The 72,089-nt window shown below is 43.3% G+C and overlaps 2 protein-coding genes across 7 annotated transcripts; both read right to left on the bottom strand.

Annotated features, from left to right (window-relative positions):
* Positions 1-41,098: 41,098 nt before the first annotated feature.
* On the bottom strand, positions 41,099-45,993 carry LOC136501502 (putative F-box/LRR-repeat protein 9). Of its 6 annotated transcripts, none has more exons than XM_066497026.1 (4): positions 45,658-45,993; positions 44,134-44,496; positions 42,738-43,143; positions 41,099-42,117 (listed from the first exon to the last, which is right to left on the bottom strand). In XM_066497026.1, exons 2-4 carry the CDS (start codon positions 44,480-44,482, stop codon positions 41,493-41,495), a joined length of 1,380 nt encoding a protein of 459 aa, XP_066353123.1. In that variant the 5' UTR covers positions 44,483-44,496; positions 45,658-45,993; the 3' UTR covers positions 41,099-41,492. The 6 variants fall into 6 exon arrangements, with proteins under 6 accessions (XP_066353123.1, XP_066353124.1, XP_066353127.1 ...); XM_066497027.1 differs by having other exon boundaries at positions 44,134-44,488; XM_066497030.1 differs by lacking the exon at positions 45,658-45,993 and adding an exon at positions 43,232-43,521 and having other exon boundaries at positions 44,134-44,270.
* Positions 45,994-58,127: 12,134 nt separating this feature from the next.
* LOC136502264 (putative F-box/LRR-repeat protein 9) lies at positions 58,128-60,172 on the bottom strand. The gene is made up of 2 exons (XM_066497726.1): positions 59,599-60,172; positions 58,128-58,978 (listed from the first exon to the last, which is right to left on the bottom strand). The coding sequence occupies exons 1-2, from the start codon at positions 60,168-60,170 to the stop codon at positions 58,348-58,350; spliced, it is 1,203 nt and encodes a 400-aa protein (XP_066353823.1). The 5' UTR covers positions 60,171-60,172; the 3' UTR covers positions 58,128-58,347.
* Positions 60,173-72,089: the final 11,917 nt, after the last annotated feature.

The raw sequence follows: 72,089 nt of genomic DNA, 5'->3' as shown, positions 1-72,089 counted from the left end.
TCGTAAGGCACACCAAGGGTCCACCGAAGATTATGAAGGCGTTGCGTACCTCGAGGAACCCGTCGTTCTTGTCTTCGTCCCGGTCGCCGGTGCCCTTCTGCTTGGCGTCGTCGTTAGGGAGCCCGAGCCTGGCATAGTAATGTCGTAGTATGGAGCAATCCTCGAGGGCGTGCTTGACCGGGCCTTGGTGGTAAGGGCAGGGTTTCTTGAGCATGTCATCGAAAGGCCTAGGGCCTCTGGGGCCTCAGGGATTCTTGCGTTCTGCGGCCTCGACCAGATCGGCCTCCAGGACCTCCTGCTTCCCTAGGTGCCCCTTTTTCTTTCTCTTGGGGAGGTGGGAGGCCGAGGCCGAGGGGTTTCATCCCTCCGCTTTCCCTTGGTGTCACTGTCGGGGAAGATGGCTCCGACAGCCTCCTCGCCCGAGGCGAAGTTGGTGGCGATGTCGAGGAGCGCAGCAGCGGAGCGTGGTACGTTCCGACCTAACTCTCGAACCAGGTCTCAGCAGGTGGTGCCGGAGAGAAAAGCCTAGACGATCTCCGAGTCGCCGACGCTGGGCAACTCGATGCACTGTTTGGAGAAGCGCCGGATAAAGTCTCGGAGAGACTCGTCCGGCTTCTGGCGATAGCTTTTAAGGTCTCAGGAGTTCCCAGGGCGCACGTATGTGCCTTGGAAGTTCCTGACGAAGATCCTAACCAAGTCGCGCCAGTCGTGGATTTGTGAGGGAGGAAGGTGCTCGAGCCAGGCTCGCGCTGAATCTGACAAGAGCAAGGGGAGGTTGCGGATGATGAGCAAGTCATCGTCCATGCCGCCTAGCTGGCAGGCCAGGCGGTAATCAGCAAGCTAGAGTTCGGAGTTGGTCTCGCCGCTATATTTCGCGAGATTGGCTGGTTGCCGAAACCGGGCCGGGAAAAGGGCAGCGTGGATGGCCCTGCTGAAGACCCGAGGGCCTAGCGGTTCAGGAGAAGGACTGTGGTCCTCCTCGCTGTCGTAGTGACCACCCCGGTGTGGGTGGTAGCCCTAAGCGGGCCCCTCGTTGTCGTGGTGCCGTCGCCTGCTGACCACCTCATGGTCTCCCTGCACGTCGCGTCGATTGTCGAGGCGGTCCAGAAGCACGGGGATCCTGTGGGCTATCAGTGCTCGAGCGGGCTCAGGACGAGCCGGGGCTTCCCTGTCCTGCCGAGGCGGGGCTGTGGGCAAGTTCGAGGTGCCCCCATGCCGTCGGGAGGCGAAACTTTCGGCCTGCTGTACCGCGGCGGTCTCTAGGAGATCCCGGAGCTCGCCGTGGACCCGCCGCCCCTCCGTGGTAGAAGGCTCGGGCATTGTGTGGACCAGCATTGCTGCGGCCGCGATGTTCTGGCTAGCGCGATTGAAGACTAGGGGTTGCTCAATCCCTTCATCGTCATGGATGCGGTGGTGCATATCGCGGGCCCTTCGTCGAGCTCCCCCGCCTTCGCCGCGGCCTCGCTGTTCCTGTTTGAGGGTGTCTCGAAGCTGCTGTAGAAGAAGTTGGTCTTGTTCGACCTTGGCCTGGAGCTCGCGGAGTTGTTCCAGGTCTGGGCGTTGAGGTCGTGCAAGGGCGGGGGTCTCGTTTCGTGCGGCCGGCAGGACAATGCGTGGAGGTGTGGTAGCGCCTGTACCTAGGTGAAGCGGGGAACAGCTACCTGCCCCCTCGTCCTCCTCGCTTGCTCTCGGCATCCCGAGCCCGACGTGAAAAGACTTGCGAGTGGGGTCGTAGGTGCCTTTGTCGTCGGGGTCGGAGTAGCCTAAGCAATAGTCGCTCGCTGCCAAGAACTGGCGCATAGCCCCAGGGTCGTGGAGTTCAGAGAAATCCACTCCGGGCCATGCCTTGTCCTCCTCCGAGGAGTCGGCGTGGGTGCTTAGGTCAAGAATGAAGCGTTGGCGGCGTTCTAAGGGATCCTCGTGAGCGGCAGTGTAAGCGTAGGCGTAAGAGGCAGCGGCATTTCTCAACCCAAAGGGGTATGAGGATGGTGCCGTCGCCAGACTCTGCTCCGCCGGGATCGGCTCCTCAGGGTGTGGTGGAGCGGGGCTTGATGACTGGGCATCACCGTGTGCCACCGGCGATTTTCCTTTGTCCAAGCTCAGGCTAGACAGGTCCCCAGCCAGGGACCCTGTGCCAACAGCTGGCCGTAGGATATCGGCGGGGAGCAGCGTGCCGCCCCGGATTCGCGTAGCGTCGGGGTGATATTGCTCGCCTGGGCTGCCGGTGCGCGACTTCATCGTCGGTTGGTGGGGCTCGAGGAGTGAGGAGTACCATGTCATACTCATGCCCTAGGGACATGAACTCTAGGCTCCCAAACCAAACCACCGTGCCGAGACACAATGGTCGTACGGGGTCTGCCATCCGAAACTTGCTGGGATGACAAAACTGACACGCAGAGGCCCCTACCTGGCGCGCCAACCCCCTACCTACTGTCGGGTACCGTAGAACGGAGTACCCCGAGCGAACATCAAAGGGGTCACTTAAGTCCCATCAAAAAACAAAGCAAGAAGGTAAGCCGTGGGCCCCTCACCCGCCACGTTCGAGCCCACCAGGCCCTCCGCTTCGCCTCAAGCCTCGCGCAGGAGGTCTCAGCGTCCTGACGCGATCTCCGCCTCGCGCAAGGCTCTCCACAGGAGGCCTCGGCAGGGAACACGATCTCCGCCTCGCGCGAGGCTCCCCATGGAAGGCCTCGACAGGGGGTGCATTCTCCGTGTCGCACGAGGCCTCTCGCAGAAGGCCTCGGCAAGGAGTCCGATCTCCGTCTCGCGTGAGGCCTCATTCTCCGTATCGCTCGAGGCCGGTTCGTCCGCGGCCCGTCGCCCCCCCCCCCCCCCCCCCGCCTCGGCCGACCTTCCCGACAGCACGTCGTGTCTCATTAATACTTCAACCACTCCCGCAATCTCCGCGGGACGAGGGCTCGACGCCACAGAATGGCCGACGGGACCTGAGGTCGCATCAGCGTCATACCGGCTGGGACAGGGCACGACGGGGATTACCGGCCACTGTGTTCTGACGCTGTGCCCACGATCAGCGCCCACACTACACTGTGTCCCGCGATCCCCGCCTCGAAAACAACATCGCATGGACAACTTGTCCCGGGTCATCACCGCCTCCAAGCCGACGCACCAGATCAGCCGCCAACTCGGGGCCTTGGCACTGTGCACCAAGGTCTCGGCTATCTTGGGGTTCGTGCCCGCCGAGACCCCCCATTGCGGTGCAGCCTCGGCACCGACCAAGCCTCGGCCTCGTACACAGTCAGTCCACAGCGGTTTGCACGTCCACCACCGCACCCACTCTGAGGCAGTCCCAGGGCTCTCACGACGCATAGGATCGGATGGGACTAGCACGCCGCCCCAGTGCTCCAAGGACGGACCACTCCGACGACCACGCCGCCACAGGGACAGGCCACAGGGCTCGGACATGCCGCCCCTGTTGGCATGACGCCGCATAGTTAACACATGTACTGTCCTTGTCCTCCCTTCAACTATAAAAGGAGAGGACTTGGGCCACTTAGAGGGGGGACGAAAGGAGGAGAACAACTTGGTAACACACACACGCACACGCCCCAGCCGCCTGAGAGCAACGTCTCAAGCGGCCTACGCGACACCTTGCCGAGACCTGGGACTAACTCCCTCTCTCCCCTAGCTTGTAACCCCCTACCAGAAGCACTTCGGTGCGAGGAATACAAGATCGATCTCTCAGACTGGACGTAGGGCATCGATTGCCCGAACCAGTATAAACCTTGTGTCTCTTTGCATCACCATCCGGGATTAGGGGCACGCAGTTCAAATTCACTGGTTGGTTGAGGACCCCCCGGTCCAAAACACCGACACTGCACTTTCAGAGTTAATGGACCTGAATGACGCAACACAAAAAGTTGATGGACCTACAATGCATTTATCTCTAGATGAAAAGTTATTGACCATTCTCTCGGGTGTACAAATTTTGGGCTGAAAGAGGCCATGTCCCTTTTTTTTAAAAAAAAAAAGGAAAACTGGAGAAAGTAAATGCCATATTCGTGATGGAAACACCTTTACATTCGGCACTTTTTTAGAAAATAATTGTGGAAAGTAATAGCATCTCACGAGTTTCCAAAACCCACTTCCAATGTTAATATTTTGGCAAGATTGAAAAAAAAAACTGGTCTCCAGCAACTCTCAATATCAACTCCCAATCTTTCCGTAGTTGGGCAGATCAACTCAATCACGAGAAAATACAGGTGCATGTATCGATTGGCCAATATGGAGGTGGAAGAACGTGAGAAATAATAAAGTGGAGATTGGAAAAGTGCAGCAGATCGGTAGTCGTAGTACCTCCCCACAAGATCGAGCAGATAGTCATCGCCGCAGTGTCCTTCGAAGGCTTCGCACTGTCCGTCGGCGCGATCCACAGCGACTAGCTTCATGGCCATCTCCACGCCAACGTGACGGCAACGTCAATGCTTGTCGACGGGGTTCTCCATGCCGACGTGCCGCCAAAGAGAGGGTTCCTCAAGCGCGACGCTGCACCACGGCCTGCAGGCGAACTCGGCGCCCAGCATGACCTCACGTGGCCCCAGCCTGAGGAAGATGTCCAGAACGATGTCCCGGGGCAGCGAAGCCCAGTCCCTCGCCGAGCAGCCGTGGCGGCGGCTGGAGGGGAACGTCATCTCGCTTGTACAGCACGACGAGGGCAAATGTGGCTTTATTATTGGCACGCGTTGCATAGCATATTTGCATGTGGGCTGCTGGGCGGAGGAAATGGAAGGTGTGGCCCGGTGCGTGCGAAGAATTTAATTTGATAGCAAAGAGATATAATACTACAACAATTGATGTCTTCCTAAAAGCATCTTCAAGAGTTTTCAAAACTCACTCTCAATCTAGATTTTTTAGCAAGATTGAAAAAATCTGCTCTCCAACAACTCTCTATCTGAACTCTCAATCTTTTCGGATTTGGGAAAATCGATCCAACTGTGCGAAATATAGGAGCGCCTATCAACATGCCATTCTGGAGGTGGAAGGATGCGGGAACAATAAAGAGTAAGACATGATTCATGATGCAAATGTGTAAGAGAGAAAGAAAATATAAAAGTGGCTGTGGTGAATTAGAAATAGTTTGAAATTCCTGATACAAAATTGTCTTCTATATTTTAGGAGCTGGGGTTTAAGAAACTGTTGGAGGAAGTCAACGAATATACTCTCAACTTTTTTAGCCACTTCTAAAATTCATTGATTTACCAACTAATTTTTTAAAAACTATTAAAGATGTTCTGAGAGCAATTCCAGCAGGAGCATTCAAATCCGGGCCACTACTTATGATTTGGGTTCTTCCCCTACTTTTGTTGGCCCCTTATTTTACATCTACTCTAACAGAAGCCCTAAAACAGAGCCCGCAAAATTTCGACAACAGACACTTACAGATGGGTCCAACATGTTATTGAGCTCTCTCGCAAGCTCGCACGTCCTCTTCGTCCACACGCTCTCGCCCGTCCTCTTCCTCCTCATGCTCTCACAAGGGGATGGAGCCGACCATGGGAGGGAGCCACGCCATGGATCTGCCCGCCGCCAAGCCCACCAGAGTTTGCTGCCGCGGATCTTGCCGCACGAAGAAAAATGAAGCCGCGCCACCGCCCGTCGGAGCTTGCTGCCACGCAGGGAGGTGAGAGAGAGCTATGTCCGCCTGAGGGAGGGGAAGGGCCGCGTGGAGGAGTGCGCCACCGTGTCCACCAGATGGAGGGGCCGCACGGAGGAGTGGCCTCGTGGCCTGCGCACCGTGTCCGCTGGAGGGAGGGGAAGGGCCTGCGCGTCATGTCCGCCGGAGGCATGGGAGGGGCCATCGGAGAGAGGGGAAGGGCCGCTGGAGGGAGAGAAGGGGCCACGCCTCCTGGCGGCCGCACGGTCTGTGCCACTGTGTCTGTCTTCAGAGCGGTCTAGGGAAGCGGACGACGTTTGATGTGGGGCAGTCGCAAGGTTTTGCGTGTGGGCGGGGGAAGAAACGACGGCGTTTGATGTGGGCAGTCGTCGCGTGTGGGCGGGGGAAGAAACACCCACAATAGCATTTTGTATGCCCACACCTGAGCGGCTGAGCCCCTAGGAATAGGGTTCAGGGGGAGGATTTGGGTGCCTGGAAGCATCTAGGCCCCTAGTTGGGTTTCGGTGATTAATGACAATACGTGATTACTGTGACTAATATGTGTTTTGTAGAGGCAATTAAGTTAGGTCACGGTAATGGCGATCAATTGGGCAATCAAGGTGGTCATGCCCCTACGATAGAAATCGTTTTGGTTTTCAAAAGATGGACGAAAAGGTTAAGGATGGACTAGTTCTAAGTGTCGATTGGAGTTGGAGAGACACTTAGAGTAGTTTAGGACTTTGTTTTTTCTTTGGCCGTACTATTAAGGGGCGTATGAACGGGTAGCTTGACCTAGGTGAGTCTAGTGAGTTAGGTGTGGTGCACACGTGTTAAATCTAGCACTAGGTAGCTCCTTAACAGCCCTTTGATCCAATGGAGCAAACTTCATTCACATATGATCGAGAGTTGGAAGTGAATGGAGGGTCAAATACTGACCGGACGCTGGCTCTGGTTTGACCGAACGCTGGCTCAAGGTCCGGTCAGTTCATTTGACCAAGGTGAAAGCGTCTGGAAGTGACCGGACGCTGTGAGGTCAAGTGACCGGACGCTGAGGGCCAACGTCTGGTCGACTCCAGTAAGGTCCCAGAGAGGGAGAATCCTAATCGGACGTGTCCAGTCAATGCTGACCGGACGCTGCTCAGCAAGTGATCGGACGCTCGGGGTCCAGCGTCCGGTCGACATCAGTAAGGTTCTAGTAAGGGGAAAACATGACCGGACGCGTCCAATCAGTACTGACCAGACGCTGGCCAGCTTCCGGTCAACACTTAACCACTGGAGATTGGGGTGTACTGACCGGAGCATCCGATTAACATGACCGGAGCATCCGGTCACCCCGTAGAGGCACATAACGGTTCGTTTTTCAGCCCATATTATAAATACAACCTCCACTCGTGTGTGGGAGTACTTTTGCTCATTCCAACAGCTAAAAAACACCTTAGAGAGTGCTAAGAAGAGCAAGGTCCTAGTGAGATGATTGAGATTTGAGAATCCCAAAGAGAGCTCTCATTAGTGAAGATCAAGAGTAGCAAAGTATGCATCCACCCTTCTCATTAGGCTTGTCGTGGTCAAGTGAAAGTTCGTGCTTGTTACTCTTGGTGATCGCCATCACCTAGACGGCTTGGTGGTGATTGGGAGCTTGGTGATCATCCAGAGAGCTTGTGGATGATCCAACTCAAGTTGTGAGCGGTTGTGGGTGATTCACCGCGACAGAGTGTCGAAGAATCAAACCGTAGAGAGCACTTGATCCTTGCGCGGATCAAGGGGGAGCTACACCCTTGCGTGGGTGCTCCAACGAGAACTAGTGGGGAGTGGCGACTCTCCGATACCTCGACAAAACATCGCCGCGTTCCTCCTTCTCTATTTACTTTGAGCATTTACTTTGAGTAATTCGATTCTTGTCTTTACATTCATAGAATTGCTATGCTAGAATAGGATTGGAACTTAGGTTGTAAGTCTTTTGTGCGGTAGAATAATTAGAAACACTTTCTAGGCACAAGAGGTTAATTGGGCTAACCATAGGATTTAATTATTGCAAAGAAATTTAGAATTAACCCAATTCACCTCCTCTTGAACATGTTGATCCTTTCAGTGCCCACTCAAATTTTGGTGCTCTAGTAGACGGCCTGTCTATGAGAGCTCAAATAGAGGTCCTACTAGAGTTGCTCTAAAAATGTATATTAACTTAATATTATATCATGAATTCATCATTCTAGAAATAGATCGGATGTTTGGATGTTGGCCATCGGTAGCCACGCCGCATGTGCGGCAGACTGGCTCGCCACATACGGTGGCGTAGAAATTCCCCGCCACAGAGTGTGGCGATTTCACTGAGAGCAAATCAGCAAAAGCTGTCCATCACGTGTGGCTGCCTAACTTGTGTTCCCAACTAAACAACGCGAAAACTTATGACGCGTCGTAACTGTGGCTTGGCAAGGTGAGTTGGCAACCAAACAGCCCCTATATACTAAGTACAGTAAATCTTTGATACAACAAAATCATTAGTTAATTAGTGACAGCCACCGTCCCAATCTCAGATATACATGCGCCTGAGGCCAACGTCAAAGTTCGCCGTACCTCCGTCCAGGCGATCATGTAAATTGCGGCCACAATCAACGTGTTCACTGGTTGGTGCTGGTGCTGGTTTAGGCTGGCTGGTGCTAGTTTTTTGTGAGAGGAAAACACTAGTTGGTTGAATAAGTCTGGCTGAAACTAACAAGCGAACAGGGTAAATATTTGAACGAAGCCGGATGAATGCCTCTAGCACCGCAATAAAAACTGAAAGTACTTTCGAAAAAATAGCAGTGGTTCTCTCGTTCTATACAGATGTTTGCACTTAAGATTTGCCCAAAATAGCTAGTGCAAGTTCACATATATTATAACAAGATGCCAGATATAAAATATTTCAGTGTCGAGTTGTGGCTTAACCCGGCAGGACTATATCACGGCCGGGTGATAGCATAACCCGATAGTGATATGGTACAATGAACAGGCAGTGGTACATCACTGCGGGTGATGGTCTCAACGGCAGTAATAGGATCCCAATGTCGGGTGTTTAGTTTCTCGCCAAATTTTTGGATCTTCGTCTTACCACCCTGTAGTGATTAGTAGTCACTGCCGGTCCAAGCACACCCGACAGTGACCGAGTGTTCTGGCGTAGTGTATACAACATAATGAGGGTAGAAACACAAAATTCCCTCATCTTAATGGGCTGAGCCTCAATTTTTAAAGGACCTAAAACGAATATTGGAGTCTCTAAATGATCTCAAGTAAAAAAGTCAATTATAAAATCATAGAACACATTGAGATATAGAACTTTGTTATAGATCATATCAATGTCAGAGATAGATTGAAAAAGTTTAAAATAAAAACAAAATTTTAGGCCTTTATATCTCATAAAAATCTTGTCAACTACAAAGATGTAGATTGCATTAATAAGAACTAAAAGTTTGGTACACACTATATCGACATCGGATGGATGTTTGAATTCTTTTTAGAAAAATGAATTTCAAAATCTTAGAAATTAAAATGAATATTTAGGCATCTAAACAACCTCAAATAAAAATTTGTCAACTACAGAGTTGTAAATTACAATGAGGGCTAGACCTTTGGTATAGAACATGTCTTACATCCATGGCCGTTTGAAAAAAATTAAAAAATATAATTCTAATAACTTGAAACAAAAATTTGTATACCTCTACAATATCTCAAATAAAAAGTTTTCATCTACAAAATTGTGGACCACGTTGGGCTCTACAATTTTGATATAAAGTTTGTATCCATCCGATTTCATATGGAAAAAATCATGATTTTTGGTATCAAAGAAAGAGAGATCACATATTGCCTGATAGAAAGTCACCCAAGAAGTAACGTCATTATTATTGCAACCAAGATTACAAGAGATTCGATAGTCCTTCAAAAATAAATTTCATTGACATAATGGCAATTGGATTTTTTTGTAACTGAGATAAGAGGATGGAAGGCAATTCCTAGCTTGCAGCTATCGTAATCTTGGCCCTCATTGCAACCTTAACCTGTCACCTGTGTATTCCCTTATTAGTACTCCTCCTCCAGTGAATCATCATCCTCTGAATCGGTATCAAAATAATAATATTCATCCTCTGGATTGATGTCAGCAGAAATTCTGGTAGGAAGAGTCAGATTCTTCACCCTAGCACATTTCATACGCAGCTCCTTATCCATCTGACGCTTGTCGAAATAGCCATCTATGTGCAGAGTTTCCAGTACTGGACAACTGTCTAGGATGGCTTTTAGCCCCTCAACCTCGAGGTCACAGTCATACAGTTCTAAGGTGCGCAACTTCGGCATCACTGGAATTTTTCCGTCAATTGTCTCCTTCGAATATTCATCCTCAAGGTCAAAGGCCGAAGCAAACATCAAAACAAGTTTCTTGAGACGAGGGCAAGCTTGGCAAGCGGATTGGAGCATGTTCTCGTCCCTGTCTTCAATAGTATCTTTGAAACAAACTTTTAACTCCTCAAGGAGGGGGAGTTTCGTGAGTGCTTCAACTAAATCTTCACCTGATTGATAATCACTGTAATGTTCAGTAATGCGGAGGCATTTTAAAGAGTAGTGATGTAGATGAACTATGCATGTGAAGGGCTTGGATCACATATCTATGCGATCATGTAAATTGCGGCCACAATATTTGAACGAAGCCGGATGAATGCCTCTAGCACCGCACTAAAAACTGAAAGTACTTTCGAAAAAGTAGCAGTGGTTCTCTCGTTCTATACAGATGTTTGCACTTAAGATTTGCCCAAAATAGCTAGTGCAAGTTCACATATATTATAACAAGATGCCAGATATGAAATATTTCAGTGTTGAGTTGTGGCTTAACCCGGCAGGACTATATCACGGCCGGGTGATAGCATAACCCGATAGTGATATGGTACAATGAACACGCAGTGGTACATCACTGCGGGTGATGGTCTCAACGGCAGTAATAGGATCCCAATGTCGGGTGTTTAGCTTCTCGCCAAATTTTTGGATCTTCGCCTTACCACCCTGCAGTGATTAGTAGTCACTGTCGGTCCAAGCACACCCGACAGTGATGCTCTGGCAGTGACCGAGTGTTCTGGCGTAGTGTATACAACACAATGAGGGTAGAAACACAAAATTCCCTCAAAATTCCCTCATCTTAATGGGCTGAGCCTCAATTTTTAAAGGACCTAAAACGAATATTGGAGTCTCTAAATGATCTCAAGTAAAAAAGTCAATTATAAAATCATAGAACACATTGAGATATAGAACTTTGTTATAGATCATATCAATGTCAGATAGATTGAAAAAGTTTAAAATAAAAACAAATTTTTAGGCCTTTATATCTCATAAAAATCTTGTCAACTACAAAGATGTAGATTGCATTAATAAGAACTAAAAGTTTGGTACACACTATATCGACATCGGATGGATGTTTGAATTCTTTTTAGAAAAATGAATTTGTCAACTACAAAGTTGTATTTAGACATCTAAACAACCTCAAATAAAAAATTGTCAACTACAAAGTTGTAAATCACAATGAGGGCTAGACCTTTGGTATAGAACATGTCTTACATCCATGGCCGTTTGAAAAAAAATTTAAAAAATATAATTCTAATAACTTGAAACAAAAATTTGTATACCTCTACAATATCTCAAATAAAAAGTTTTCATCTACAAAATTGTGGACCGCGTTGGGCTCTACAAATTTGATATAAAGTTTGTATCCATCCGATTTCATATGGAAAAAATCATGATTTTTTGGTATCAAAGAAAGAGAGATCACACGTATTGCCTGATAGAAAGTCACCCAAGAAGTAGCGTCATTATTATTGCAACCAAGATTACAAGAGATTCGATAGTCCTTCAAAAATAAATTTCATTGACATAATTACAATTGGATTTTTTTGTAACTGAGATAAGAGGATGGAAGGCAATTCCTAGCTTGCAGCTATCGTAATCTTGGCCCTCATTGCAACCTTAACCTGTCACCTGTGTATTCCCTTATTAGTACTCCTCCTCCTCCAGTGAATCATCATCCTCTAAATCGGTATCAAAATAATAATATTTATCCTCTGGATTGATGTCAGCAGAAATTCTGGTAGGAAGAGTCAGATTCTTCACCCTAGCACATTTCATACGCAGCTCCTTATCCATCTGACGCTTGTCGAAATAGCCATCTATGTGCAGAGTTTCCAGTACTGGACAACTGTCTAGGATGGCTTTTAGCCCCCTCAACCTCGAGGTCACAGTCATACAGTTCTAAGGTGCGCAACTTCGGCATCACTGGAATTTTTCCGTCAATTGTCTCCTTCGAATATTCATCCTCAAGGTCAAAGGCCGAAGCAAACATCAAAACAAGTTTCTTGAGACGAGGGCAAGCTTGGCAAGCGGATTGGAGCATGTTCTCGTCCCTGTCTTCAATAGTATATTTGAAACAAACTTTTAACTCCTCAAGGAGGGGGAGTTTCGTGAGTGCTTCAACTAAATCTTCACCTGATTGATAATCACTGTAATGTTCAGTAATGCGGAGGCATTTCAAAGAGGGTGCTCTGTAAGAAACAGAAATACTCAGTAATGCTAGAAAGAGTAGTGATGTAGATAAACTATGCATGTGAAGGGCTTGGATCACATATCTATAAAACTTTTCAATTCTTCATTTTTTAGAACATGGGAAAATTTTCATTAAGTGAATGAAAAAGGTCCCAGCATCTACAATCCGAAGATCGTATGCAGCTTAAAAGTTACAGCCTAGAGCATTCAACTTATATGATATATAACAGTCCGAACAATCATGTCATATATGCAGGCATTGCAAATTAACTTTGCAAGATTTTATAGGAGCAACACAAGATCTATTACATACAATAGTATTAAAAACAGAAATTATGAGATTAATAGGAAAAAGAAATCAAGCTACACCACTAGATATGATTAGGATCTATCGGTCTAGATTAATCTAAAGGATATATTCATTGAGAGAGCCTAGAAATTATGAGTTAAAAAAAAACTGTAGCACACTGTAGCATTTCGTTTGTATTTGGTAATAATTGTCAAAACGTCCGTCTCGTAAAGTAGAATCAAACTGTGCAATTAGTTTTTGATTTTTGTCTACATTTAGTACTTCATGCATGTACCGTAAATTTGATGTGACGAAAAATCTTCTTTTTGTATAATGCCAAATTCAGGAGTATGGGAAACTAAACATGGCCCAACAGGAAAGAGAGAAGGGCGGAGGGTCTGCTCTCCAAACTGAAAATAACTGCCGAACAGCGAGAGAGAAAGAGAGATCGGTCAAAGGCACAAAAACCGGCGAGAGAGAGATTACAGATCGGCACAGAATCAGGGCCTTCTTTAGATTGTAAGTTTTTTCACTCTCTCTTCATCATATCAAATCTTTGGACACATGCATAAAGTATTAAATGTAGATAAAAAAATAATTAATTACATAGTTTAATTATAAATTACGAAACAAATCTTTTAAGCCTAGTTAGACCATGATTGGACAATAATTGTTAAATACAAATAAAAATACTATAGTACCAAATATTGATTTCTAACCTCAATCTAAACCAGACCCAGAGAGAAAAAGAAAACGGGGTCAGAGAGAGATCGCTGCCACTGCAAAGAAACAGAGAGAAGGCAGGCAGAGAAAAAGAACGGCACAGTGAGAGAGAGCAGTCACGGGCTCTGAACAGAGAGAGAGAAATCTCTGTCACTGCACAGTAACAGAGAGAGAGAAATCACGGGCTCGGAACACGAAGAGAGAGAGAGAGGTCGTGCGGTGGTGCTGCTCATCGCGAGCGCTAGCGAGAGGAGAGAAGCGAGCGGACGCCGGGGCCAGAGAGAGCACTGCTCAATCGAGCACGCACGGCGCAAGCGCTCGGCGTTGGTAGTGCTGCTGCAGGACTGCTGGGCCCCTCGAACTCTGCCTCTACATGAAGGTAGCGATGCTGTAGAGAACGAACAGACAACTTCTAGCAACGAACAGAGAAAGAACAGAGCGCTACGAACGCTTGAACAGAGAGAAACGCGGCCACAAAAATCGAAGAAATCTTGACCAAAACTCCATGACTCGTTCCCAAAATTTGCACAGGGAATCACAACGAAGTTGTTGAGCTACTCCTAGAAGATCATGGCTCAAACCAACCTCAATCTCTGGGAAAATCAGATCATGGCTAGGAACGCGAATAAAATCCCCGTAAACGAAATTCGTCAATTTCTTCGTGCTCGAGTCGATTCAAACAAATTCACTCAAGAAGCTTCAACTCATGTCATAGCACGAATCAATACAAAAAGAACGAACTAAAACGCACTAGAATCAACGAATCGGTGCAAGAAAAGAGAAGGGAAAAACAAGATCACGGCTCCACGAAAATCACTGATACAAGCGATGAATCCCGAAGGTAAACATGAGAACTCGGGCCTCCTTTCCCATCTCTAAAAAAACTTAGGTTCAATACTCTAAAAAATTTAGCTGACAAGATCTACTCTAAAACCAAAGTATTTTTTATCAAATCCTTATAAAAATTGTACAGCATATTATACCATAAGTCTAGAGCATGTACACCAATTTTTATGGCAATCCAATAAGTGTTGATTACTCAAACATGGCTAAGATCACAGCTAGCTCTGATTCTCAATTACAAGACAGATTTCAATCACTTGAGCTATACTTCATCAAATATGAATCAAACTTGAAACTAACTCGTTTGAATACTTTTATAAGATATAAATCCATTCAATCCACTTACTAAATATCATCTTATGAACTTATTCAACACAAATCAATCCAAACTTGACTACTAATCAATTATCCGTTCAATCATCTCATAGCAAGCAACATTGCATATTTATTCAATTCAATCAACTCATATGCACCCAAATAAAATGATCAATAAGAGATATACCTTGGTTAGCTTATGATTATCCAACTAGCAAGCTTCAACTCAATTATTTGCAAGTCATTAAATATATCGAATGAATTACCAACAACTTGAATTATATCACTTGTATGTTGATAGCACTTTGGACTTTACTCAATTTTTATTTGGCATTGGGTTTGGATGTGCACTAGGCTTCATATCTTGACTCAACATATGATGATCAATATGAAATCAATTGAATCAAGTCTCCAATACCGATGGTACCTACAATCAATCATCCACTTTTTTATGGTACCCAAATAAGTTTGGGTCCTCTCAAGTTAGGAGCAACATACTTAGACAATACCTTAATATGAGTAGCGGGATGTTTTGCAATAGCAACCATAAAGATACCATTACCATCTTTTCTAAGCATATTATTATCAACTCTTGAATTAGGCTTAGAAATATCACCTAGGGGACATGAATGTGCCATGTGTCCCCTTTCCCGGTATGAGTAGCACTTTCTCTTTGCTTAAGCCTTCTCTTCTTTGCTCATGTGATGCTTCTCATTGCCTTGCCTCTCATGAATTGCTTGAGCATTCTTCTCAAGCTTGGTAGGACACTTAGAGGCAAAGTGTCCCGTACTTCCACACTTGAAGCACTTGATGTGAGTATAATCTTTCTTCTCATCTTCATTCTTGCTCATCATCTTGACATCTTGAGTTTGCATTGGATGCCTTGCCTTTCCACCCCTTCTTAATTTTTTCTTCTTTATCATCAAATCACCACCATCTTCATGGTTGATCTTGATTTAAACTTGAGGTGTCTTCTCTTGCTTAACTTATGGCTTTGGTTGAGGCTTCACTTGTTGCTTCACCAATTGCTTGGTTGGACATATTGAGGTAAGATGACTCCAAGTGCGGCACTTGAAGCACTTGACATGCTTGAGCCTCTCATCTTCTTTTATCTTCTTGAGCTTCTCAATGTTAGGGCAACTATTTGCAAGGTGTCCCGCTTCATGACACCGGTAGCACATGGTATGAGAAAGCTTTCTTTGTTGTAGCTTCTTCATCTTTCTTTCTCTCTTTCTTTCGCCCTTTGTCATCTTCTTCTTGAAGCCAAGGCCACACTTGTCACCATAGTTTCTTTGAGTCTTCAACATGTGCTCAAAGGTGACTTTTGAGTTGTAGCACCTCTCTAGCTTGTTACTCAATTTCTTCACTTCATTTTTGAGCTGATTGTTCTCCTTCAAAAGGTTAGTCTCACAAGGCATTAAAGTAGAACAAGCATCTAATTGTGAAGAGCATGACATATCTAATAAATCATCATAAGAGGTGGATATATGCTTCTTGCCTACATCACAAGGATTAGCAATAATTTGTGATTTATCATTTGATCCATGTGATGAGATCTCATTATTTTTAAGTTTCTTTGTAAACACTTTAATGAGAGAAGCATGTTGTTCTAATAATTCATCATGAGATGCAAGTAGTGTCTCATGATTCAATTTTAGCTCATCATGTGAAGATTTATAAGCATCAAGTAATTTCTTATGTTCTTCACAAGAGTTCTTTAGAAATGAGTTTTCATTTTTTAATTTCAATGTTTTAGCTTTTTTATTTTCTAAAGACATGATCATGCTAGCAAGTCTACTAACAAGCTCATCATATGAATCAATATGATCAACCACATTATTATTTGATACCTTGATGTCACCTTGTGACATGAGACAATGTGGTGTGGTTGGAGTGCATGTAGTAGCATCTTCATCATGGCTTGAGCATGAACCATTATTACCATCAAGTGTGCATGGGGTAGCATCATCACTTGCAACACTTGTGGCATCATCATCAACCTTGTCAAGTGAACTTGTAGTTGATCGATCGTCGTCATCATCACTTGACCATGAGGTGGAGCAATCTTTCACAATCACCAAATTGTGTTTATGCACAACACACTCATGCACCTCCTTCTTGGGCTCATCCTCTTTCTTGAATTTGCCATCATCCCATGTGGAGGAATCACCGAAGGTTTTCTTGATGGACTCCCATATCTCACGAGCGGTTCCCTTGATGTTTATTTGTTTCATCAAATCAAAGCTTAAAGCATCAATTAGAAAACAACAAGTATGTGCATCAAATTCATAGAGAACTCTTTGAGCTTTGGTGAGATTTCTATGGTCCAAGACATGGGTGAGACCAGTTGTGAAAACCCACTAAAATTTAGGTCCCTTTGCACAAAAATGATCAAGCATGTGATTTTTCTAAAGTGCAAAGTTTATGCCATCAAAAATATGTGCCTCACAAACATCTAGCCCATTAGACGTCATCCTCTCGGGTCGGTGAAGACCACAAATGAGAGACCTAGCTCTGATATCACTTGTAGGGTCGAGATGGCGGACTAGAGGGGGATGAATAGTCTTTTCTAAAATTAATCACGTCGGCTAACCAAAATAAGTACGGAATTAAAACGATCGGTCTAGCCATGACTACACCCCTCTATCTATGTTTACTAGCACCTTCCAAATATACTAATCAAGCAACAAATGTGTCGGGCTAGCTAGAGCTCACCTAACCAATTCTAGGAGCAAGGTCACACAAACCTATGCTACTAGTACTTTAAGCAACAAGAGAGCTCCTACACATGCTAGTAAGTAAAAACACAAAGCCACCTAATACTCACTAGCAATGCTCAATAACAAGGCAACCAATGCCAATTTAGAGAGCACGAATACTTAGTTACACAAACTAAGCAAAGTGACTAACAAGGTTACACAAACCAAATTAGCCACGCAAGAGAGCTACTTCTATTCTACACAAGCAAGAAGGTAACTAGTAAGCTACACAAGCTAACTAATTACAAAAGCAACTACACAAGCACAATGTATATGAAAGTAATTACAAGCTTGTTTAACGAGGATGCAAACCAACGGGAGGAATAAGGTTGACACGGTGATTTTTCTCCCGAGGTTCACATGTTTGCCAACACGCTACGTCCCCATTGTGTCGACCGCTCACTTGGTGGCTCGGCGGCTAATTGACATCACCCGCCAAGCCCGCACGTCGGGCACCGCAAGAACCTACCCCAAAAGTAAGGGTAGCTCAATGACACGCTCAACTAGAGTTGCTCTTCACGGCTCCCGCGGGGCGAGCACAATGCCCCTCACAAAGCTCTTCTCCGGAGCACCGCACAAGCTTCTTGCAGGCTTCGATGGAGACCACCACTAAGCCGTCTAGGAGGTGGCAACCTCTAAGAGTAACAAGCACCACCGGCTTGCAACTCGATCACCTAGTGCCACTCGATGCAACCTAACGATACAATCGCACTAGAATCGCTCTCTCACACAATTGAATGATCACTATCAAGTATATGTGAGATGGAGGGCTTCCAAAACATTACTACACAAGCCACCGAGGCTCTAGAGTGCTCAGCTCTTTCAAGCTATCGGCCAAAGGCCGACCACCACTTCTATTTATAGCCACATGGGCTAAACTAGCCGTTACCCCTTCACTGAGCGTTTTTTGGGTCGACCGGACGTAGCACCGGACGCTGCACCAGACGCACCGATCGTGAATACCGGACGTGTCCGGTAGCTGCCAGACAGCCACGTGTCCCACTGTTGCCTCCAACGGCTCTCTGACAAGACGACCGGACGCTCAGCACCGAAACGACCGGACGCTCAGCCGCTGCGTCCGGTCGAGTCTAGTAAGCCTCCAGGGCCGACCGGACACGTCTGTTAGAAGCTGACTGGACGCTGAGCCTCAGCGTTCGGTCGAGTACAGTAAGCACCCACGGACGACCGGACGCATCCGGTCACTCCGGACCGGACGCTGCCAGCGTCCGATCAACTGCCCCACTGAACACCGATTTTGCTGATTCACACCGGACGCGTCCGGTCGCTGAGTACGTCGCCAAATACCGGACGTGTCCGGTCACCATACCGGACGCGTCCGGTCACTCTGTAACCAGCGCGACTAACTCGTTTTCAACTCTATCTTCTTCACCCTTGCTCAAATGTGCCAACCACCAAGTGTATCACCTTGTGCATATGTGTTAGCATATTTTCACAAACATTTTCAAGGGTGTTAGCCACACAACTTGCCGCGCCACTCGATCCTAGCGACGATGCAAAGTTAGATCACTCGAGTGGCACTAGATGACCGATATACAAATAAGTTTGCCCCTCTTGATAGTACGGTCATCTATCCTAAACCCGACCATAAACTTCTCTACACACCTATGACCGGTGAAATAAAATGTCATAGGTTATACCTTTGCCTTGCGCATTCCATTCCATCTCCTCCAATGTCGATGCAACACATGCACCAACACGATCAACAATGATATGATCCACTTCATATCATCACGTGATCATATTGGTTCATCGATCTTGACTTTACTTGTTTTTCACCGTCGCCTTCATCCATCGGCGCCTAGTCTTGCTCAAGCTTCACCGCCACGTGGTCCATCGCTCCAAAGCCTCTGACTTGCCCTCCACGCTTGCAACCGGTCCATCAAGACAAGTCTTGTCTTGATCTTCTCCACCTTGATCATATGACTCAATGTCATGTCTCATGTGCAATGAGCTCCTTCATCATCACATGTGTGAGCTTTGCAACATCTCCAAGCCATTTTTACCTTCATGGCATATGTTGCTCACACACATGTACCTGTGGACTAATTATTTGTGTATCTCACATAAACACAATTAGTTCACCTAGGCTGTCACTCAATTACCAAAACCACACAAGGACCTTTCACCTGTTCGTTTGGGCTTGTTTGGCTTATAAGCCGTATTTTTTCAGCCAACAAACAATATTTTTCTCTCACACCAAATCAGCCAACAGTACTTTCAACCATAGTTTATCAGCCAAACAAGCCCAAACAAACAGGGTGTTAAAGTCTTTGCCATAAAAAATAAGAGGAATCAACCCAATTTTCTTCTTTTTTTGTCACTCTCTACTTAATTATCCGTGCATGTGGGGAGGATAGGTTGCGTGCGTGTGGCCGTGTGCGTGCGGTGGGATAAAAGCTCGGTCGGCTGACTTAAAGTCTTTGCCATAAAAATAAGAGGAATCAACCCAATTTTCTTCTTTTTTTTTTGTCACTCTACTTAATTATCCTTGTACTTGTTGCTGAAGTAAGGACAAGCCACGAATGTTGACTTTTTTTATCAACGGAGCTAATTCCCACATTCCTCCTCACTATTATATCGCAAACTTTGCCGGACGATATAATGAGACGCAGCTCTCCTGTGTTTTCGAAAAAAAAAACTCTGCCAGACTTATCACGTATGCCATGTATAACACCACTTCTATAATATGGTGAAACTTTGAAATAGAATTTATATAATAACATGGCATTTCAATAGAGTTTCTCCAAAAATATATGCCATTTCAAAAAAGAGAGGTGATGACTAACATTTTGAAAGCATCTTTTCACGCTAAATCTAATAACGCAGATTTTTATATATGATTGATGGTCAAAGTTTTAAAAAGTTTAGACACAATATATAATTGCTAAAAGTAAAGTAGATGTCATGCAAAAGGTGCAAGAGGATACTTCTCATATAAATTCTGCTCGATTGGATCTCTTACATAAAGCTTAGCCTATAATTCAAAATATAAAACGCATTTCCTATGTATATATTGTTAACTCATCGTAGAGGCTAGTTGATTTTTTTTAAAAAAAAATTCTAACCAATAGGGCCTAAAATTTACATTTAGTACAGGGCCCTTTGCTATGTTTCGGATAGCCAGAACTTAGCCCTAAAACCTCATTTTTTTTCAAAACATAGTTCTAGTTCCATCATAGACCACGTTCTATCACGAACAACACCGTGCAACAAGAGTAAGTTCTATCACGAACAACACCGTGCAACAAGAGTAAACACGCAAACGCGTATAAGCACAGGTCTACGAATAGACTCAAATCAATCTACAAAAAATCTAACACGAGTAGTTTGACCAACAATACCAAATCAACTACACTACGAGTGTATTCAATCAACATGTTGTCACAATAATATCTAAGCACGACACATCCGCATCATCTATGCTAAATTTTAACCACATTTCATTGCAAATTATCTCAATCCAATTTTCCATCACACATAATCTCACAAGATGACATCATCATTGCAACAAAGCTAGAGAGTCAAAAGTCCTTCAAAAAGACTTAATAACACGGATAAATCAGGATGAAAGGATAAAATGGGACCTTCATCATCATAATAAATGTCATACCAATTTTTGGAAGGAAGAGTTAGGCTTTTCACTCTAGCACATTTCTTCCGTAGATCCTTATTCATCTCATGCTTTTTGAAATAGCTATCTATGTGCAAAGTTTCCAGTAGTGGACAACTGTCAAGGATGGCTTTTAGCCCCTTACCCCCCGAGCCAACATTCATACAGTTCTAAGGTGTGTAGCTTGAGCATCATTGGAATTTCATGATCGCCTCAACGTCAGCAGCCGAAGCATACATCACAACAAGTTTCTTGAGATGAGGGCAAGCTTGGCAAATGGATTGGAGCATGTTATCATCTCAATCGTCAAAAGTATATTTGAAATGAATTTCAAGTTCCTCAAGGAGGGTGAGTTTCATGAGTGCCTCGACTAAATTTTCACCTGATTGATAACCATTGTAATGTTCAATGCGGAGGCATCTCAAAGAGGGTGCTCTGCAAAAACACAGAGATACTCAATTGTAATGCTAAAAAGAGTAGTGATGTAGATAAACCATGGATGTGAGAAGCACCACATCTCAAAACTTTTCAATTCTTGATATCTATCATAAATGGTATAATAGTTGGAATAATCATATGTCTTCACATACATTGCAAATTGTAACACCCCAAAATTTGTCACTTTTGAAAATAGAGTTAAAATGATTTATTTGTGAATTTTTGTGCTCATAAAAACATAGGAAAATAAAAATTTTCATTAAATTAAAATTTAACATAAGGCATAGCAACATGTTTGTGCATTCATGCCGGTACATTTGATTTGTTGATTGAGTGATTTTGAATAAAATTCAAAAATGGCTTGAGTTGCTTTGAAATAAAAGGAAAGAGAATTAGAAAAGAATTTAAAAAGGTGTAAATTTTATTCTTGGAAAGCTTACCAAAATTTTTAAGTTTTCTTTGAATTGAAGGTATATTTTAAATAATATTTAAATTTGGATTTGATTCAAGGTTCAAATGAATTTGAAATCCATTTGAAAAAGTATTAGAAAAAGCAAATTTGGAAAAAAATTGTGCAAGCCTTGCCTTTTGGCCCACGGTTTCTTCGGCTTGGCCTCCTCCTCCCTGCTCGAAGGCCTGCCCATTCCCTCCGCGGCCCACTCACGCCTGCTTCCCCCGCAGCCCCACTCCTACTTTCAGCATTTGGCCCAGCAGCACCAGAGCCTCGCTTCTCCGCGGCCCACCCCGCGCAACGGCCCAGCGTGAATGCCGTTGTTTCCCTTCTCCCCTTCCTCTGTCGCCGACAGCTTGGGCCTGCGGGTTAGATCTTCCTCCCACCTCGTGACCCGCTGGGACTCCACCAACGCCGCCGACCGAGTCCATGTCCGCCCCGTCTCCTCGATGCCGTGCGTAGCAAGTCCGCTCCGCCCCATATAAGCCGCCCGCACCCCGCCGCCCTCGCCTAATCCGTTAGCGAGCCGCTTCATCGCCTGAGCGCCGCAGCCGCACCGCAACCGAGCGGCGCTGTCCGCTTCACCAAGCCGCGACCCATCTCCGGTGCTTGGAGGTCCCCACCAGTGCCCTACGTGAGTTTGCATCGACCTCCTCTTCCACCCTGTGCTTTTACCGTTGAAAATAGTGTAGTGTAGGGCTATTTCTAGGTTCGCCGCCGAGCTTCCTAAAGCCGGCAATGGTGCCGTCGTCTTCTTTTCCTATTCCGGCGGCCAGCTTTTCCCTCTCCGTTCTCGGCCGTTCGTTTTTAGATCTGTGGTCCAGATTATATCATACCCCTTTGCTGCTATTTTTGCATAAGAGCCCCTGAGCTTTTCTATTATAGAACCCACAGTCCAAAACGTTTTCCTTGATTCCGTTTTCTTCTTTTGAAAGCATATTTTATTTCGGTTGTGTCTAAAATACGTTTTCAGCTATTTACAGATTTGCCACTGATTTTGTTTTAGCCATAACTTCTCCGTTTTAACTCCGATTTGACCCATTCAACTTGTGTTAGGTTCGTAATTTCATAATCTATATGTTCGTACTACTGTTAGTTATATGTTCAACTTTTAAATTCCGTGAATAGATTTAATCTATTATTTTATTAAAGGAAATCTTGTTTATATCATATCTTCTGCGTCTTAACTCCGTTTCAGTCCATTCAAGTTGCGTTAGATTCATAACAACGAGGTCTACGCGTTAGTAACAGTGTTTATCATGTCACTAATACTGGAATTTCATGGTTTAAATCATATCTTGAATAACGATTACGCAACTGGATTTTATAAATAAAATATGATTTGTTTCACTTTAGTTTTATAATTCAAATCTAAATATGACTTAAATTATAATCTCTATAAAATATCCTATATATGTTTTTATATAATTAAAACACATGAAACTAATAGTTTTATGAGTAGATCTTTCGGTAGATGTATATTTTCACTGTAGCTCCGATTAGCGTGCTCTTCGCGTCTATGTGTTCGTAGCGACGCGTAGATCGTATTTCAAACTCTTTCACTTATTTTTCTATGGTTGGTGTATTGTTCTAAATTAGATCTATTGTTTGCTTCGTGTATGATTTCATGGATGCTTGTGTGGTGCTTTATGATTTCGTCCAGTCGGTGAGATATACGTGGTGATCAAGAAGAAGAAGAACGCTGAAGATTAAAGCTTACCTAAGGATCGGTGTTTTAAGGCAAGTATAGCATGGGATCTTCCTTGTTACCTATTCACCTTTAATCATTTAATTCATACTGCATGTGTCTACCTTGACTGTCATTAAGGAATTCCTAGTACTTTGTACCTTGTGCCTAGTTACCTATAGGGTATTGCATTGGATAGTATGATGCTAGTTCTCAACTAAAGCCATGATCTTGTAACTTGACTAATGGTATATGCAATAAACACTAAAAGATGCTTTTTAGCAACATGGAACCAGGGGGCTGGAGCATTGGGCTGTTTTTATGGTGCTCTAGATTTCTCTCCCTAAGGACTTATCTGTAAGTGATCATCCGGGACTTACAGTACAGCTGTGAGTGCTACATGGCTCTGGCTTTAGCTCAGTATGAGGACCTTTTCTAGCTTGTTAGAGGTTACCTTTATTGGTGTAAGAATGGCTTGCCGAATCGAGTATAGAGCGGCCTCTGTCCCCTTGTGTATAGGCTATGTGTCAATGTGCCATCGGGAAGGGGGGCTCTACATCTGTTTGCCAAGTGAATCTAATGGCCCTAACTTGTTAGACGAACCTTTGAAAGGCTTCATAGTGAACCCTGCCGACCTTCCTTGGTAGTGGGTCAAGAGGTTGGCTGCCTCGGGCGAAAGGGTAAATCACGACTCACAATAAAAGTGTACAACCTCTGTAGAGTGTAAAACTGGTATATCAGCCGTGCTCACGGTCATGAGCAACCTTGGAACATTTACGGAATAGATGATGGACACTGATGATACTGATAATGAAGATGCTCACTAAAGATTACTGTTTATGCTATTCATTAATCTTGTTTACCTGATCATGTGTTTATGGGCTTGTGAAAAACTTGTTGCTACTCAATTGCTAAAATCATGACTCATTAAAAGCTAATCGCAGTTAAACCAGTGTCAGTCTTTTGAGCCTCATGAACCCCATGTTATATTTGTTGAGTACGACATGTACTTACACTTGTTTTACTTTTCAAATATTTGGATAAAAATCCCGGATGGGTACCAGATTGCTAGAGTTTGGAGGAATTAGGCTTGTGATCAACCAGTCAGTTGTCCCTGTGGATTTGGAGTCTTCACCTAAGGATCAGAGTTGTCTTTCCGCTATTTGCTATCTAAGGTTATATACTTTATACTAATACGCTATGTATTTAAGCATTGTCTTTTGATATTACCCTTATTTGTAGCTATATGTGAGATTTGACTTCCTAGGCTCACATATGGTGTGTATCTGGTTTTGTTCCTAAAACCGGGTGCTACAAAGTGGTATCAGAGCAATGCTGACTGTAGGATGCAAGCCTAGTTAGAAATTGGTTGTCTTAAGGTTTTGAAATTGCTATAAACCCATTGTTCTATAAATCTTGATATTTTCTTCTCTACTATATATCTATCCTTGATATTTATCTCCTCCTTGATGCTTATTTTAAAGTCTTGGTTCTCATCTTTACTCCTTGGTTTGATATGCTTTTAGAACTGTTCCTCATCACCTTCTTGCATAATCTGAAGATAAGTCTTAGAATTGTTACCCCTAATACAAGAAGGACGATAGTATCGCAAGTCGAGTCAATGATTGAGTTGTGCATCTTTATTGCTTGTTGAATTGTCATTATGCTTATGATTATTTTGAATCTTTGTAATGATTGCAATGATTTTGTTGGGTGTTCCCACAATTTCATTTAGATTATAGGCCTAAGGTATAAGGATTAATGAAATAAATAGTGAGTTATGGTTTTCTTCTGTTTTCTCTATCCTATCTTTTTGGAGCAGTCTGCACTCTCAGGCTTATATCTCTAATTTTGGAAGATCATAAATCATGAGAAAACTCTAGACAATAGTAGACTTCAATATCTTTCTCTGAGCGCAAGAATCAGCCTGATAGCTGTTTTGGTTATGGTGATACGAAAATCACAAGGTGATGCATCTGTACTGTTTGAAACCTAGAATAGTTTCTGTTGTGCACTGTTTTCGACCTCCTAAACTGCATAATTTGGAAAAGTGTTCTATAAGGAAGTTGTGGAGAATTTGATAATCTTTCCAACGATATAAGCTACAACTTCATTGGATTAACAGAATGGGAGTTACAGCTGTTTTACTGCACTGCTGTTATTCATCTCACGAGGAATTCCAGATTTCTTGTTCTTACCCATACACAAGAGTATCTTTGGGATGACGGAACGTCTTGATATTAGTTAACTCATCTAGAAGGAGATGCAAGCTATACTTTGGTGTCCCCTAGTTTATCTTTTCTTAAGGGGGTAGCCAAGTTGAAGAATTTGCAAGATAAGGTGTATTACGTTCTAGATTACGCAGCGGAAGCGTGGTGGTACCCAAAGATGTGAGAGAAACTCAGAGTCTCAATGAGGTTTGGTTAAAGGTTCAACGAAGGTTTATCCAAGATCATCAAGATATTGATAATGCTACTGGAAGAGGTTTTAGATTAGTTTGGATCAAAAGACCTCAGGTAAATGTTTGAAGGAGTCCAAGAAGAGGTTGAAAGTAAAACCTATGTATAAGCTTTGCCAGATCCGGATGAGAGCTTCATATGTACAAGGATGCACCCTATCAAGGTGTGGGATGTGTCCTTAAGCATGAAGAAAAGTAGTGGCTAGTTCATTAAGTCGACTAAGGAAGCATGAGTTGAACTACCTAACATGCATTTGGAGTTGTCCATTATGGAGCATGAAAGTAGTATCTTCTTGGAAGTAAAAGTGACATATAGGAGGGTCACAAGAATCTACAGGACATCTTCACTAAGTTGGTCTTGAGCTTGTGATATCCTCATTGGAATGAAATTGATTATGACTTGGAAAAGTGCTATCACTTGGAGAAGCAAAAGTCATGGCCGATGCCCTTAGCAACGGAGAGTTGAGCTAAGAAGGTTCGGGTGACACCAAGGATTAAGAATTGTATTCCAAGTTTGAGTAACTTGATTGGAATCATTAATGTTTTCAAGGTTGGTAGTGAAATTTCCTTCTGACTAAGAGATCTAGCAGGCTTCGTTGGAAGGTGGATATTTTAAGAAAAAGAATTGATATAATGGACTAAAAAGGAAAGGTGGCCTAGGGATTGGAGTTTACCTGAGAGTTGTTTGGAGTACCTATTAAAATCTTAGAGTTAGTTTGACAAGTTACTTGGAGTAAGATTTACAGGTATGCAAAGTAAAGTGGAATCCTTATTATGAGGATGGAATTACACGAGGAAGTAAAGAAGAATTCAAAGACAGAGTATCCCTATCTCTTAGTCGACGTCTTCCGAATCTCGCAGACGAGATTCATCTTAAGGGGGGTAGAATTGTAACACCCCAAAATTTGCCACTTTTGAAAATAGAGTTAAAATGATTTATTTGTGAATTTTTGTGCTCATAAAAACATAGGAAAATAAAAATTTTCATTAAATTAAAATTTAACATAAGGCATAGCAACATGTTTGTGCATTCATGCCGGTACATTTGATTTGTTGATTGAGTTATTTTGAATAAAATTCAAAAATGGCTTGAGTTGCTTTGAAATAAAAGAAAAGAGAATTAGAAAAGAATTTAAAAAGGTGTAAATTTTATTCTTGGAAAGCTTACCAAAATTTTTAAGTTTTCTTTGAATTGAAGGTATATTTTAAATAATATTTAAATTTGGATTTGATTCAAGGTTCAAATGAATTTGAAATCCATTTGAAAAAGTATTAGAAAAAGCAAATTTGGAAAAAAATGCCCAAGCCTTGCCTTTTGGCCCACGGTTTCTTCGGCTTGGCCTCCTCCTCCTTTCCCGAAGGCCTGCCCATTCCCTCCGCGGCCCACTCGCGCCTGCTTCCCCCGCAGCCCAACTCCAACTTTCAACATTTGGCCCAGCAGCACCAGAGCCTCGCTTCTCCGCGGCCCACCCCGCGCAACGGCCTAGCGTGAATGCCGCTATTTCTCTTCTCCCCTTCCTCTGTCGCCGATAGTCTGGGCCCGCTGGTCAGATCTTCCTCCCACCTCATGACCCGCTGGGACTCCACCAACGCCGCCGACCGAGTCCATGTCCGCCCTGTCTCCTCGATGCCGTGTGCAGCAAGTCCGCTCCGCCCCATATAAGCCGCCCGCACCCCGCTGCCCTTGCCTAATCCGTTAGCGAGCCGCTTCATCGCCCGAGCGCCGCAGCCGCACCGCAAACGAGCGGCGCTGTCTGCTTCACCAAGCCGTGAGCCATCTTCGGTGCTTGGAGGTCCCCACCAGTGCCCTACGTGAGTTCGCATCGACCTCCTCTTCCACCCTGTGCTTTTACCGTTGAAAATAGTGTAGTGTAGGGCTGTTTCCAGGTTCGCCGCCGAGCTTCCTAACGCCGGCAATGGTGCCGCCATCTTCTTTTCCTATTCCGGCGGCCAGCTTTTCCCTCTCCGCTCTTGACCGTCCGTTTTCAGATCTGTGGTCCAGAATAGATCATACCCCTTCGCTGCTATTTTTGCATAAGAGCCCCTGAGCTTTTCTATTATAGAACCCGCAGTCCAAAACGTTTTCCTTGATTCCGTTTTCTTCTTTTGAAAGCGTATTTTATTTCGGTTGAGTCTAAAATACGTTTTCAGCTATTTACATATTTGCCACTGATTTTGTTTTAGCCATAACTTCTCCGTTTTAACTCTGATTTGACCCATTCAACTTGTGTTAGGTTCGTAATTTCATAATCTATATGTTCGTACTACTGTTAGTTATATGTTCAACTTTTAAATTCCATGATTAGATTTAATCTATTATTTTATTAAAGGAAATCTTGTTTATATCATATCTTCTGCATCTTAACGCCATTTCAGTCCATTCAAGTTGCATTAGATTCATAACAACGAGGTCTACGCGTTAGTAACAGTGTTTATCATGTCACTAATACTGGAATTTCATGGTTTAAATCATATCTTGAATAACGATTACGCAACTAGATTTTGTAAATAAAATATGATTTGTTTCACTTTAGTTTTATAATTCAAATCTAAATATGACTTAAATTATAATCTCTATAAAATATCCTATATATGTTTTTATATAATTAAAACACATGAAACTAATAGTTTTATGAGTAGATCTTTCGGTAGATGTATGTTTTTCATCGTAGCTCCGATTAGCGTGCTCTTCACGTCTGTGTGTTCGTAGCGATGCGTAGAATCGTATTTCAAACTCTTTCACTTATTTTTCTATGGTTGGTGTACTATTCTAATTTAGATCTATTGTTTGCTTCGTGTATGATTTCATGGATGCTTGTGTGGTGCTTTATGATTTCGTCCAGTCGGTGAGATATATGTGGTGATCAAGAAGAAGAAGAACGCTAAAGATTAAAGCTTACCGAAGGATCGGTGTTTTAAGGCAAGTATAGCATGGGATCTTCCTTGTTACCTATTCACCTTTAATCATTTAATTCATACTGCATGTGTCTACCTTGACTGCCATAAAGGAATTCCTATTACTTTGTACCTTGCACCTAGTTACCTATGGGATATTGCATTGGATAGTATGATGCTAGTTCTCAACTAAAGCCATGATCTTATAACTTGACTAATGGTATATGCAATAAACACTAAAAGATGTTTTTTAGCAACATGGAACCAGTGGGCTAGAGCATTGGGCTATTTTTATGGTGCTCTAGATTCCTCTCTCTAAGGACTTATCTGTAAATGATCATCCGGGACTTACAGTACAGCTGTGAGTGCTACATGGCTCTGGCTTTAGCTCAGTATGAGGACATTTTCTAGCTTGTTAGAGGTTACCTTTATTGGCGTAAGAATGGCTTGCCGAATCGGGAATAGAGCGGCCTCTGTCCCCTTGTGTATAGGCTGCGTGTCAATGTGCCATCGGGAAGGGGGCTCAACAGCTGTTTGCTGAGTGAATCTAATGGCCCTAACTTGTTAGACGAACCTTTGAAAGGCTTCATAGCGAACCCTGCCGATCTTCCTTGGTAGTGGGTCAAGAGGTTGGCCGCCTCAGGCGAAAGGGTAAATCACGACTCACAGTGAAAGTGTACAACCTCTGCAGAGTGTAAAACTGGTATATCAGCCGTGCTCACGATCACGAGCGGCCTTGGAACATTTACGAAATAGATGATGGACACTGATGATACTGACAATGAAGATGCTCACTAAAGATTACTGTTTATGCTATTCATTAATCTTGTTTACCTGATCATGTGTTTATGGGCTTGTGATAAACTTGTTGCTACTCAATTGCTAAAATCATGACTCATTAAAAGCTAATCGCAGTTAAAACAGTGTCAGCCTTTTGAGCCTCATGAACCCCATGTGTATATTTGTTGAGTACGACATGTACTTACGCTTGTTTTACTTTTCAAATATTTGGTTAAAAATTCCGGATGGGTACCAGATTGCTAGAGTTTGGAGGAATTAGGCTTGTGATCAACCAGTCAGTTGTCCCTGTGGATTTGGAGTCTTCGCCTGAGGATCGGAGTTGTCTTTCCGCTGTTTGCTATCTAAGGTTATATACTTTATACTAATACGCTATGTATTTAAGCATTGTCTTTTAATATTACCCTTATTTGTAGCTATATGTGAGATTTGACTTCCTGGGATCACATATGGAGTGTATCTGGTTTTGTTCCTAAAACCGGGTGCTACACAAATTAACTTGCAAGATTTTATAGGAGGACTATATATATATACATATTAAAAGAAAACCCAAGTTCATCATCAAGATGGTCTAGAAATTACGAGATTAATCAAAAAATAGAAAAGAGGCTACACCATTAGTTTGATGATGATCTAACAATCTAAATGAACCCAAATAATATGTTCATCGAGAGGATCTAAAAATTGAGATTAAGCAAAAAAAAAAAAAAAAAAAAAGAAAACATGCACCGTTGGATTTTATGATGTTCTAACGGTCTAGATTAACAAAAATATTCCATGCCTAATACAATTATAAGAAAAAATATACATTGCTGAATGTTTTTTATTATGTAAAGTTTAGATTAAATCAAAAAGTTTATGTCTAATACAGTTTTGAGATTAATGAAAAATATAAAAGCAGAAAAAGACCCACGCCTTTTGATTTTATATAGTTATATTTGTCTTAGATTAAATCAAAGACTATATGCCTCATATAACTATTAGATTAATCAAAAATAAAGTTACATTTTTTGATAATTTAAAAACACGTATTAATAAAAAAAGAATAAAGTTAGACTTTATAGAATAATAAAGTTAGGCATGGTAATTTAAGATTCACAAAAAAAGTCCATCCCTAATACAATTAATAAGAAGCTAATTAAAAAATGTAAACAAATTAAGAAAAAATATTAATTTGATTTCCATTCGATTGGTAGTGAGATAAAAGAAAATGAGACAAATAATACTTTAAGCCAAGAAATTCGTCAACAATAACTATATCAAGTGCGTACGAGAGGATACAATGGGGTGCATGGAGAAAAATCCGAACAGAAGAACAAAATTCTTTATACAAAAGATCTTTTCAAGTGAAAACTGACCATGTTGTTAGTTTATTGATAAATGAAAAGGTTATTAACCATCTCATGCAATGTGTTACTCTCGGATGCACAAATTTTGGGCTCAAAAGAGGCCATGTAACTTCATTACAATATGTTCCCGTTTTAATGTCTAGCCACAAATAAAAAATAAAATATGAGGAAAGTCAGATAGCATTTTGAAATTCTGGAACAGATAACGAAAACACTAACAATCGGCACTTTTTTCCAAAAATAAGTGTGGAAAGTAAATGCATGCCATATTTGCAATGAAAGAACCTTCACAGTCGGTACTTTTTTCCAAAAATAACTTGGGAAAAGTAAGAGCATCTCCAAGAGAAGACAAGGCTAATAATACTACCAAAACTAAAATTTACATGATTAGGAGAAAAACTCCCCAAACATTTCTCTAGGATTTGGTCGCTCCGAAAAATTGAGCCCGTGCCCCTCGTATGTGCGAACCGACGGCGTGCCCCCAATCTTCCTCCCGCGCTTGTCCTCCCCTGCTCGCGCCAATTTTTTGGATGTTTGGCACGCTCCTAGCTCCACCTGCCTAGTGCCCTCCCGTCTTCTCCCATCCAGGTTCGGTTGAAGATGGGGCATGGCAGGGAAGCCGGTTCCCGGCAGGGGCGTGTGGCGCTTGGCCATGCCCAGATGAGGCAGCCGTTGTCCAGCAGCTCCCAGATGAGGCGGCCGATGTGCAGCAGCGCCCAGATGCGGCCGCCCCGGCTGTCGACGCGAAGCTGCGGCCTCCTGCGTCCGTCGAAGCGCTGATGCGGCCACCCCGGCAGTCGACGCGCAGCTGCGGCCGCCCGCGGCCGTCGACGCGCAGCTGCGGCCACCTGCATCCGTCGAAGCGCTGATGCGGCCACCCCGGTCCGGCAACGGTTTCATGCGGCCGCCTTTCACCACCGCACAGACGCTGCTATGTTGATCCATGGCAGATCTTTTTACTTATCTCGAACTGGAATCAGATAATATTACGGAAGATCTTCGTGGTGTCGTAACAAGTCGACAAGAGGAGGAGCGCTAGCAGAGAACAGGCAAGGCCACATGCCACAGTCAAGAGTCCAGGAGCTACGGAGGAGGAACGGCTGGCCGGAATGAATAAGTCATGCGGAAGGAAAACTCAGAATCCTACTAATTCTGTTTGTAGGCTCTTCCTCATCCAACTAATTGACGATGTGGCAAGATCAAAATATCTTTGGGTGCAAAATATTGGAGAGGTGTTGTGGAGGAAACTAGTTTTTAGGAAACAATTATTTGAGAGAGCCCCAATACAGAGTTTTGGGGTTATATTTTTGGGGAACTCTTGGAGTTGCTCTAAAGGCCATATTTCCATATGTTTGAAGTTGGACACAAAATATTTGTAAGATAGACAAAATTCATCATAGCAACACTATCGCTACTACAGAAAGGATTTATAGCAATGCCTCCTTTTCTTAGGGCCGGCACAATATAGAGCCGCCCCTACAAATGGTTCCCAAACGAGCCGCCCCTACAATTACTGGTGTTATCAGCCGCCCCTACAAATGACTCTATTTATAGGAGCGGCTCTATATCCAGCCACCCCTACTAATCCGATTTCTTGTGGCGGCAACCGCCCCTACAAATAGGCGTCAAATAGTAAAAATTAAGTAATAAAATTTGAATATTTTCAAATGACCTTGGATGGAGAAATGACCAAAATAAAAGTTATAGATCAATCTCGAAAAGTTATAGAACTTTGTTGTTTACAACTTTTCCATTTGAAATCATTTTGTCAAGCAAAACTACGTTTGAATTTCTCAAATTTAAAATTTAAAATTTTCAAACGACCTCGAATGGAGAAATAACCAAAACAAAAGTTGTAGATCTCGAAAAGTTATAGAATGTTGTAGTTGACAACTTTTTCATTTGAAATCAGTTTATCAAGGAAAACTACGTTTGAATTTCTTAAATTTGAAATTTGATTTTTTTTTAAAATAACCTCGGATGGACAAACAGAAAAAACAAAAGTTGTAGATCTCGAAAAGTTATATGAATTTGTAGTTGACAACTTTTTGATTTGAAATCATCTAGTTGAGGATAATTATTGCTAAATTTTCAACATTTGAAATTCAAATGTTTCAAATGACCTCAAATAGAGAAATAACAAAAATGAAAGTTGTAGATCTCGAAAAGTTATACAACTTTGTAGTTGACGATTTTTCATTTGAATTCGTTTAGAGTCCAAAAAACTCATTTCAAGTTCGGTCGAGAATAATATGAGTATAAGAAATATCTGATATGGACACAAATGAATGTGTGGTGCAGTGGTTAGAGGAGGGACCGTGCGAGGCTAAGGTCACTGGTTCGCTTCCCAGTAGTTGCGAAGCGCGCCTTTTCGCGTGACTTATTAGAATTGCTCTACAAATTAGGGCACCCTTAAGGCCTTAATAGTATAGTAGAAGCTGGTTACTAGGTCTAAGAGATAACTTTTTCAATGGTGTTAACTTTTAACACATAGTTTATAATATAGATAGCCCCACGTAACACTCTCACATAAATTTAAAATATGAGCGTGAGCCTAGCTGTTAATCAAGAAATAGTTTTTTCTCTCTTCTATTAGAAGATGAAATAATATGCTTAGAGGCTTAGAGCTAGTTCATAAGTCACGATTGGAGCTGCCCTTAGACTTTATGATGCACATTTTTTTTAAGAAGTCAACGGGTGACGATAGTCTCTACCTAAACAATTTTGTACTCAAGCTGGCGACGTGGGAATGGAGGGTGCCAAGCGCTAGTTACATGGTTAGGTCATGAACGGTGGGATACAAAACAAGAAGGCGAGGAAAGAACACAAACCCAACACCAACAATCCATGCAAGGAGAGTACACACCAACAATTCTATGATCCACAATTGAAAAGCACCAAGGAGAATATATTGTTGTGATCCAGCACCACTCCTGTTGTCCAAATGATCAAGAACTCAGTAGACCTCTCTACATAAAAATGAACCAGTTGTACTTTAGCTTAGACATCCCATGTTTGTAAAAGAGTTTCTGCACACTAATGTACCGGGCATATAGCTAACAGAACAAAATTTATAAATTGTAATCTCCTCTATATAATGGTCCAAGAGTTAGGGAGACACTCTCACTCTCTGCTGGTGAGAGTATTCCAATTTTTGACCGAAAATAGATGCAAAATGAGGAGAGGTCATTCCAATCTTTTCGGTTTTCTTTTCCAGCAAAATAGTGAAATGCCATCACGTAGGGTAGCTAATTTGCAATAAAATAAGCTGCGTCGCTTTGATGGTCTGTAAAGCAGAATACGGTAAAGCAGAATGTAGTCGTAGTACCTTTCCACAAGATTGAGCAGATAGTCATCGTTGCAGTATCCTTGGAAGGCTTCGCACCGTCCCACGGCGCGATCGACGGCGACGAGCTTCATGGCCATCTCAGAACTGCGGTGACGGTAACACCACTGCTTGTCGGAGGTGCTCTCCATACCGACGCGGCGCCACAGGATGGTTCCTCAAGCGCGACGCTGCGCCACGGCCTGCAGGCGAACTCCGCGCCCAGCATGACCTCGCGTGGCCCCAGCCTGAGGAAGATGTCCAGAAGGATGTCCCGGGGCAGCGCAGACCAGTCCCTCGCCTCCGACGCCTGCAGGGATTCCGGCGCCGGCCGGCGAGGTGCCGTGCCGCCGTGGCGGCGGCTGGAGGGGGAGGGGGACATCGATTATACAGCACGACGAGGGCAAAGGAATTCCGGCCTTGGACTGGCGGCTTTGTTATTGGCACGCGATGCTTGTTGGGCTGCTGGTCTGAGGAAATAGAAGGTCATACGTGGGATTTGATTTTTGATATAGAAAATTATATGGGAAAGATTAGCGCCCGAATGTCCGCGTCTGCTCCAGTCTCTTGGATTCGTGCACCACCCATGCCAGCTCTGTCGTTCATGTTCGCGTTTGGACCGCTCCCTTCGGCTCCACTCCCCACGACGCCCGGTTAACTCGGCCCCATCTCTTCACACCGGCGCCTCGCTCGTCTCTTCCACACCGCTTCGCGTTCACCTCTTCCACGTCGCTCGGATGACTCTTCCATGCGCCGCCTCTTCCACATTGGCGCTACGCGGTCTACGCCTCCTCCCCACATCGATGCCGCCATGGCTCCCACGCTAGCTCTCTTCCTCACTCAACAACCCTACATCCAGATCTACTTTTGCAACACTCAGATAAAACAATTGCAACATACGTCTGGAATAGATGAAACGTTTAGAACATATATTGGCAACATAGCAATTGCAACATATACAACATCCAGATAAAATACTTCCAACATGCGTACGAAACAGATGAAATATTTTGAACAAACTCTTGCAACATACGTGTATAACCATTGTAACATATGCAACATCTGAAAATTACCATTGCAACATCCATATGAAACCTCTAAAACATTTAAAACACTTCAAACATGCGTTTTACAATATAGGAAAGGCCGGAGCTGATCAATTCTAGGCGTCGGGGTGGGAGTCGGCGGTGAGCGAGCGCCACCAGCACCAGCACCAGTGGCGGTGCGCGAGGACTACCAATATCAGCACCATTAGGACCGGCCTTGGCTCAGCCGGGCAGGCAGCACGCGCGACGGGTGGGAGTAGGCTACGCATGCGACCGAAGCGGAGTGGGGTGGGGGCACGCAGCGCACAACTCGGATGGGCAACACGGGTTTAGACACACGGCGCACAGCGCAGGTGAGCAGTGCGGGTGGATCGGTCCGTCGCAGCGTCTGTGCAAACAGTAGCTACCGGCCTGGCTACTCAGCAACGAAAATCAATTCGGCTTCTAGCGAGTTTGTCCGGCGGGGTGCAGCATGGATGTGTGTGCCAATTCCATGTCCTTGAGTGTAGCAAAAAAAAACCCTGACGTAACCAATCAACTAAACTAACGCAACTTCGCCAGGAGGGAAGGAAGCAACCAAATGCACATGACTCGTATAGTTGTATATATGCTCTGTGCCAGGCACTAGAGAACCTGACCGGCAGGTGCGAGCCGAGCTGAGCTTCACGCAGAAACAATCATGACCTTAGAAGCTTCACCCATCTAGGGCCAGCAGTTTGGCAGGACTCCGTCTCCTCTTGATTCTTAATACGGCTCTAACTCCTCTTGTGAAGTAGCTTCTCTCATAAATTAAGCTGAAGTTATTTTTGGAAAAATGTTTGCCAAAATGGCTCTTGTGATAGTTTTGTAATAATTTGTGTCAAATTTGTTCAGATGAGTCGAGCAAACCCACATTTTCATAGCTCCCGCTCCTATGTAAAAAAAAATGGCTCCAGCTCCTCAGCCTCCTTACAATGAACCATTTTTTAGATCGCTACTTGGCATGGCTATGCTACAAGAGCTGTAAGAAACTAGAGCCATGCCAAAAGTGTCCCCTAGTATAAAAAATGGCTAGCTTCTCCCCTCGGTAGCTTCTCTCAGAGCCGTTTTATTAGCTAGTACTGTATTTGGTAGGGGCTTCACCTAAAATGCCAAAGAAGTCAAAGCTGAAGCCCCGCTACAAACCCAGCCACAAAAGGCCTAAGTAGTCTATCAATTTTTAGCCCACATTTGTCATGGCTTCATTACTCCTAGTTCGATCCCAATTTATTAGCCAGCATTTGTCATGGATTCATTAGTCCTAGCACGATCCCAATTGGGTGAGACTGACTAAATCACAGACGTCCAATCTGTTCTTTGCTAGAAATATCCTAGCTAGTCACTTTTTGTTTGAAATTGTAGTTCTCTTTTGCTTTTCTAGATCCCCATATATATCTAGACAACAAAGCTATAAATCTAAAAATATTAAAACAACTTACAATTTGGAACAGAGGATGAAGTAGTTTAGAATAATGGACGGTTGGTGCCAATTCAATATGTCCTCGGACCTCTGACTCTATGTTAATTGTTGTTACTAGACTAATTATGGTGCTATTGTCCAAAAAGTATACAAGCTATTGCGAATGGGCCTGTGGTAGGACAGTCCAATGAGACGCTACCTGCTAGGGTTCAAACCCTAGTATTCATATATTTTTTCTGAATTTTTTTTAGAAAATTCGTTTCCCATGCACTAGAGGCTGGAGAGCCTCCCAATCTCTTCTTTGCGTGTATATGAATGCGCGTGTGGTGTGTGTGTGGATTGTGTGTGTCCAAGTTGTACCCGATAAAAAAAAAGTATACAGGCTATTATTTTCCTGATCTGGAAGGCAAGTTGCTGATTTGGTTTTGCACCTTCGATGGCTGATGTTCGATGGTTATTTTGTAGATGGGCCATCGAAGCTCCTTTCGTAGCCAATCAATGAGAGGAACAACATGGATATAAGTCGCGAACCCTGCTAACATGGCATTATTGTGATAATACAAGAGATGGTCCTCATCCTCAAATTATGTTGTTCTTCAAAGGAGCCTAACTATAACTTGAGAGATAAGACTAACGACATAAGTTCCAGATATTATGACAGAAATCAAATATTGTCACAGAACACCATCTCTTGTAGTGTGTGGTTATGTCTTGAAAAAACCTGGATCTCTCCGAAACCAAAGCTGCCGACTCAAGCACTCTTCTTCTGTAAGTTATGTTTTCTCTATTTTTAGAGCTCAAGTGGAACGAAAATCACTACGTGAAAAATAATTTGTAGCAACGGGACAAATTTTTTGTAGAGGCGGCTGGTGATGGAGCCACCCCTACAGTGAAGTGCTCGGGAGCCACGAGATCAGCCGCCCCTACAAATAAAACAGTAGGGACGGCTGGTGATACGAGCCACCCCTACAAATGGGTGAGATTTGTAGGGGCGGCTCACTCACCAGGCGCCCCTAGTGTTGTGATTTGTAGGGGCGGCTCAATCACCAGCCGCCCCCTACAAATGCCGCCGCCGAAACCCGCAGGCTCCAAACCTGGACTTGGGCCTCACTTTCCCGCAGGCCTGTTAAGGCTGTCGACGATCTAAGCTCTTGATCTAAATCCAACGGCCGAAGTTCGCCCCACCAGGAACAAAACCACCCGCCGGACTTCCCAAACCCTAAGGTTTCATTCTCGTTCTCTCTCTCTCACACCCGATGGTGCACTCTCTCTCTCTCCCTCTGATGCCTACCTCTCTCTCCCTCTCTCGGTGCCGCGGTGGCGGCGCTCAGTGCGGTGGCGCTTGCCCACCTTCCCTCCGTGGCGACGGCGCATAGGATGGCCCCAACCGGTGGCGGCAGCACGCGTGGCGCCCCCTGCAGCGGATCTAGGTCGGCCGCGCCCCCGGCGGTGGATCCAGGGCGGGCGCGCTCCCTGACGGTAGATGCAGGGAGAGCCTATTCTCCAAGCGGCAGATCTTGGGTGGTGGCGTCCCTGGTGGTGGATTGAGGGCTGGCGTGACCGGATCTGAATCCGATGCGAGCTCCAGTAGGCCCGCGAAGATGGTTCGCTGCTGAGATGGTTCGCTGCATCACGCGCTTCTGTGACTCTCAACAGGTAGGCTTCCCTAGACTTTCCTCTTTCTTATTGTGGTTTCGTATTTGTCCACTGAATTGTTCTGTATTTTCGATTTCCCTTTGGATGTGTAGCTCTGATTTCGTTGTTGTTCTATCTCTGTAGGTAGTAGTTTGTTAATCTGTGACCTAATGCCTGTGTATGTTCACTGTAAAGCTAGGATAAGAAGTATAACTATCTTTGGAACTGCAAAGACTATCTTGACTCGGTGAAGACTTTCTTTAGAAATCAATCTATTAACTTATTTTCTGAGGCTAGCAGATCACTTTACTGATTTTGTTCTGGCACATGGGAATAGGCATCTAGGATAATATTAGCAACTGATGTAGATCTGTTATTCTAGAGTCTAGAAGCAACATAGCAGAGAGACTCAATTGATTTGAGTTCGCTTCTATGTGATTATAGTTCTGAAAGTTAAGTAATAAAGTTAATGAATCTTAAGAACAAGCAAATCAGGTGAATGGCGTAAAAGCCCACTATAATCACTCTGTATATGATAGCATGATATCCTTATGCGCTGCAATTTATTTGTATGAATTAACAAATCACATCTAATTCTCAATATTGGTCCATGCTTTCTTTTTGACATCTGACCTGGGCATATTTTCCCACTTTGATTCAGGTATTTCAAGAGTCCTGAACTCCTTGTTGATTTACAAGACTATGATTATTCTTTGGACATGTGGAGTCTTGGTTGCATGTTTGCTGGAATGGTATGTATGACTGTAAAAATGTTGTCCTTATGTTAATACTATTGGACACAATCACACAAACATTTTGTCAGTTGGTGGTTGGTAACTCATTTTTTAATATGATTGCTGACTGATGTCTGCAGATATTTCGCAAGGAACCATTCTTTTATGGCCATGACAACCATGACCAACTTGTGAAGATTGCAAAGGTAAGCATTAGTTTGATTGTTCATTCCACATGTTTCTGGGATAAAGTAGATGTTTTGGTATGAACCTTAGTATGCAATACGTGGTTTGATTGTTTGTTTAGAACTAAGGGTTCAAATTATATGCATTTTTCTTCTCTGATGTTACACTCTGTTCTTTTGCTATTATAATTATCAATGGTTCCTTAGTAGTTGATGTTCTGTAAGAAAGTATATGATCGCTTTTTTCACCTGATGAAACTGCACCCGTGTTCGGTATGTTTGTAGGTTTATTATGTGTTCCGTATGTGATTTATGTGATATAATTATCCATATCAAAGTTGGATAAAGCTTATGGAATAACCTGCCATCATAGAAATGAGTTCAGTTAAAGGTCCGTAGCAGATAAACGATACAGCACCAGATCAACTCCTACTCTATCTCAACATGAAGCATTGAAATTACTGTTGAACTTTGAAACATTGAAATTAAACTCACAGCCAAGTCACGTCTGCATGTTTATAGCAAGTTAGTAACTAGTCTCTTGTTTCCTTTGGCCTGCGTAATGTGATATGGAGTCTTTGCACCATACCTTAATATTGCAAAGCTACAATGTTAATATATTGTACCTCATGCTTAATGCAGCACTCAGCATCTGCCTGAGCTCATAGATAGCAAGTCACCGATTTGTGTGTACTTAGACTACGAATAGCTGAAAAATCCTCAGGAAGTTCTAAAGAGCTTGCTGTGCTTGTTTATTTGATGCTTATCTGATAAGCACCAATAGGCGTGAGACATTAAACACAAGACAGTCTGGTGCAGTATCTAATTCTGTCACCCTCCCATTATTTTTCATGTCCTCGGAACAGATGGGTTGAATGCTTATCTGAACAAGTATCACATTGAGCTTGCTTGGTCTTTTTGTGATATAGATATATGTTTTGTTGTCATAATATGAGTGTTTGTTATTATTGTGATTCTTGTATTATAGAAGATGTTTAGAAACTTTTGGCTAAACAATCTTGCTTGGGCCATAATATTATAGTCAAGTTTGCCAGGATATTTGATCATGTATTTTACTCGTCACAGGATGATTTGGGGGAGCACGTGTTGGTAATTTAATTTTTTTTGACGAAAAAATACACTGTAGGAACAGTTGGTACTATAGCTACCCCTACAAATAGGTATTATAGGGGCGGCTGGTACTGTAGCCGCCCCTACCAATCGATTTGTAGAGACGGCTGGTATTGATTTGTAGGGGCGGCTGATAACACCAGCCGCCTATACAAATTGATTTGTAAGGACGGTCTGGGAACCGCCCCTACAAATGCTGATTTTTAGAGACGGTATGATAGGGGCGGCTGGCCGAGCCGCCTCTACAAACCATCGCCAGCCGCCCCTACAAATGCTTTTTGTAGTAGTGAACTTCAGGATTGGCAAGTGCTCCTACTTCAATGGCTTCTATGACAAGTGGGCAGCAATCCTCTCATCAAGAGCTACGATGTAATATGAACAGATCGATAGAATGCATTATTCTTAATGAAAGTTTATATTTAGTATGATCAAATAGTGCACACTAAAAGTTTGCAATAAATACATGCCTTGCATTGCTCGAAACATACAAACTACACACAAATACAAAGTGGATCCGAGCCTCTTAAGCAAAATAGATCTCCAAAGCATAATGTTTTGACATAGCTAATAGAAAATTAAGCATGTATTAAAGAGTAATTGAGATAGATACGAAAATTGCAAGGACGTCGCACCCGTTGTGATATCAAAACTCAAATAGAACTGCAGCTTAAGCACTTGTGCTGTGCATGTGAATTGCGGCCACAAGATTTGAAGCCATGAGTGCATCTAGCACCACACTAAAAACTGAATGTACTTTCAGAAATGTAGCATTAACGACCATAATTTTTAGACTGAAGGCCTTGGCCCTGCTTATATTGAAAGCACATAGTCTGCTGGGGATACCAGCTTACAAGGTAGCACAATTCAACATTCAGAAAAGTTTAAAAGACATCAACAGGTGCCGCAAGCAAGCACCAGAAACAAGCTACTAGATAAAGAGAAAAAACGATAGATTAACGACTATAATCGATGACATACATTGCAAACGGATTTAGTGGTTCTATACATTTGCACTCGCACTTAAGATTTGCCCAAAGTAGTGCAAGTTCACATATATAAAACAAGATGGCAGGTGGCACAACCCATTAGTTGCAAGTATTCCTAATGCATGAGAAATCAAAATATTTATGTCCTGATACAGTGGATCGAAGTGACATAGATGCCATCACTGCAACAAAATCAGCCAGGGGAGATCGCAGTCAGTCACGGAAATCCATAATATCCCTAAGGTCAAGGTCATCACAAAAATAATGGTACTGAGGATGGTAGGGCATCTCCCAGCTATTATAGTGAAGGTAATCTCTTAGACCATGATCAGTTATCCCAAATTCATCATCATTTCTCCATTCATAATCCTCGTCGTTATAATATTCTTCAGCCGGGCCATATGGAAGGGTCAGGTTCTTCACTTTCGCACATTTTCCCCTTAGTTCTGCATCCATCTCACCTCCAAAACAACCCGTAATGTAGAGAGATTCAAGTACAGGGCAATGATCAAGTATGGCTGCCAATCCTTCAACAGTGAGGTCACAGTTCAACAGTTCTAAGGAGAGTAGCTCACACATAGTTGTAAATATCCCATTGATCTTTTCCCTGATCTCCTCATCGGCAAAATAATTTTCATCAATACTGAACCTGACTCTGAGTTTCCTGAGAAGAGGGCAAGCTTGGCACACAGATTCAAGCAAATTCTCAGTGCCAATGCTAAGCAACGAGGGAGATACTTCAAGATCCTCGAGGAGCGAGAGATTCTTGAGCACTACAACAAGCACTTGGTTGGGTCCATCGAAACATGAGAGATGGAGGCTTTTCAAAGAGGGTGCTCTGTAATAAGGAACAATGCCATAAATTAGACAACCTGTATATATAGTCAACTAAATATGACAGTAATATTAGTAACTTTAACATTATTGCGTTCACAACAAGAACCTAACATAGCTATATCCAATCTTAACAACAATATAATATAACCAGTTAGGCTAAAACGTCATGGATATTACTTGGAAGAGACCATAATATCAGCGTTAACTCGGTAGCTAGAAAGATAAACCACCTAGCACTACTGTGAATGAAACAGCCTGAACTGCCCCCAAAAATTATCCAAAACAGTGTAATCTACAAATTACAGAACAGTGACATGTCGATTGACAGTCATACTAAGCTAACATAACTCAGCAGTAAAACTGATCCATCATCTGTGCAAAATCAACTTCTAAATTTCTGCAGTTCAAGTTGAATATACAATATAGCTGATTCGACCTTTTAACTGAACATTTATCAATGTTTAGAAGCACAACGATGAGTCCAGTCCAAATTTCATCACATAGAAAGATATTTCATACAACTTATTAGAAAAATTTAAAAACATAGATGCTATTTTCAAACGAGTCATTATACTGAAAAAAACAGAAGTGACTCAGGGGTCACGAGAGCACACCAGATACCTTTCCACCAGATATGGCAGCATGTCATCGTCGCAAGATCCCGAGAAGGATTCACACTGCCCCGCGCCACGGTTGAGCGCGGCACACGCCACCGCGCGCCCGACGGGGGACAATGTCGAAACCGTGCCCATGTCGATGCTGCGCCACAGCAGGGGCTCATCGACGGCGACGCGCCGCCACATCGTGCACACGAGCTCCGCGCCCTGCATGATCTCACAGGGCCCAAGCTTGAGGAAGACGGTTAACAGGATGTCCTGAGGCAGCGCCGCCCAGTCCCTCGCCTCACTGGGCGCTGATGAAGACGAGGGAGGTTCGCGGCGTCGGGAGGACGGCATAGCTGCGGTCTGTGAAATCTTCGGCAGACGAAAACGTTGGTGTGCTCTGTGGAGAACAATTTCGCTGCCGCCTGCAGTTTTTATTGACGCTTGAGCTGCATGCTTTGATGCACAGGTGCAGAAGACGAAGGGTCCTGTTGTGGAATTTAATAGACCAACCTCTAGCATTCTACTGCACATCAAAATTTGCGGCAGCTCTATCATCATTAATGCACAAATGCATTCTAATTCATTCATTGCTGGCGTACTTATCTATGTTAGAGCAAGTACAACAAGCCAACTCAGCTTGGCTTATAGACAAGACATATCAGCGTGTTCGTACGTGGTGGAGCCTGAGGAGTAGAGGAGCCTGAGGAGTAGGGAGCTGCTTGATGGCTTCAATCAATACTTCATAGGATGCGTCCATGTCACATGATAGATGAATATGGAGCATTTTCAAAGAGGGTGACCTGGAGGAGTGAATGCCCCCAAATTAGATTCCACGATGCGGAGATTGAACCTCCTAGAGTTCAACATTAACTCGATTCATGAACACAATGGTAACCAACTGTGTTAAGTATTGCAAGCAACAAATACTAGATGATCAAGTGGACTTATTATGCCATGTACTATGTATCTAGATATAAGTGTATATCTAAGTACATTACAAAAGCTATGTATCTAGAAAAGCCAAAATGTCTTATAATTTGGAATGGAGGGAGTAATTAATAACAATTTACAAGTCATGCAAGAGAGTATGAAACACAAGAATACAAGAACCCTTGCAATTTTTATTGAATGGCATTTGTCTAGCATTGTGATTTTCCTCTCAAAAACTATGTGCGGTGCTCATCATTTGGTGCTAGCACAGAACACCTTAGTAGAGTAACAACTGATAAAACTTCTACGATTGCAAGATCTTTCATGAAGAAGCATACGGTAAAAACAATGCCACCATCTAGAAAATGTAAAAAAGATGTTCATGATTGAAGAATTTGCTACAAGCAATATACATAAAACATGAGTTATTGATCAATTATACGACAACATTAGATAAAAAGAAGATGGTTCTATAGATAAACCTTTCAGCCAGATAGAGCAGCGACTCATCGTCCCAAGGCCCTGAGAATGCTTCACACAGCCCTGCACTGCGGTCCACAGCATCACGCACAGCAATTTCAATGGATGACCATTCTGGGACTCTTGTGATATGAATATGGCGCCAGAGCTCAGGCTCCTCGACCGTGACACACCGCCATGCCTTGCACACAGCCTTGCCCCCCACATGATCTCGCAGGACCCCAACCTCAGAAAGATGTTGAGCAGCACATCATCACGCAGTGCCGCCCAGTCTCTCACCTCACCAAGGACAGATGACTCTGAGGGAGGATTCTTGCAGTGGCGACGGCGGCTGCTGCTGGAGATGTCCATTGTGATCTGCAAATCTTAGATGACAGAAAACAAAGGAGGTGAATATCGCTGTAGATGTCTGGTTCTTATGGACATACACGGTCCTGCAGCTTTATTAGAAAGCCCACAAGTATTGTTCTGAGTAACGAACTCTTTAAAATCTGCAATTTGTCAGACAAAAGATAAAATATGCACTTGTTATTATAAGTGCACGGTCCATTCCATTGTGCCAATCTAGAGGACAAATTACTGTGGATTTTTAAGCAGAGGGGCACCACTGAAAGCGTGGTGTAGAAAACCATTGCCATTCCATCCTAGGAACATCCAAGTTCAGTCTTCTATTTTTTTTAAAAAAAAAGAGTACAGTCTTCTACTCCCTCCATTCCAATTTATAAGACATTTTGGCTTTTCTAGATACATTACTTTTATTATGTATCTAGACATAGTGTATATATAAGTGCATAGCAAAACTTATGTATCTCGAAAAGCCAAAATGTCTTATAATTTGGAATGGAGGGAGTACTATCATAGTTAATTTGGCAACAATAAACTGAAACGAGTTAGCATGTCATTGTGCACATCACACCATCACGGATAGCATGTGTATTGTGAAACTTACAAGCAAACAAGTTTAATACAGAACACAAACATGCTAATTACTAGTAACAAAAACAGAGAGGAAATGCAAACAGTGAGACAATGCAAGGTAGGAGCATGAGGTACTAACCAGCCATGGGGTTAAGTTTGATTCATGTGCACTGTAGAGATCATGGACACATCAGAAGCTGCTATATACAGTATGTACCACAAGTATCTTGGTGCACGAAACATACTTATTTTTTCAAACAATCATTGGGAATGAACAATCTAATAGTTTAATTCTCTTAAACAGCTGCACTGTAGAGATCATGGACACATCAGAAGCTGCTATATACAGTTTGTCCCACAAGTATCTTGGTTCACGAATCATACTTAAACAAATCAACAAAGTGGCTTAGCATTTATTTTTGCACGTGCACACATAAATCGTAACCCAAAGAGTTATCGTTAGATGACCCAACGTAGCCTTACAAAATCGATATCTAAAGCCATGTTTAATTTAATACATTTAGCAATCCAATTAAGCAGACCGCATTCACGGTGCGCACAAGAAGTAAACCAAAGCACTGATATAAGAGAAATGTTTTTCTTCTCACCTTGAAGACTTCCTTGCTCAGCGGCACAGACGCAGATCTCCTCCTTCCCTTATATCCTTCAAGCTTCCCTTCCACGGCGACACGTACCACGTACGCGGACCTCCTTTTTCCCGATGACCCTTCCCAGCAACAATGGCGGCACGATCCAGCTCCTTGCCCTCCTTCCCGCCGGTCGCAACTCCCTGTCTCTCCGGACGCAGCTCCTCCTTCTAGTCCAAGGTTCTAGGCGGCGGCGAGCGGGTCTGTCATCTGTGGCGGCTCTAGGGTCTGGGCGGCGGCGGTAGGGTAGGATTTGGACTTTGGAATGGTAGAGGATTGGGGGCAACAACGGCTGTGTGGCCGTGTGGGGTTGGGCCGGCAGCGTTGGAGTTGGGGTGGTGTAGCCGTGTGGGGCCCGGGAGCGGCGTGACGGAAACGACGGGGATTGGGAACGGTGGCCGCGTGCGGGTGCGGGTGTGGTGGCAAATTTCACGCAGGGTTTTTTTTGAGACCGAGGTGCTCGCGTCCGGGCGGAAACGTTCGCAGGCCCACGCAGCCTGGGTTTTTCTCGACCCGTACGAGCATTCCACCCCGGCGTAGCGTCCGCGCGTTAGAGGACTCACATCGTACTCATAGGGCCTGTTCCGCTGATATTAAAATTGGCTGGTTTCGACTGATTTAATAGTATTTTGTGAGGAAAAATAAACTGAAGTAGACTGACTCGGCTGAAAAGTAGTTCATACGGACAGGCCCACAGCTCACCCCGTTCGCACCACTCCGCACTCGCACCCCACCCTCATCGCGCCTCGTTCGTCGGCCTGGAGCGCACCCCGTCCGTCGGCTCCCAGCTCGTCACGCGCCCATTCCCTGGTGCCCGCGCCGTGCCACCATCACTCCCGCGCTGAACAATATGAAAGATGTGCAGCATGAAATACTTGAATGCAACATACGCACATATAGAACATACACTTGCAACATACATGTGAAACTTATGCAACATTCGGATAAAATATTTGCAACTTGCAACATGAAAACACTTACTGCAACATAAGACTGAAACAGCTGAAACATTTGGAACATATTGTTGCACCATATGTGTAAAACATATGCAACATTCAGATCAAAACACTTGCAACATACGTCTGGAACAGATGAAACATTTTAAACAAACCTATAAAACATTTGCAATATGCCTCTGAAACACTTACAACATATGCAATCCCCCGATCTACTTTTGCAACATTCATATGAAACAATCGCAACATACCTCTGAAACGTCTAAAACACTTGAAACATGCGCTTTCATCACATCATCTCCTTGCTGAGGTCGCACATCGCGGCGCCCAGGGCGTCGGCAGCGGCCACAACCTTTTGGTGGGTAACGGTGGCATTGGCAGCACCTCGGCATGTGCAGGGGACGGGGCATGGTGCGCAGCAACGGGCCGCGCGGTGCGTAGCTAGCTGGAGCAGGCACGGCGGGGGATGGAGCGCAACGCTGGATGGGGGAGCCGCACAGTGCGAGATGGAGGGCGCGATAGGGAAGACGGCAGCCTCGAGCGCACGCCGCAAAGCAGCACGCGATGGGCGAGAGCAATCGGGAGATATTTTTGAGAGAAGAGACCAGAGATGCAGAGAGTAAGCATTACCTTTTTTTCAGATGGCGTGGACTGGAAACGGGAGCACTGCAGCAGTACATTTTATTTATCATCACACCAGTATATTTTAGAAAAAATATTAGTCCCTGCTTTCCAAAATAAATCTTCCTCTCACATTTAAAATAGTTAATTAATCTCAACTATAACTAAATTTGAAGAAAATAGTATCAAAATCTGTATTTCCAAATAGGTTTAGTATGAAAACATATGACATGATTAAATAGTATCAAAGACTTTTAACTTTGACTAAAAAGATAAAAAATATTTGTGACACTAGATAAGTATCATTAGATTAAGAGAGTACTAATAAAATTGTTTAACTCCTTGAAATATAAGATGAAGACTCATTTTGGGATGAAAACAGTACTAAATTATAATTTGTAAGTCCAAATAAATAAGTACCAAAAAAATATTTTCATATATTGCAACCGAAAAACATATAACATAAGAACATATGTTCAAATTTGAACGTGTGTTATATCATATAAAAAATAATATTTTGATCCTGATCTATGCAACATTCTATTTGTAGCCAATAATCTACAAGTTCAAATAAATAAATATCAAATATATTTTCTAGAGAGTTTAATAAAAAACTAATATGCTGTTTTAGATATTGATGTATTTTTATATATAAACTTAATCAACTTTTTTTTTAAATGGCTTAGCATAAAAACAAAAAATAGAATTTAGAATGGATGTAAAATTATGTTTTAGTATTCCTCTTCATTACGATTTAGTATTCCTCTTCATTCATTACAATTACCTTTCTTATAGGTAGAAGAAAGCCTTCAAATGTAGATTTTACATTTGTTGATGGATGTAAAATTAATACTATATCAAAAGTACTTTGGGCATATATAAATCTATCGGTCCAAATGGTGTACAATAAATAGTAAACGCACACATAATTTAGGCAGTGTTGCTCTAAACTTGCAAGGTGGTGTTTATTAAAACACAATTGTTGGGTTGATTTTAGGCAACGGTGAGGACACCAAACACGTGACTTGATCAGAGTCACAAACACAAGTTTGGTTGAGATTGCAGGCTTGTGGCTCCCCGTTGCACAACCCTTATAAAAAAGAGGCTCTGTAATCCTCATCCAAGCTAACGCTACGTGAGAGTCTAGACATGCGAAACCCTAAACACCCATCCCTTCTGGCCCTGGAGTAACAGGAAGGCTACCGCCTCTGCTATGCCACCAACGCCACCACAAGGAAGACACAAGAACAAGGTGCGACTATATATATAAGAACAGACAAGAGTACAAGGGGAGACAAGAACACACACGTCCGCCACCGCTGGCCCAGGCACACGTCCGCCGCCGCTGGCCCGCACGCCACCCGCGCGTCCGCCACCTCAGGTCCGCGTGTCCGCCCGCGCTTGAAGGCCGCACGCCGTCGACCGCACATGACCCGTGCCTCGCCTACCCGCACATACGCCGCATGTGTCTGTCCTAGTGCCGGTGGTCACCCAGACCCCGGCGGCCACCGCCTAAGCCGTCGCCAGCTGCTCCGGCCGTGGCGCCCGCCTCCATCGGGAGATGCTAGTGCCTAGCGAAGGTCCACACTAGCTCCTAGGCGTTTCATCAGAGCTGGAGGAGGATCCTGCGATGCTTGCATGCAAGCTGTTTGAAGATTTGCGGCAGCCGCCCCACCTCCCCGTTTGTGAGATCCTCCTCCACCACCCCTACTGATCTGCTATGCCATTGTCACCATGGGGTCCTGCTCTGACCTCACCGCCCATCTGGATTTCTCCCATGGGCGAGCCTTTGAAGAAGAGGTGGATCACCGTTTTGGTACCCTGGTACACTATCCTTCCCCTTCGCCCGATGGATCTTTTTTTCTGCTGGCCACTTTTTGCCGCTTCCTGTTTCGATTAACGGAGGATTCAGTCTCCCTGGCCCTCCAAGCGTGTTAGGGTGGTCATGCAGCTGGTTTTCATGTTCAATTCTTAAGCATGAACCACTTTCGTTTCTCTGTCTGTTGCAAGCAAGTTGGTTTTCACGTGTATCGCCTTCGTCGTGTAATCTCTTCCCAATTTGACGTCTACTTTCATCTTTGGAATAATGGTATGCCCAACTAGGAACGTGAAAAACGTCTCTGGGAAGAAGAACAGGAAAAAGAATGGTCCAATGTTCTTTCTCATAGCACAAAGAGATCGATCAAAAAGGTGAATAACAAGCGTGTTTCCTTTGTGAAAAAATTGGTGCAAATGACACCAGAAAAACCAGCTCAGCCTCCTGGCCTAATACATTTTGGCTCCCATCTTGTTCCTCTACCTTCAAAGCATGTGATTGGAGTGATCTCCCTCCCCTTTGTTGGACGCAAATTTGATTTTCGTCTCGATTGCAGCCGTGTTCTTCGCGACAGTTCTGAGATGCATGTTTCCTCGTCTCATGCCATTTGCACGGTGGATGTCCTTAAGCCAAAGTTTTGAATTCAATTTCAAATCCCTCTTTGGGCCGCATGGGCTACAGTCGTTGCCTAGATAAAAGGCGTGATCATTCTCAGTGTGCCAACAATATCAGATGTCGAGCCTATTTTAATTATGGCCATGTTCAGAGAATATGCCTCACTAAGGCCCGGCCCAGATTGGTCTGGATATGGAAGGAAATCCCAACAAATCGCATTGATTGTAAAGTCCTCCTAGAATCTCGTGCTGTCGACACTCAGAAGCCAGACTCTTTACCTTACCAAAGTCGGGATCAACCCAATCCAGCCCACCAAATCCTAATTGTTGCAAAGGACCATCAGATGGAAGACAATGGAGTCCAAGCTGGTGCTGCAGATGGAATCCAAGCTAGTGCTGCAGATGGTGCTTATGCTGCAGCTGACAATTGAGCTGCTTGGGACCCTACTCCAGCTCCTAAAGTAGTTGCTCAGAATGAACCAGAGGTTCCTCCAGAAAATAGCTCTTCTTCTAGTGATGCATCCACTCCTCTGGCTGATGAAGAGGCTCTCAAGTTTATGGCAGCTAATAAGCTATATGCAGATCAACTCTTCTACACCAATAATGGGTTACCTTATGGCTTCATAAGGCGTGGCATCTACCCTCTGAACTTGGCTTTTCCCAATGCCAAGTCTCTCTGCTCTTCTATAGTGAACATCATTGTGATTGACAAGAATATTTTTAATGCACAGGAGGCGGTTGAGGTTTTTGTGCCTAATGGAATGGATTTGGTTCCCTGGAAACCAGTGGTTCATGCTGTAATGCTCCAAGTTCTAGCAGAGAACTTATAGTGCAAGGAGGAAGCAGCTAAAGAACAAGTTGGTGAGGGGAGTGATGGGCCGATTGTCAGCCCAGACTCTGGCCTGTCTTTCTCATCTGGTTTGAAAATTGTACCTTGGAAGCCCATTCGTGGTGTCATTGCTCTGCAGCTCTAGCCAGAGATAGTTCAAAGTAGGCGTATTACCAAGTCTTCAGCCAAAGAGACTCCTGCTACTCCTATAATCATACTAGGTGGCCCATCTGATTCTAGCCCGCCTAGTTTTGAATTTCAAACGAGGGAGAATAGGCCCAGCCCATCAGTCGCCAGGGGCCAAAAGAATAAGTCTGTTGTGGGTCTCCCAACACTGGTATCAGCAAGCAGTATGAGCACTCCCTTGACCCAATCTAGTGTGCGACACAACCGCAGATGTTCCAACAAAGAAGGTTATTGCACTATTAGACTCGCCAATGTGTCATCCAAGAAACGCAAGGCCTTTGTTGTGATGATTGGTGAAGCTACTATCCAGGCTGGTCCTGTTCCTATCTCAATGCTGCAGGAATGGGGTATCAACTGTGGTGTTGCTCCTAGCGAGCTCACTGAAGACGCACTGATGCAGGCGCCCAATGATCAGGTTGCCAATGACGACGCCACTGCATGATCCATTCTCTGAAGAGCCCACAGTCTTTTGCTTCATATCTTATCGTACTATTGCTTGGTTAAGTTCAAACTTTCTTGTGTGTTGTGGGGTAATCCATCCGTTGAACCCTATCCTTGTTCACTCCCATCTGGAGATGTTTAGGTGTTTTAGAAACCTCTATGTCAGTTTATGGATGTTGTTTATCTATCTCCTCTTCCATGCTTTGTTCTGTCTGGATGTGCTAGCCATATCTAGCTTCATTTTATTTCACTTCTGGTTACCCAATGAATACACGTAATTGGCACATCTTATGTTGAAATGTATGTGGTATCAATGAGACAGAGAAGTGAGACGTTGTTCGTGATAAGATTGAAGAAAGCGCCAGATCTATAATATGTCTTCAGGAGACAAAGCATGAGTTATTTGATGCTTCCTATATCAGAAACTTTGCTCCTCGGCGCTCTGATTGCTTTGATTTCATCCCCTCATTGGGAGCCTCGGGAGGTATTCTGGTACTTTGGAATAGTGCTATCTTTTCAGGGACAGTACTTGATAAGCAACGTTTTGGCATGACTGTGAATTTCACCTCTGTACATAATAATGATTATTGGAAGCTAACCACAGTTTATGGCCCATGTGATGAGCCTGCACGCTCAAAATTTGTTAATTGGTTTCATGGTCATGACATTGATGATTCTATGAATTGGATATTCTTGGGTGATTTTAATTTCTACAGAAACCTTGCAGATACTCACATCTTCAATGATGCCATCGGTCACCTGGGCTTAGTTGAACTACCTTTAAAAGGACGTGACTTTACATGGAGTAACATGCTATCCGAACCTCTTTTAGAGCTACTTGATTGGTTTTTTACATCCCCCAATTGGACAATTGATTTCCCAATACTGAAGTGCTCCCCATGGCAAAGATCACTTCAGATCACATCCCCTCCAAGATCATAATCAGTACCAACATTCTGAGAGCGAATCTGTTCCGTTTTGAGAATTTCTGGGTAGAGCAAGATGATTTCCTCGACATAGTGTTAGACTGCTGGAATATTACACCCATCCTCAATGATGCAGCCCGGAATATTTCCTCTAAGTTCAAAGCACTCAGAGCTAGTTTGAAACACTAGAGTAAACATCTATCAAATTTGGGTCTATTGATTAGTAACTGCAACTAGGTTATCTGCTTCATTGATGCCCTAGAGGATAGATGTGAGCTCTATAATCTAGAAGCTAACCTCAGATATGCAGTCAAGCGACAACTCTAGAAGTGGCGACGGTATAAAAATTTGTATTGGAAGAAACGTTTCACAATCAACAGGATTAAACTTGGGGATGAATGCACAAAATTCTTCCATGGTATGGCAACTATTTCATATAGGAAAAATGCCATTTCCCAGATTATGAATGAGCATGGCGTTTGGATTCAGGATCATGAGAGTAAAGTAGGGTTGCTATGGACTGCTTTCAGAAACCATATGGGTGCCACATCCTCTCCTACCATGCTTTTTGACCTCACCAGCATGATCACACAGGTGGACGGCCTAGATGCCTTGGTGAGCCCAATCTCGCATGATGAAGTTGACTCAGTGGTCAAGCATATGTCAAATGACAAAAGCACCTGGACCTGACGGTTTCAATAGTCTATTCCTAAAGAAGTGCTGGCAGTTTATCAAAGGTGACTTCTACTCACTATGCTCTGATTTCTACTCAGATCTGGTCAACCTTGAGTGCATCAACACCTCTTATATCACCCTAGTGCCAAAAAAGAATAGCCTAGAGATAGTAAATGAATTTTGGCCTATATCTCTAATGAACATTTCATTGAAGGTGATCACTAAAATCTTAGCTGAGAGATTGCAAGCAGTCATACTGTGAATTGTCCTTCCCAACCAATATGGTTTCATTCGGTCACGTACGATACAGGATTGCTTAGCATGGAGTTATGAGTATATCCATCAGTGCCACTAGTCAAAACGGGAGATAATCATACTCAAGTTAGATTTCGAGAAAGTGTTTGACACAGTGGAACACTCTACCATCATCCAAGTTATGAGGCATTTGGGATTTCTAGAAAGATGGTTGACTTGGGTACAAACAATCCTCTCTTCTAGCTTCTCGGCAGTGTTATTGAATGGTGTTCCTGGGAAATTTTTCAAATGCAAGAGAGGTGTCTGGCAGGGGGACCCATTATCACCTCTCCTCTTCGTGCTTGCGGCTGAGCTTCTGCAAATTTTGGTTAACCGGGCTGCATCCATGGATCTACTCACCACACCAATTCCCCAACCTATGGCAGATTTCCCTATAGTGCAATATGCGGATGACACGCTACTGCTACTACAAGCTGATGCCAGACAACTCTTCTTCCTCAAGGCCCTTTTGCACAACTTTGCAATCTCAACAGGTCTCCATGTGAATTACAGAAAGTCACATATGTACCCTATCAATATTACTTAAGAGAAGTTGTCTCATCTTGCGGCTACGTTTGGATGTGATGTGGGCTCAATGTTGTTCACCTATTTGGGGCTACCCATGGGCACAATCAAGCCAAACTTTGAAGACCTGACCCCAATGATGGATAGAGTGGAAAGAAGGCTCTCAGCATGCTTCACTTGGCTGTCCTACTCAGGTAGACTAGAAATGGTCAACTCTGCGATCACACCCATTACCACCTATGTAATGTGCACTATCAAGCTGCCAAAAGGGGTGATCGACAACATTGACCAAGCAAGGAAGCAGTGCCTATGGAGAGGCAATGATGCTGAATGCAAAAAGGTGGTAACCTGGTTGCTTGGGAAATAGTTATGAAACCAAAGGAGAAAGGTGGACTAGGTGTTTGAACCTAAGACTGCAAAATGATGCCCTGCTCATGAAACACCTAAGTAAGTTCTATAATAAGGCCGACATTCCCTGGGTGCATTTGACTTGGAATAAATACTACTCCACCAAAGTACCACATGTTGCTAGAGAATCGGGCTCCTTCTGGTGAAAGGATGTGCTCAGACTCAACATCATTTTCAGAGGTGTTGTCAGGTGTGAATTAGGCAATGGCTCCTCCATCTGCTTCTGGGATGATCTATGGACATATTTGTTGCTATCTCAAACATATCCAAGATTGGCCTCTTTTGCCAGAATAGGGGTGCTTCAGTGCTGGAAATCATGGAGGCTGTTGATCTTGATAGCTTGTTCCTACTACCTCTATCACAGTAGGCTTTCGAAGAGCTTGAAACTCTACAAGCTTAGTTGCAAGATATACCATATGATGAAGATGTAGTGGATCGATGGATTCCTGCTTGGGGCAACACATATACATCACGGTGTTTCTATTCTCAGGTATTCAAGAATATGGATGCACATCCGATCTTCAAGATCATTTGGAAGTCTAGATGCACCCCGTGTGTCAAATTCTTTGCTTGGCTGGTTTGCCTCAACACCAAGACTATGATGTGTAGAAGACATCTCGATGTCCAGGGCACTGATATATGCATCATGTGTGACAGTGGAGAAGAGGAGACCATCGACCATCTGTTCTTTGAATGCACGTTTGCAAAAGAATGGTGGGTGACTATACATGTCAACTAGGACACATCACTACCTCTTCTGGACAGGTACACCCAAACTCAAGGCGCTCACAACATACCTTTCTTCACAGAAGCAACTCTGATAGCAGCTTGGGAGCTGTGGAAAGTGTGCAATGACAGGATCTTCTAGAGAAGAGACCCAACCCCTAGTATTTGGTTATCGAATTTCAAGAATCAATGTAAACTTTAGTCTGTTCATTTTAAGGAAGACCTTAGGTCAACCTTCTATGTTTGGCTTGATGTTCTTAGCTAGATTTGTATGTAAGACCCTCTCTCCTATTTTAAATTAATTAAAAAGTTGCTGACTGTGGGGATCTCCCCCACAGTCTTTTGGGTCAAAAAAAGGTGCTGACTATATGGTTCTCATCTACAGTGCATGTCAGCACTAGCGCCTACACCACTACTACAAAACGATTTGTAGCAACGTCTTTTTTTAGGGGCGACTCTATATTGAGCCGCCCCTACAAATGGTGGCCAAATAAGTCGCCCCTACAAAAGGTGGCCAAATGAGCGGGCTACTGGTGTTATGATGTGGTAGAACTACCCAAAATAACATATTTACGGAGGCGCTCGTCTTCCACCGGACACTAAGCACCCCGAAAGCAGGCTACATCGGGCGGGTTCCGTCGAGCACACCCCAAAGGAGAGCCCGAATAATCCACATTTTTTTTTCCAAGGATCCAATAATGAGTACGAGTTACAATACTTAGTCCATTTCATACATAGTAGAGAGACTCAATTGATTTGAGTTCGCTTCTATGTGATTATAGTTCTGAAAGTTAAGTAATAAAGTTAATGAATCTTAAGAACAAGCAAATCAAGTGAATGACGTAAAAGCCCACTATAATCACTCTGTATACTTCTATGCTAGCATGATATCCTTATGCACTGCAATTTATTTGTATGAATTGACAAATCACATCTAATTCTCAATATTGGTCCATGCTTTCTTTTTCACATCTGACCTGGGCATATTTTCCCACTTTGATTCAGGTATTTCAAGGGTCCTGAACTCCTTGTTGATTTACAAGACTATGATTATTCTTTGGACATGTGGAGTCTTGGTTGCATGTTTGCTGGAATGGTATGTATGACTGTAAAAATGCTGTCCTTATGTTAATACTATTGGACACAATCACACAAACATTTTGTCAGTTGGTGGTTGGTAACTCATTTTTTAATATGATTGCTGACTGATGTCTGCAGATATTTCGCAAGGAACCATTCTTTTATGGCCATGACAACCATGACCAACTTGTGAAGATTGCAAAGGTAAGCATTAGTTTGATTGTTCATTCCACATGTTTCTGGGATAAAGTAGATGTTTTGGTATGAACCTTAGTATGCAATCCGTGGTTTGATTGTTTGTTTAGAACTAAGGGTTCAAATTATATGCATTTTTCTTCTCTGATGTTAGACTCTATTCTTTTGCTATTATAATTATCAACGGTTCCTTAGTAGTTGATGTTCTTTAAGAAAGTATATGATCGCTTTTTTCACCTGATGAAACTGCACCCGTGTTTGGTATGTTTGTAGGTTTATTATGTGTTCCGTATGTGATTTATGTGATATAATTATCCATATCAAAGTTGTTTAAAGCTTATGGAACAACCTACCATCATAGAAATGAGTTCAGTTAAAGGTCCGTAGCAGATAAACGACACAGCACTAGATCAACTCCTACTCTATCTCAACATGAAGCATTGAAATTACTGTTGAACTTTGAAACATTGAAATTAAACTCACAGCAAAGTCATGTCTGCATGTTTATAGCAAGTTAGTAACTAGTCTCTTGTTTCCTTTGGCCTGCGTAATGTGATATGGAGTCTTTGCACCAGACCTTAATATTGCAAAGCTATAATGTTAATATATTGTACCTCATGCTTAATGCAGCACTTAGCATCTGCCTAAGCTCATAGATAGCAAGTCACCGATTTGTGTGTACTTATACTACGAATAACTGAAAAATCCTCAGGAAGTTCTAAAGAGCTTGCTGTGCTTGTTTATTTGATGCTTATCTGATAAGCAGCAATAGGCGTGAGACATTAAACACAAGACAGTCTGGTGTAGTATCTAATTCTGTCACCCTCCCATTATTTTTCAGGTCCTTGGAACAGATGGGCTGAATGCTTATCAGAACGAGTATCACATTAAGCTTGCTTGGTCTTTTTGTGATATAGATATATGTTTTGTTGTCATAATACGAGTGTTTGTTATTATTGTGATTCTTGTACTATAGAAGATGTTTAGAAACTTTTGGCTAAACAATCTTGTTTGGGCCACAATATTACATTCAAGTTTGACAGGATACTTGATCATGTGTTTTACTCGTCACAGGATGATTTTGGGGAGCACGTGTTGGTAATTTGAATTTTTTTTTGCAAAAAAATGCACTGTAGGGGCGGTTGGTACTGTAGCCGCCCCTACAAACAGGTTTTATTGGGCCGGCTGGTACTGTAGCCGCCCCTACAAATCAATTTGTAGGGGCGGCTGGTATCGATTTATAGGGGTATAAATCAATTTATAGGGATACAAATCGATTTGTAGGGGCAGCTGATAACATCAACCGCCTCTATAAATTGATTTGTAAGGATGGTCTGAGAACCGCCCCCTACAAATGCATGATTTATAGAGACGGTATGATAGGGGCGGCTGGCCGAGCCGCCTCTACAAACCATCGCCAGCCGCCCCTACAAATGCTTTTTGTAGTAGTGAATTTCAGGATTGGCAAGTGCTCCTACTTCAATGGCTTCTATGACAAGTGGGCAGCAATCCTCTCATCAAGAGCTACGATGTAATATGAACAGATCGATAGAATGCATTATTCTTAATGAAAGTTTATATTTAGTATGAGCAAATAGTGCACACTAAAAGTTTGCAATAAATACATGCCTTGCATTGCTCGAAACATACAAACTACACACAAATACAAAATGGATCCGAGCCTCTTAAGCAAAATAGATCTCCAAAGCATAATGTTTTGACATAGCTAATAGAAAATTAAGCATGTATTAAAGAGTATTTGAGATAGATACGAAAATTGCAAGGACGTCGCACCCGTTGTGATATCAAAACTCAAATAGAACTGCAGCTTAAGCACTTGTGCTGTGCATGTGAATTGCGGCCACAAGATTTGAAGCCATATGAGTGCATCTAGCACCACACTAAAAACTGAATGTACTTTCAGAAATGTAGCATTAACGACCATAATTTTTAGACTAAAGGCCTTGGCCCTGCTTATATTGAAAGCACATAGAGTCTGCTGGGGATACCAGCTTACAAGGTAGCACAATTCAACATTCAGAAAAGTTTAAAAGACATCAACAGGTGCCGCAAGCAAGCACCAGAAACAAGCTACTAGATAAAGAGAAAAAACGATGGATTAACGACTATAATCGATGACATACATTGCAAACGGATTTAGTGGTTCTATACATTTGCACTCGCACTTAAGATTTGCCCAAAGTAGTGCAAGTTCACATATATAAAACAAGATGGCAGGTGGCACAACCCATTAGTTGCAAGTATTCCTAATGCATGAGAAATCAAAATATTTATGTCCTGATACAGTGGATCGAAGTGACATAGATGCCATCACTGCAACAAAATCAGCCAGGGGAGATCACAGCCAGTCACGGAAATCCATAATATCCCTAAGGTCAAGGTCATCACAAAAATAATGGTACTGAGGATGGTAGGGCATCTCCCAGCTATTATAGTGAAGGTAATCTCTTAGACCATGATCAGTTATCCCAAATTCATCATCATTTCTCCATTCATAATCCTCGTCGTTATAATATTCTTCAGCCGAGCCATATGGAAGGGTCAGGTTCTTCACTTTCGCACATTTTCCCCTTAGTTCTGCATCCATCTCACCTCCAAAACAAACCGTAATGTAGAGAGATTCAAGTACAGGACAATGATCAAGTATGGCTGCCAATCCTTCAACAGTGAGGTCACAGTTCAACAGTTCTAAGGAGAGTAGCTCACACATAGTTGTAAATATCCCATTGATCTTTTCCCTGATCTCCTCATCGGCAAAATAATTTTCATCAATACTGAACCTGACTCTGAGTTTCCTGAGAAGGGGGCAAGCTTGGCACACAGATTCAAGCAAATTCTCAGTGCCAATGCTAAGCAACGAGGGAGATACTTCAAGATCCTCGAGGAGCGAGAGATTCTTGAGCACTACAACAAGCACTTGGTTGGGTCCATCGAAACATGAGAGATGGAGGCTTTTCAAAGAGGGTGCTCTGTAATAAGGAACAATGCCAAAAATTAGACAACCTATATATATAGTCAACTAAATATGACAGTAATATTAGAAACTTCAACATTATTGCGTTCACAACAAGAACCTAACATAGCTATATCCAATCTTAACAACAATATAATATAACCAGTTAGGCTAAAACGTCATGGATATTACTTGGAAGAGACCATAATATCAGCGTTAACTCGGTAGCTAGAAAGATAAACCACCTAGCACTACTGTGAATGAAACAGCCTGAACTGCCCCCAAAAATTATCCAAAACAGTGTAATCTACAAATTACAGAACAGTGACATGTCGATTGACAGTCATACTAAGCTAACATAACTCAGCAGTAAAACTGATCCATCATCTATGCAAAATCAACTTCTAAACTTCTGCAGTTCAAGTTGAATATACAATATAGCTGATTCGACCTTTTAACTGAACATTTATCAATGTTTAGAAGCACAACGATGAGTCCAGTCCAAATTTCATCACATAGAAAGATATTTCATACAACCTATTAGAAAAATTTAAAAACTTAGATGCTATATTCAAACGAGTCATTATACTGAAAAAAACACAAGTGACTCAGGGGTCACGAGAGCAGACCAGATACCTTTCCACCAGATATGGCAGCATGTCATCGTCGCAGGATCCCGAGAAGGATTCACACTGCCCCGCGCCACGGTCGAGCGCGGCACACGCCACCGCGCGCCCGACGGGGGACAATGTCGAAACTGTGCCCATGTCGATGCTGCGCCACAGCAGGGGCTCATCGACGGCGACGCGCCGCCACATCGTGCACACGAGCTCCGCGCCCTGCATGATCTCGCAGGGCCCAAGCTTGAGGAAGACGGTTAACAGGATGTCCTGAGGCAGCGCCGCCCAGTCCCTCGCCTCACTGGGCGCTGATGAAGGCGAGGGAGGTTCGCGGCGTCGGGAGGACGGCATAGCTGCGGTCTGTGAAATCTTCGGCAGACGAAAACGTTGGTGTGCTCTGTGGAGAACAATTTCGCTGCCGCCTGCAGTTTTTATTGACGCTTGAGCTGCATGCATTGATGCACAGGTGCAGAAGTCGAAGGGTCCCGTTGTGGAATTTAATAGACCAACCTCTAGCATTCTACTGCACATCAAAATTTGCAGCAGCTCTATCATCATTAATGCACAAATGCATTCTAATTCATTCATTGCTGGCGTACTTATCTATGTTAGAGCAAGTACAACAAGCCAACTCAGCTTGGCTTATAGACAAGACATATCAGCGTGTTCGTACGTGGTGGAGCCTGAGGAGTAGAGGAGAAGATGAAGATAAGGTGGGTCCTACGTAAAAAAAAAATATTTTTGCAACAGAAGAAGAGACTAGTAGGCCCTATTCGCTTGGCTTATAAGCCGTACTTTTTTAGTTAACGAACAATGTTTTTCTCTCACAACAAATCAGCCAACAGTACTTTCAGCCATGACTTATCAGCCAAGCGAACAGGGCATAGCTTATTGTATACTTTGTCTATTAGATTTCATTGCTGCTTATGTGGCTCGGCTTAAAGACAAGCTTACTGGACATACTCTTAGTTCATGGTTAATCTACCTCGTTTACTACATAGCATGAAGAAGTCAAAACCGGCAATTTCACGAGCTTCTAGTTCATTTTGAAAGAAAAGATAAAAATGGCTTATCGCTACTGTGCACAGATGAGCCAGACAGAGCTGCTCGAAGCTCTACCAAAGAGGATCTTACAAGCAAAACAATGTGAACCATAAACATCATGTTCGAAAATACGCATGTGAGGATGATAACCGAGATATATTTTTAACAAGGTTCGGTCATTTGTCTATGTCCCTGAGGCATGACGATGTGTGTTCTTCCATATAAAATAAAGTTGTCGGCATCCAGTCGGGCACTCCCATTGCCTTGCCTCGGCACTACCCAAACCAGCCATAAAGATGTCTTTGTAAGATTGTTTGGAATGGCTCAAGCACTTGAGGCAGCCGGTGATACCAATATATAGGATTGTATGATACAAGCATAGTTTCATGGTAATAACAGATGCCACCTCGTATTTATGGCCCCTAAGTATATATTTCACACCCAAACTCTACTCTAGTCCTCAACACAGCTCAAGTCTGATTCACTACTAAAAAAAAGCTCTATAGAGCCGCCTCTAGAAATCGTTTTATAGAGGCGATTGGAAATAAAGCTACCTCTAAAAATGTTGGCATTTGTAGAGGTGGCTGAAAACAGCAGTTGCCTCTACAAGGCGGCTCAGTTCGGACTCATTTGTAGAGGCTGTAGATTGAGCCGCTTCAATACAAAAAAGCTTTTGTTGCTAAAAATCATTTGTGTAGTAGTGATTGTAACTAAACTGTACACATATTCGACAATATCTTACCAAATTCCCGAGGTTAGCAACTATACACGCTGCCTTGAAGCCATCCATGCACGAACTTCCTATGCTCCTTAAGCCATGTCCTCACCCAAGCAAACACTTAGAACAGCTCCATGATTGATCCCGTGGTCATCTTTAGGATAGAACAATGTCATAGTTACATTGCCATCTATGATAGCGCCTTCCACACAACACTACCCTTTAGCTTTGTATTGGTGTGCACTTGACTTCTAACTAACCATGATTTTCTTGCTTGAATGCATGACTCAACCTTAAGGTTTTCTTATCATAACCTGCCCATGATATGTTGCAATAGGACCAAATTGCATATAATTCACCTCTGTCGGGAGTCATTGCAGGGCACTACTTAACGCTTGTCTAATAGATCTCAGACAACTATGTATCTTTGTCTCATTATCCCTCATACAAAAGATATAAATAGGGATATCTCTGTTCCCTCAACCAAACATAAATATGGAACGATCCTGTCTCAGAAAACTGAAATGGATCCATCTCATCACTTCATGTCTCCAAACCAAACACAACTGAGATGATGGTTGTTGTGTCCAACAATATTCTAGAATCCTAACGAAACCTTGTAGAAGGGTAAAAGTGTTAAGTGTAGGAGGACACCCCTATATAAATACACCCCTTCACTGTACATCAAACAAAAACCTTGTGAAAAAGGTGCTAGTGTAGTCGAATGCCCCTGTATAAATACCCTTTCCTGCACTGTACGCGATCACTGATACAATGAAATAAATTCTGACATGTGACTTTGAATCATCGTTCGTGACACAACCACCACTAACCATGACCACTAACCAGGATTCCGTTCGTTGAATTTAAAGACTTCAGTTGCATGCCCACAAACAAACAATGGATTCTTTTTTTAGAAAACATGGGAGTTACTCTGGACCTCACATGTGTTCAGTTCAGTATGAGATCTCACAATTTGTTAAATCTTCAACGAGTGATAAATCGTGGCAGGTCAGGACATCCGCGTGTCCCCGGCCAGTGAGGGCATCGCGCGTGTCCTCCAGGCTCCGGTTTAATGTTATGAGGGTTTGTATTCTGCTTTTCTTATGGTCTATTTAAAATATCATTTCAAGCAAAATGTTTGTCACATCTTTCAGTAAGAGACTAAAATTAAAAGTTTAGATCGTGCATACTTACAATACAACACACATGAGGCAAGAATCTAATGACAAGGCATCCGCAAAATGCGGAAGCATGAACAGGATCCGCAATTGATGCAGAGGATCATTAAGCTTGGAACAGGGAAAGAAAAAAAGCAACAGCAAGGTGAACCACAGGAGTTTACCTGAGCGATCGAAGAACAAGGCAAACACGCCATAATGTCGACTATCAATGATTAAGATTCTGAACCATGGTGGGAAATGTCCAATATTGACTGAGAGGCATCCGTTTTTGTGTTGGAACAACACTTGCAACATAGTAGGCAGGACAAATTCCAACAAAATCAACACATTATTGTTGCACAGTCATTGGGAAAGCAAACAAATAAAGCAAAACACAGTGACATGAATTCAAAAGTAAAAACATGACAAACTTAAGGTAAAAGTTCCACTATTTACTTATAACGATTAAGGCCATCCTGTGAACACAATTGATATCATTCATATAGTAAAACAGTAGCCATTATTGCAGCCAGGATCACTAAGGAGCACAAAAACTGATTTGATGTTGTTCAAGGATAATCCATAATTTATATAACTAAGTTCATCAACAAAATATTGATAGCGATGATGGTTTGCAATCTCCCAGTTTTCATAATATCGACTCAGTCACTGTTTAAAGTTTTAAAATTCATCTTCAGAGCCTTCATCTTCTTCATTTTCTTCTTCATCTTCATCTGAGCTAAAAGGAAGATTCAGGTTCTTCACTCTAGCACATTTCGCCTGCAGCTCTGCATCCATGCTATCCGCACAAAAGCCAGTGATGTGAAGTGATTCTAGTAGAGGGCAATTGTCGAGGATAGCAGCCAGTGCAGAACGACTGAAGATATAGTTAGACAACTCTAAGGAGCGTAACTCGCACATCAATGGAGTCCTATATATGTCTCCATCATATTGCTCCTCAAGACAAGCCTCCCCAAAAGAGTAGTCAGAAGGCATAGTGAAGCTTATTTTGAGATTCTTGAGAAGCGGACGAGCTTTGCATACAGATCGAAACAACCTGTCAGAAGCGCTAATATGTTTATATGGGGGTGAAATTTCAAGATCTTCAAGGAGAGGGAGCTGCTTGATGGCTTCAATCAATACTTCATAGGATGTGTCCATGTCACATGATAGATGAATATGGAGCATTTTCAAAGAGGGTGACCTGGAGGAGTGAATGCCCCCAAATTAGATTCCACGATGCGGAGATTGAACCTCCTAGAGTTCAACATTAACTCGATTCATGAACACAATGGTAACCAACTGTGTAAGTATTGCAAGCAACAAATACTAGATGATCAAGTGGACTTATTATGCCATGTACTATGTATCTAGATATAAGTGTATATCTAAGTACATTACAAAAGCTATGTATCTAGAAAAGCCAAAATGTCTTATAATTTGGAATGGAGGGAGTAATTAATAACAATTTACAAGTCATGCAAGAGAGTATGAAACACAAGAATACAAGAACCCTTGCAATTTTTATTGAATGGCATTTGTCTAGCATTGTGATTTTCCTCTCAAAAACTATGTGCGGTGCTCATCATTTGGTGCTAGCATAGAAAACCTTAGTAGAGTAACAACTGATAAAACTTCTATGATTGCAAGATCTTTCATGAAGAAGCATACGGTAAAAACAATGCCACCATCTAGAAAATGTAAAAAAGATGTTCATGATTGAAGAATTTGCTACAAGCAATATACATAAAACATGAGTTATTGATCAATTATACGACAACATTAGATAAAAAAAGATGGTTCTATAGATAAACCTTTCAGCCAGATAGAGCAGCGACTCATCGTCCCAAGGCCCTGAGAATGCTTCACACAGCCCTGCACTGCGGTCCACAGCATCACGCACAGCAATTTCAATGGATGACCATTCTGGGACTCTTGTGATATGAATATGGCGCCAAAGCTCAGGCTCCTCGACCGTGACACACCGCCATGCCTTGCACACAGCCTCTGCCCCCCACATGATCTCGCAGGACCCCAACCTCAGAAAGATGTTGAGCAGCACATCGTCAGGCAGTGCCGACCAGTCTCTCACCTCACCAAGGACAGATGACTCTGAGGGAGGATTCTTGCAGTGGCGACGGCGGCTGCTGCTGGAGATGTCCATTGTGATCTGCAAATCTTAGATGACAGAAAACAAAGGAGGTGAATATCGCTGTAGATGTCTGGTTTTTATGGACATACACGGTCCTGCAGCTTTATTAGAAAGCCCACAAGTATTGTTCTGAGTAACAAACTCTTTAAAATCTGCAATTTGTCAGACAAAAGATAAAATATGCACTTGTTATTATAAGTGCACGGTCCATTCGATTGTGCCAATCTAGAGGACAAATTACTGTGGATTTTTAAGCAGAGGGGCACCACTGAAAGCGTGGTGTAGAAAACCATTGCCATTCCATCCTAGGAACATCCAAGTTCAGTCTTCTATTTTTCAAAAAATAAGAGTACAGTCTTCTACTCCCTCCATTCCAATTTATAAGACATTTTGGCTTTTCTAGATACATTACTTTTATTATGTATCTAGACATAGTGTATATATAAGTGCATAGCAAAACTTATGTATCTCGAAAAGCTAAAATGTCTTATAATTTAGAATGGAGGGAGTACTATCATAGTTAATTTGGCAACAATAAACTGAAACGAGTTAGCATGTCATTGCGCACATCACACCATCACGGATAGCATGTGTATTGTGAAACTTACAAGCAAACAAGTTTAATGCAGAACACAAACATGCTAATTACTAGTAATAAAAACAGAGAGGAAATGCAAACAGTGAGACAATGCAAGGTAGGAGCATGAGGTACTAACCAGCCATGGGGTTAAGTTTGATTCATGTGCACTGTAGAGATCATGGACACATCAGAAGCTGCTATATACAGTATGTACCACAAGTATCTTGGTGCACAAAACATACTTATTTTTTCAAACAATCATTGGGAATGAACAATCTAATAGTTTAATTCTCTTAAACAGCTGCACTATAGAGATCATGGACACATCAGAAGCTGCTATATACAGTTTGTTCCACAAGTATCTTGGTGCACGAATCATACTTAAACAAATCAACAAAGTGGCTTAGCATTTATTTTTGCACGTGCACACATAAATCGTAACCCAAAGAGTTATCGTTAGATGACCCAACGTAGCCTTACAAAATCGATATCTAAAACCATGTTTAATTTAATACATTTAGCAATCCAATTAAGCAGACCGCATTCACGGTGCGCACAAGAAGTAAACCAAAGCACTGATATAAGAGAAATGTTTTTCTTCTCACCTTGAAGACTTCCTTGCTCAGCGGCACAGACGCGGATCTCCTCCTTCCCTTATATCCTTCAAGCTTCCCTTCCACGGCGACACGTACCACGTACGCGGACCTCCTTTTTCCTGATGACCCTTCCCAGCAACAATGGCGGCACGATCCAGCTCCTTGCCCTCCTTCCCGCCGATCGCAACTCCCTGTCTCTCCGGACGCAGCTCCTCCTTCTAGTCCAAGGTTCTAGGCGGCGGCGAGCGGGTCTGTCATCTATGGCGGCTCTAGGGTCTCGGCGGCGGCGGTAGGGTAGGATTTGGACTTCGGAATGGTAGAGGATTGGGGGCAACAACGGCGGTGTGGCCGTGTGGGGTTGGGCCGGCAGCGTTGGAGTTGGGGTGGTGTAGCCGTGTGGGGCCCGGGAGCGGCGTGACGGAAACGACGGGGATTGGGAACGGTGGCCGCGTGCGGGTGCGGGTGTGGTGGCAAATTTCATGCAGGGTTTTTTTGAGACCGAGGTGCTCGCGTCCCGGCGGAAACGTTCGCAGGCCCACGCAGCCTGGGTTTTTCTTGACCCGTACGAGCATTCCACCCCGTCGTAGCGTCCGCGCGTCTAGAGGACTCGCATCGTACTCACAGGGCCTGTTCCGCTGATATTAAAGTCGGCTGGTTTCGACTGATTCAATAGTATTTTGGGAGGAAAAATAAACTGAAGTAGACTGACTCAGCTGAAAAGTAGTTCATGCGGACAGGCCCACAGCTCACCCCGTTCGCCCCACTCCGCACTCGCACCCCACCCTCATCGCGCCTCGATCATCGGCCTAGAGCGCACCCCGTCCGTCGGCCCCCAGCTCGTCACGCGCCCATTCCCCGGTGCTCACGCCGTGCCACCATCACTCCCCGCGCTGAACAATATGAAAGATGTGCAGCATGAAATACTTGAATGCAACATATGTATGCATATATAGAACATACACTTGCAACATACATGTGAAACTTATACAACATTCGGATGAAACATTTGCAACTTGCAACATGAAAACACTTACTGCAACATAAAGACTGAAACAGCTGAAACATTTGGAACATATTGTTGCACCATATGTGTAAAACATATGCAACATTCAGATCAGAACACTTGCAACATACGTCTGGAACAGATGAAACATTTTGAGCAAACCTATAAAACATTTGCAATATGCCACTGAAACACTTACAACATATGCAATCCCCCGATCTACTTTTGCAACATCCATATAAAACAATTGCAACATACCTCAGAAACGTCTAAAACACTTGAAACATGCGCTTACAACATGCGCTTTCATCACATCATCTCCTTGCTGAGGTCGCACATCGCGGTGGCCATGGCGTCGGCAGCGGCCACGACCTTTTGGTGGGTAACGATGGCGTTGGCAGCACCTCGGCACGTGTAGGGGACGGGGCATGGTGCGCAGCAACGGGCCGCGCGGCGCGTAGCTAGCTGGAGCAGGCTCGGCGGGGGTTGGAGCGTAACGCTGGATGGAGGGCGCGATAGGGAAGACGGCAGCCTCGAGCGCACGCCGCAAAGCAGCACGCGATGGGCGAGAGCAATCGGGAGATATTTTTGAGAGAAGAGACGAGAGATGCAGAGAGTAAGCATTACCTTTTTTTCAGATGGCGTGGACTGGAAACGGGAGCACTGCAGCAGTACATTTTATTTATCATCACACCAGTACATTTTAGAAAAAATATTAGTCCCTGCTTTCCAAAATAAATCTTCCTCTCACATTTAAAATAGTTAATTAATCTCAACTATAACTAAATTTGAAGAAAATAGTATCAAAATCTGTATTTCCAAATAGGTTTAGTATGAAAACATATGACATGATTAAATAGTATCAAAGACTTTTAACCTTGACTAAAAAGATACAAAATATTTGTGATACTAGATAAGTATCATTAGATTAAGAGAGTACTAATAAAATTGTTTAACTCCTTGAAATATAAGATGAAGACTCATTTTGGGATGAAAAGAGTACTAAATTATAATTTGTAAGTCCAAATAAATAAGTACCAAAAAAATATTTTCATATATTGCAACCGAAAAACATATAACATAAGAACATATGTTCAAATTTGAACGTGTGTTATATCATATAAAAAATAATATTTTGATCCTGATCTATGCAACATTCTATTTGTAGCCAATAATCTACAAGTTCAAATAAATAACTGTCAAATATATTTTCTAGAGAGTTTAATAAAAAACTAATATGCTGTTTTAGATATTGATGCATTTTTATATATAAACTTAATCAACTTTTTTTTAAATGGCTTAGCATAAAGACAAAAAAAAAATAGAATTTAGAATGGATGTAAAATTACGTTTTAGTATTCCTCTTCATTACGATTTAGTATTCCTCTTCATTCATTACAATTACGTTTCTTATAGGTAGAAGAAAGCCTTCAAATGTAGATTTTACATTTGTTGATGGATGTAAAATTAATACTATATCAAAAGTACTTTGGGCATATATAAATCTATCTGGTCCAAATTGTGTACAATAAATAGTAAACGCGCACATAATTTAGGCCGCTGGCCCGCACGCCACCCGCGCGTCCGCCACCTCAGGTCCGCGTGTCCGCCCGCGCTTGAAGGCCGCACGCCGTCGACAGCACATGACCCGTGCCTCGCCTGCCCGCACATACGCCGCATGCATCTGTCCTAGCGCCGGTGGTCACCCAGACCCCAGCGGCCACCGCCTAAGCCGCCGCCGGCTGCTCCGGCCGTGGCACCCACCTCCATCGGAAGATGCTAGTGCCTAGCGAAGGTCCGCACTAGCTCCTAGGCGTTTCATCGGAGCTGGAGGAGGATCCTGCGATGCTTGCATGCAAGCTGTTTGAAATTTGCGGCAGCCGCCCCACCTCCCCGTCTGTAAGATCCTCCTCCACCACCCCTGCTGATCTGCTATGCCATTGTCACCATGGGGTCCTGCTCTGACCTCATCGCCTGTCTGGATTTCTCCCATGGGCGAGCCTTTGAAGAAGAGGTGGATCACCGTTTTGGTACCCTGGAACACTATCCTTCCCCTTCGTCCGATGGATCTTTTTTTTTTCTGCTGGCCACTTTTCGCCGCTTCCTGTTTCGATTGATGGAGGATTCAGTCTCCCTGGCCCTCCAATCGTGTTAGGGTGGTCATGCAGCGGGTTTTCATGTTCAATTCTTAAGCATGAACCACTTTCGTTTCTCTGTCTCTTGCAAGCAAGTTGGTTTTCACGTGTATCGCCTTCGTCTGGTAATCTCTTCCCAATTTGATGTTTACTTTCATCTTTGGAATAATGGTATGCCCAACTGGGAACGTGCACTACGTAAAAAACGATTTTTAGCAACGGGTTGAATTTTTTGTAGGGGCGGCTGGTGATGGAGCCGCCCCTACAGTGCCGTGCTCAGGTGCCCAGACACCAGCCGCCCCTACAAATGGAACAGTAGGGGCGGCTAGTGATACGAGCCACCCCTACAAATAGGTCTGATTTGTAGGAGCGGCTCACTCACCAGCCGCCCCCAACGTTTCTATTTGTAGGGGCGGCTAGTGATTGAGCCGCCCCTACAAATGGCCCCCGTATAAATAGCTCTGATTTGTAGGGTCGGCTCAATCACCAGCCGCCCCTACAAATGGCCCACATATAAAACAACTGCAACACCTTCTTCCTCCCCGGGTCACTCACTCCAACCCATGAAAGAAAGGTGGGGAGGCCTTGGGCACCTCCCAAAAATTGCTTTACTAGGGGGGAAGGTTTTGGTCTCAAATCCTTTGGTGGAGAGGTTGTAGAAGGTAAGAAAATGCTATTCCACACTTTTTTTTGTAGTTTTAATGGTTGGTTAGTGAGTAATTAAAGTTTTGTTTTTCTCTCTCTTCTATGGTGCTTCAGCTACTTATGAAGCAAATTAGACCCAAGTTTCAAATGTACTAGGGTAAATTAGGGAGGGGAACAAGATCATACCCTTATTTGGTCCATGTTTCTTGATTTTAGTGAACAATTAGTTAGTTTTATGCATGTTTCATGTGCATGTAGATCTAGATCTAGGGTTTGGTTTTTTTATTAATTTCGTTTTTGTAATTTTGGACTAAGGTTTGTATGAAAGATATTGGGTAAAGTATAATTGTTGCTAATTGTTGTCTTTAAAATTGTTTATTGTAATCAATAAATATATATTTTAATTAATTATGGATAAATGGGCCATTAATTAATTTTCCTCTACCATGGTGTGTTTGTATGCTTCATGTAATTATATTAGATTTATATCCATATATATCTGAAGTATATACAATTATTCTCAAGTAATTATTAATTTGATTCATTTTTATATATATCTGAAAAGGTAGTCCTTTAATGTTTGTTTTGTTGTTGTTGTAAAAGATGGAGTACATGAACTCTTGGATGTATGGTTCGTTAAGGTTCAAAGCCGGTTTCCGTGAAGAGCTGGATAAATTTATTGAAGCCGCAAAGAAGCATGCAACGACATTGAAAGAGAATAAGGATACAATTATTTGTCCCCGTAAAGATTGCAAGAACCATATAGCATGGACAGATGTGACTATCATTAGATCACATTTGATTATACGAGGATTTGTTGAGGACTACATAGTGTGGATTCATCATGGTGAAACAGTTATTGTTAACGACGAGGATGAGGAGGAATACGATGACAAAACCATAGAATCCCTGTCCCAATATTCAGCAGAGCTTGATGCATGAATTGATTTCGAGTTTGGCAATGAACAAGGTGGTGATGCTGGTGGTTGGGATGGTAACAACGAAGGTGGTGCCAATAATGATGGTGGAGCACGTGTCGGGGATAAAGATGATTTGGAGGACATGATTCGAGCCCTTGAACCAGAGATTTTACTAAATAGGCCGAAAGGTCTAGAAAATTTGGAAAGGGTGACAAAAGCATTGAAGGAGACTGTGTATGGTGTTGAAAAGGGCTGTCCAACACATTGGACATTGCTACGTTTTGTGCTTGAGCTGCTCATCCTGAAGGCTAAGTACGGCTGGTCAGACTATAGTTTCAATGATCTATTGCATCTCCTGTCATGGGTGCTGCCACAACCAAACTTAGTTCCCACCAACACATACCAAGCGAAGAAGGTCATAAGTCCATTGACAACGGGGGTTGAAAAAATTCATGCTTGCCCCAACCACTGTATACTTTTTCGTGGCGAAACGTTCAAGTCACTGGATAAATGTCCCTGGTGTGGGGCCAGCTAGTACAAGAACAATGACCTTTATGGTGGGGACGAAGCCTCCACAGGAAAAAAAGGAATAAGAAGGGTACAAAAAGGTGGTACACGAATCTCAGCCCCCAGAGGACACTCCATTAGGCAACGATGCAAAGCAGAGAAGAATTCCTGCCTTGGTAATGTGGTACCTACCACTGACCGACCGCTTGAGGCGTATCTTCCTAAACCCTAAAGAAGCCGCACTCATGACATGGTGGGATGATGAGCGCAAGGTGGATGATGATAAGATTGCACACCCGACTGATTGTAGTCAGTGGCAAAGGTTTGATGAGAAGCACAAAGAATTCAGCGATGACCCAAGGAATGTACGGTTTGGCTTGAGCACCGATGGAATGAATGCCTTCAATGAGAGGATGAGCGACCACAGCACATGGCCAGTGATCTTGACCATGTACAACATCCCAACATGGTTGTGTCAGAAGAGAAAGTACCTTCTCCTCACTATTCTTATTTCTGGCCCTAAACAACCCGGCATTGATATATACGTGTTCCTCGAGCCTTTGATGCAAGAAATGGAGAGGCTATGGAGGCATGGGGAGCAAATGTACGATGCATTCTGAAAGGAGGACTTCATATGTAGAGCAATAATATTTGTTACTACCAATGATTACCCCACGCTGTTTGCTTTATCTGGACAGATCAAAGGGAAGATGGGATGCTTGGTTTGCTTGGATGGTACTACTTGGGTGTACCTGGATGCATCCAAGAAGATAGTTTACCTAAGGAACCGACGCTTCTTAAAGACAAGTCACAAGTACCACAGCAAATTGTTCTTTAGATTTTATGACAATGCTCCAGAGATTGAACCCCCTCCGGAGAGACGTCATAACGGAGAACACGTGTACAGAATGGTGAAAAACATACCCGTCGTCTATGGAGAGAAGAATCCGGATGGGACGAACAGAGATAGAAGCACACCTCCTGTCGAAGGCATACCTTTCATGAAACAATCGATCTTCTTTTAGTATCTGCCTTATTGGCCAG

Source organism: Miscanthus floridulus, chromosome 13 (genome assembly GCF_019320115.1).
Source record: "Miscanthus floridulus cultivar M001 chromosome 13, ASM1932011v1, whole genome shotgun sequence".
In the NCBI taxonomy this organism is placed as follows: domain Eukaryota; kingdom Viridiplantae; phylum Streptophyta; class Magnoliopsida; order Poales; family Poaceae; genus Miscanthus; species Miscanthus floridulus.
The sequence above is the reverse complement of the archived record's forward strand: the minus strand, read 5'-3'. Positions and strand labels throughout refer to the sequence as shown.

Coding starts and splice junctions, on each gene's coding strand:
- LOC136501502 (XM_066497026.1), bottom strand. CDS start 44,482: ATGGACATCTCCAGCAGCAGCCGCCGTCGCCACTGCAAGAATCCTCCC. Junction 43,144..44,133: donor CTGCTCTATCTGGCTGAAAG/GTTTATCTATAG, acceptor TAAAAACTGCAG/GCGGCAGCGAAATTGTTCTC. Junction 42,118..42,737: donor CTGCCATATCTGGTGGAAAG/GTATCTGGTGTG, acceptor TCCTTATTACAG/AGCACCCTCTTTGAAAAGCC.
- LOC136502264 (XM_066497726.1), bottom strand. CDS start 60,170: ATGAATGAATTAGAATGCATTTGTGCATTAATGATGATAGAGCTGCTG. Junction 58,979..59,598: donor CTGCCATATCTGGTGGAAAG/GTATCTGGTCTG, acceptor TCCTTATTACAG/AGCACCCTCTTTGAAAAGCC.